Genomic DNA, 72,089 nt, shown 5'->3' with positions numbered 1-72,089 from the left:
TCCAGACCTCAACCTCCATGGCTGTCTTTGAAGAAATTTTTCCTTCAGTTTGTTCCTTGTCTGTCTTCTCCAGTCCAGACTGGCAATGGCTCTGTCTGTAAAGATCTTGCAAAAATTCTGTTGGCTTCACATGAAGCATGCAGTGGTCAAAGCCATCAGACAATAGGACTTTCCACAAATCCTTTCTGGATAATTCCATCTCCATTCTTGTCTTGTACTGAAATGGTGGCTGAGTTCCATGTTTGGTTACATCCTCATGTTGGGCTGTAGCTTCTGGGATTCCACCCCATGGAAGCTCATAATTTTCCAAGCCATCAGCTTCTGGTTTCTTTGAACCCAAGAGTTCAGTTCTAAGTTTATCTCTCTCCACTCACATTTTACTCTAAGCTGCAAGAGGAAGCCAGGGTAAATCCTCCACATGTAGTCTGGAGATTTCCTCAGCTAAGTATTCCAAGTTTTCACTTTCAAATCCTTCCTTCCATCTGACACCAGGACTCAATTTTGCCAAATTATCTGCCACTTTAAAACAAGGATCGCCTTTCTTCCAGTTTTCAATGACACATTCATCATTTCTGCTCAAGTCCTCATCAGAAGTATCTTTAGAGTCCATATTTCCATAAACAGTCTCTTTAAAGCAGTTTTGTCCTTTTCTATCAAGCTCCTCACAATTCTTCCAGAATCTTCCCCTTATCCATTTGAAAAGCCATTCCAACATGTTTGGTATTTGTAGACTCAGCAGCAAAACACCCCACTTCCGGTACCAAAATATTTTCTAGTTTGCTAATGCTGCAGAATGCAAAACACCAGAAATGGATTGACTTTTATAAAAGGGGTTTGTTTGGCTACCCAGTTGCAGTCTTAAGGCCATTAAGTGTCCAAAGTAACACATCAGTAATCTGGTACCTTCACTGGAGGATGGCCAATGGCATCTGGAAAACTTCTGTTAGCTGGGAAGGCACATGGCTGGCATCTGCTCCAAAGTTCTGGATTCAAGATGGCTTTCTCCCAAGATGTTCCTCTCTAACAAGCTTGCTCCTCTTCAAAACATCACTCACAGCTGCACTGAGTTCCTTTTCTTTGAGTCAGCTCATTTATATGGCTCCACTGATCAAGACCCACCCTGAATGGGTGGGGCCATGCCTCCATGGGAATATCTCATCACAGTCATCACCCACAGCTGGGTGGGGCAAATTCCAAACAAATCTAATCAGCACCAAAATGTCTGCCCCACAAGACTTCTTCAAAGACAATGGTGTTTGGGGGACACAATACATTCAAACTGGCACAGTATGTATAAGTCTAGTTTTATACACACACCTAGTTGCACAGCCAACACCCATGTGTGGCTTTAAGAGCTTACCACACTCTTGGTGAGGACAAGAGAAACATTCCCTCCACTTATGGTAACCTCAGTGATTGGGTCTCACAGCAGTACTGCTCAGGCCTGTGAAATATTTGTGAATTCATGAGATAGCATGTGGTTAAAACATGTTTTCCACAGTTCAGGGAAGATCAGGTGATTCAGTTTGCAATATTACCTACTCCACTAGCCCTAGAATTACTGTCCTCCAAACTATGTTACCCCTGGGCTGACTGTGCAATACTTTTCCTCATGTGGTTATTTCAGCCTGGGGGCCTGGTCTTCATACATAGCAGTCCAGGAGTTAGGTGATTTCTTGCACATTCTGGACTTTATCAGATCTGTTAGTCATGGGTTCTAAGTGCATACTGAGTCTACAGTACCAATCTCAGTTCCAGCTCAGCCAGTTCTGCCATTACCTGAAGCCAACTTAAATGCTCAGTATTATTATTCTGGTTTAGTTTCTTTTCAAGGTAAATCAAAGCCTGGTAAGGTTAAAGAGCTTTGCTGTGATCACATAGATAGTAAATAGCAGTAAAGGAGTGAAACCCAGAATTCTCTTGACTTTGCCCCTCCCACCTCTTTAGGCTGCTTCTAAATATCCTTTGCCCTGTCTAACCTCTTCTGAGACTACAGAATAAGGGGTTTGTACTGACCTGCCCCAAGCATGAGATCTAGACTTGTACTCATAAATAGACTAAGATGGGAGTGGAGAACATTCCTGAGTGGAGAGAAAAATGGATAGAGCAGAGAACAGATGCAAGGGGTCAGCTAGTAAGTGCAGGGCCTGGAGGAGTACCTAGAATTAACAGCAGAGTCCATGGACTTGAGGGTTATGTTATCAGTGACTTTCTGCCTCTGCAGTTAGTGCAGTGGCAGCAGCTGTTGACTCTCCTTGCCAGAGTCATCCCTGGGCAATCTATGGCAGAACTGTTGGGATAGTTGGGGAGAAATGAATCAATGCCCATTAGAAATCCTTGGGGAAAATGTAGGTTGTTTTGACTCAATGTATGGATGTGTTGACGGGCTTGTAGCCTGTGGTGGAGATGGCAACAGTGGGAGGTTGCATTGGAAGAAAGCCATTTACATTTTCTGTTCCTGCCTCTTCTCATCAGTGGCCTTGCTGTAAATGTTTCCTAATCCTTTTCTGGTATCACCTTGCAGGGGTTGGTGTAAGGCAATGTGTGAGCCCTGCCAGGGAGGTTTGGTGGGAGTACATGTTGAATGGACAGCCACCTTTGAGCATGCGCCCTTTCCCAAACTCCATGTTCAGAACTGGGATATTGTTATCTGGGGAGACTGTGTCCTTCCGTGTGATTTCTAAGGGATTAATGGTGACACCTGTTGATAGGAGTTATCTGGGCAGCAAGGAATGTCCTCAGGTGCCTGGGTCCCTCCTCCCTCCTTGAACTCATCAGCATGGGCACAGGCTAAGTCATGCCTTCAGCCCTTCCACAGTACACTCTACAGAGTAGCATCTCCCCCTAAGGGAGCACTAGCCTATACTTCAAAATAATACACAGCTGAGGAGTAGAATTACCACAAGGGAACATACTGAAAAATACATGCTCCTTGAAACAGATGGACTAAAACTCTTAAATGAACACAGCAAATTTTTTGAATATAAAGAAAGAATATTGGCAATATGACTAAAAAGTAAGATGCCTTAGAACATAGCCAAGTTTAATATTACATATGAAAAGTATAACAGTTTAAATAATGTACATAATAGATCAGGTAATCAGTGGATATATACAGACAAGAAATAAACACATGATAAAGAGCACAGACTTTGGATCCAGCACACCCAAGTTAGGATACTTTATAGTGTGAGATTAGACTATCAAAATGTGAGAGTAAGAGATTTACCAACCACAGTGAATACCTAAATTATTTAAACAAAAAATTTAAGTAAGGTAAAATGTAAATACAGTCAAGGGCATGAAGCTGAACTGCTGAATTAATATTTGAATATGTATACAGCATGCAATGACCACCAAGATGAAGAAATATAAGACATTTCAGATGACCCTTGAGCTCAATCCTAGGCAGCACACCCCAGAGGTCACCACTACTTTCACTCCTATCACCATAAATGACTGCCCCTCTATTTGACATCAGTTGAACTGTACAGTGTGTCTTTTGTGATTCACTTCTTTTGCACAATATTTTCTGTAAGTTCATTTATTTTGTTGAATTTCTCAGCAGTTCATTTTTATTACTTTGTAATATTCAGCCATACATGATTATGAGTACTTATTTATTCATTATCATGCTGATGGAAATTTGAGTTGCTTCCAGTGTTGGGCTTCTATGAGTACAGCTGTGATGGACTTACTTGTATATATCATTTGTTGAAAATACACGTCGCTTTTCTATCTAGGTGCATAATACCTGTATCAGAAGGAGGGAAGAATGATAATATCATCTGGAGCCTCAAACTGTCCACGCAATATCATTAGCCTGTATGATAATGCAAAGCAAACCCACAAAGAGATACCAACTCACAGCCACTACAATGGCTAGTATGAAAACCATAAAATAACAGAGGCAGGAGAGGATGCAGTGAAATAGGAATCCTTTTATATTGGTTGGAATGAAATGGTGCAGATGTTGTGGAGAGCAGTTTGGAGGTTGCTGAAATAGTTAAACATAAAACTACCATTTGACCAAGCAATCCCACTTCTAGGTTCATACACAAAAGAATTAAAAGCAGGGACTCAAATAGATATTTGTACCCCAAATACATAGTGATACCGGAGAAAAGATGTGAGTTCTCTGTCTGAAGTATTCAAATGACCAATTCCTGAGACATTGAGGTTTCAAACAGAGAAAGGGTTTATTGTTAGGTTTGAAGTAGTTGATCAGATGACTTATGGGCCTAAAAATCTGTTTCTGAAGTCTGAGGTGTTCAAGAATTTTACTGATTCAAACAAGGGGAGGTGGAGTTATTATCATTTTAATAGCAAATATTAGCAGAAAGAAGAAGAGATAGGATTATTATCATCTCAATACCAAGTATAGGCAGAAATAATTTATAAATGTAGGGGATGGGAATGGCTAGAACCAAGTTAATGGTTAGTTCTGAATGATTCTAATTCCTTCATTAGCTTTAGGAGGGTTGCCATTGTGATTACAATTTCTAAAGTAAAAAAAAGGTACTAGTACAAGTGAGGGTCAGTCAACAGATTTTTAAAATCACAAATGCACAAGATGAAAGTTAAACAATCATCAGAGTCCAAGGCAGCTGGATTACAGTGCAGATATTTAAGGTATTTCTGTCTATCTACTCTAATACACCAGAAAGTAAAAAAGGTATATCTATATAATGATTCACTAATCATAATCACCCCCTAAATCATAATTTCTCTGTTGTGATAGTATTATTTACAATACCCAAATGGAGGAAGTAAATCAAGTGTCCATCAACAGAAGAATGGATAAATAAAATGTGTTACAGTACATAAATACAGAGGAATATTATTCACTCACTTAAAGGAATGAAGTTCTTGTACATGTCACAACATGAATCAACTTGATGAGATTATCTTGATGGAATATATCAGATAAAATGGACAGATTTGTATGATACCAATTATATGAATTAACTAGAATACACATGTCAACAGCAACAGAGTGCCTCATACAGATTATTAGGAACAAGGGAGGGGAGGGGAAATGGGGATCTAATGCATAATTTGTACAGGGGTCCTGTTTGGGGTGATGGAAAAGTTTGGAAACAGATAATGGAAACAGACATTGTGAATGGGATTAATTGCACTGAATTTTATTCTTAGATATTGTTGAGATGGGAAATTTTATGTTGTGTACATTTTAGGACAATTTTAAGAGACAGAGAGTCTAAAGAGACATTGACAACTAAATGCAATATTTGATCCAGAAAAAGATGTGATAATGGAGGAGAAAATGTCCAAAAGATCATACTTGGGGCAATTGAAAAAAATGAAATACAGTCTGCATGTGTTATATTAACATTAAATGTCTTGAACTTGATAACTTCTCTAAATGTGCCTCCATAAGTGAATATGTTTGTTCTTAGGAAATATAGGTGGAATTAATGTGATTAAGGAACATGATATTTCAACCTACTCTCAAATGTTTAGAAAATACATAGGTAGGCAGTATGATATATCAAATGTGGCTAAATCTTAAAAAGTATTAACTCTTGGTGTCTGGGTAAGAAATATATTGGTGTTCTTTGTATTGGATTTTTAAATTAGTTTTGCAACTTTTCTGTAAGTTTGAATTGCAAAATAAAAAGTTTAAAGAAGAAAAACAAAATAGAAATCAGAACTGAATACCTAAAACCAGTTCATATGGTAATGTTAGCTATTTTATATTTATCAACTAAAAATTCATCATTATGCCTTAGACTATGTTTTTACAAAGTGGTTTTTTCCTTTAGAAGAAACATAGAAATGTACCAATCAAAGAAATTGAATCTTAATGTAATCCATGGACTGTAGTCAACAATGTTTCAGTACTTGTCCTTCAACCCTAGCAAATGTATAACACTTTTGGAAGATGCTAATAATTGAGGAAGCTGTGGGGGTGATGTGGGGGCAGGGAGTATAAGGGAAACTCTATACTACTTGGACAAATATTGTATAAACAGGAGAGTGCCCCAAATAATGTCTGGGAGTATAAGGGAATCTCTTTACTACTTGGACAAATGTATAAACATGAAAGTGCTCCAAAAAATGTCTATTACAAAAAGGGTAAAACAACAATGATCCCAATCAGTAGGACATCCAGCCTTGTTAAGACTTTCCTTTCTTTCTTCTTTCTTCTTTCCTTCTTTCTCTCTGTCTTCTAAGAGTGAAATATATATGCATCACCAAGTTCCTTAACTGCAGTCCCCAAATGTACACTGCATTAATCTCCAACAAATTAACCCTGACAGGGATTTGTAATCTCAGCCTCCATGGATTAAGGAATATTCCAGAAGAACTAAAATACAGTTAAGTATGTCATTTCTCACCGAGTGAGTAAAGCTGTCATCCCTTTCTCCATTTTTATGGAGGAGTTGTCTGTATAATTTTTTATTTTGAAATTTATTTGCTTAAAGAAATTTGTAAGTAGTAAGAGTCTGTGTTCCCTTCACCTATTTTCCCACAGTAGTTAGTTACATGTTGCATAATTATAGGACAATATCAAGACCAGGAAACAGATATTGCACAGCATGTGTGTAGAGCTATATGCATTTTATTATGGGAACAAGGTGGTGGATTCTTTGCCCAAGGTGCTCAAATGATCAATTCCTGAAACATCAGGGTTTCATAGAAAGAATTGTATTGCTATATGTGAATCAGGGGAGCAGATGGCCTATTTGCACAGATTGGTGAGATATGTGTGAAGTTACATGGTTAGTAGTGACAAAGCTGATCCTTGGAACTAGGTCTGTCTTCCTCCATAGCTCTTCTTTTCACCATCATTTTGCATAAGCTTCCACAGCAGAGATGGGGAAACTGAGTCCCAGAGAGGGGAGAGCTTGCATGTGACCACATGGGCAGAGGAGGCAGAGTTGATTCAACTCAGCTGCCAAATTCTAGAGTCTCATGTGCCCCTCCCACCCACAGCAAACTGGGTCCCTGGGTTTCCAGATACCATGGGTGGGTGGGGAAGGGATAAGACAAATCCCTAAGCTCTTCACCCCTCTCTACTCTCCTGACTTCTGCATCCAGCAGACTTCCATTTTCCCACTCTCCTGCAGCCACGGGTAGGTCTGGATCTCTGGACAGAAGGAGCTGTTATACCTGGCCATCCAGCCCTGCAAAAGACCATATACTGCACAATTAGATTCATATGAAATGTACATAATAGGCAAACAAATAAAACAGAATGCAGATTAGTGGATGCCAATGGCCGGGACAGGTTGTGGCTGGTGATGTTGGGGAGATTGGGATGAAATTGGTTGTGTCTGCTTATGGGTATGGGGTTTATTTTTAGGGTGATAAAAATGTTCTAAAACTGGTAATGATAATGGTTGTAAAACTCTGTGAACATGCTACAAACCACTGAATTGTACACTTTAATTATGTGAATAAAATGGTCTGTGAATACATTAATAAATAAAGCTGTTACTTTATAAATAACCTGAAGCAAATACAAAACATAAATTTTACCCTTATGAAGGTTGTGGCTCTATTAGTTTCTGTTTATTTTCCTATTTATTTCATAATATTTCATGATATAAATAATATTTCATAATAAAATTAAGCATATCTTTAACAAGAACATAAATTATTGGGTTTCATGGCAGGGCAGCTTGTAATATAGACACTTTGATGTTGTCTTAGGTCAGAAGTCCCATTCACGGATTGGGGAAGGAAAAGTGTTGGGATGGGGTAAGGATGGGGTGTGATCTAGTACCTCCATTGGTTCTGGTTCCCAATGTCCTGAGTTTGTGCTATTTATATTTTAGGGACTCTCCTGCACATTATGAATTTTTCTATTTATGTTTATTAGGAAACGTTATCTTATCATCCACTTTGGGATTTATCTATTGCTTGTGTTTGCTCTCAGATATTTTACTCCCCCTAAACTTTATATAAATACAGCAAAATCATTATATTTGGAATGAAATAGATCAAAAAGCATTGCAAGGAATGGCTATGTAATAGATGGTAGAATCAGTCATTGAGAGGGCTGGGTTGAGAAGGGAAAATGAGCTTCATGATAACTCAGCCTTACTCACAATGCATTTTACTAAATAAGCTCAAAGGACTCAGGTTTGTCCACAAATCACACAAAACACATCAGGTCTCAATATTCAGTACAATGTCTTGTCAAGTCTTCTCCAATTCTTTCACAAGGATGAATGTTTTAGAGGTGTGGTGACTCTTGGTAGTCAGCCTGGGGTGAGGGTCCTGTTAGGTCATATGGGGCTGCTACATGGGGACTTTCCAAGTTCTATTCTTTCAAACCTAGAGTCTGCACACATGCTTTATGAGGTTGTGGGAATATCATTATAATGAGCCATTTTCCAGATCTAATCTCCAGACACCTGGTCAAGTGTCTTCTTCAGCCATTAGCCTAAGACCTAATCCCAGTGATAAGTCAATAATCTACTGATGACCAGCCTTGGACACCCAGTGATATTTATCAGCTAGTTGCTATGGAAACAAAGGTACAGCCTCACCAAACCCCTACCCCTATCCCTGCCACCAACCCACACCAAGTCACCACAGTCTATTTACCTTTAGTATATCATGCAATTCTGAAGAAGGAAATAGGGATAACCCACAAAAGGGCAAATGTATGGAGGCATTCCATCCTGGTCACTGGCAGAGGTTCTGTGTGTTCATTGATGGTGCCAGATCTTTCTCATATTATCAGCTGAAGTTTGTGTAAGATTCTATAGCTTCTTTGACATGTTTTACAAAGTAGTGGTTAAAGAAGTGTGCTCTGGAATGAAGCATGTTTGGATCAAACCTGGCTGTCCTTATTACACTACTTTGAGACAATCACATGAATTCTCTATGTCCCAGTTTCCTGTATAGAAATAAAAATGACATACAACTTAAATCATATCCTTTATTTGTGGAGAATTAATTACCAGGGGATGTAAAGTATTCGGGACTATACAGCACATATTAAGAATTTGCTATATGCAGGTATCATTATTTCCCTCAAGTATCATTATTTCCCTAGAGTGATGAAACATGGTGTATTGATATTGTCAATTTTCATAGATTCTCATTCAGTATCTTTTAATACTTTCCAGATCTATGTCTTATACACTGTACTTGCATAGTTTCATGTCTGATTTGTTTTTGTAAGATTGAATTTTGTTGGCACTAGAGAAATTTTGAATGATCTCCTCATTTTCATTTCCCATTGGACCTCCTGTAACATTTTTCCAATTTTCCAGTGACTGACATGTAGTCTTCTGTAGATAGAGAGATAGAGTTAGAGAATATTTTTCTGTTAAAGCTGACAAATGAAATATACCAGAAATGGGTTGACTATTTCAACAGGGATTTATTAACTTGCAAACTTACAGTTCTTAGGCCATGAAGATATCCAAATCAAGGCAACAACATGATGATCCCTTCTCCCCAAAGACTGGCTATCAGTGATCCTCAAATCCTCTGTCATAAGGCCAGGCATATTGTCAATGTTTAATTCTCTCTCTCTTCTCTCCCAGATTGCATTGCTTCCAACTACTGGATTCAGTGGCTTACTCTCTGAGATCTTGTGTGTGCCTTTTTCTCTCAGCTTCTCTCTGTTTTTCTCTTTTAGCCTATCTGTGTGTTTCTTTGAATTTCATCTCTTTGCTTCTCTGGGGGCCTTTTTCTGTGTTTCTTTGTTTCTCTTATCCTCTGATAAAGAACTCCAGAATGAGGTTTAAGACCTACCCCCTCTGAATGAGGTAGGTCACATCTCAACTTAAATTCTCACTCACCAAAAGATCCTACTACCAATGTTTCCACACTGGCAGGAATGGATTAAATTTATAAACATGACTTTTCTGAGGAACATACAGCTTCAAACCATCAAACATACTGAGTTCATAATCCCACTGTTTGGAGTCTTGTAAATCAGCTCTGTGGGATGGTTAATTCAAAGAGCATTAAATATAAAATGAAAAGACATAAACATTGGTGTAAACAATTGCTGACTGAATACCAAGTCAAACAATTGCTTGTATTTAAACATAAGCCCTGAGAGGACAGTGATGAATGTCCACTAGGGTGTGTGTGTGTGTGTGATGGGCATTGGAGTGTGTGGGAGGGGTATGTGTGAATTATAAACCTTAAACAGAAATCATGAGAGCAAATAGAGGAACACTCACAATGGCTTCAGTTGCTGTCCATATTAAGAGGATACTGAGTCCTTCACATCACAAATCTTGACCTTACCTGTGTTACCAGAGAAGAGGTGGAAAACCTGGCCAAGAAACAGAAACTCTATGGTGAGTGAAGGCCTGTCATATTCCAGGGAATCCCTAACAGCACAATACAGCTGGTGGCTCTGACTCATGTTTGTCTGATGGTGGACGGGGTGTAGTTTCACACAGTGATGGCCCTTCCTACATTTCTCACTCTGCAGGCTATGGAAAGAATTTAGTTATTAGCTACAGCACAGGGGTTGGATGGCAGTTGGATCTACTTTCTTTGGTCAGATGTTCAACCAAAAGAAGGATGGAAGGGCCATGTATCAGCCAGATGTGTGGGGACACAACAGCAACACCTGAACCCACAGGGTGTAAATGCAATGATGACTATCCTTGATGGAGAAAAGAAGAGAACAGGAGTGAACCAAGTTACCTTCAAAGAAGAATGCAATTATTAACCCAAACATCTTGAGCTACTCAGTGTTACCTCCATTTACTGATGTAGACCTTGGAATGAATGTAAAGGAGTTGGACAGTTACCCAAAGACATTCACCAGTGATTGATGGAGTCGGGACTGTTTCATCAACATTCTAGCATCAAATGACCAATGTAGGTTCTGGTATAGACATCAGGAAAAAGTGGGGGAGGGGACACCTGGTGAGGATGCTCACCCCAGTGGGGCCTGCACAGTGTGGTATTTAGGAATCTTCTGCATATTAAGTGCTTCATGTCCAGTCCTCATCATTCTAAGAGGAGCATAGCCTGTGAGCCCTGCTTCTCTGTGGAGACTCCACCAGCAACAGAGCAAGGGCAACAGTTGGGAAAATCATGACCAACTATAAAATTTCATTGCTTAAAAGATTGTCAAGAGCAGGAAGCTCCTGTGTGCTGCACACTTGGGAAGAAGAAGATAGATGCAGAGAAAAACAGAGGAGCAGAAATATGAACTATATGGGAGAAAAAGGAAAGGGGAGTGTGCTGAATGTGGACCTTTCAATCCCAAGCTCTTTGAGGGAGCAATCATTAGGGTCAGGCCACCTTGGTACAAGGATGCATTTAGCCCCACTTTGCCTTGGCCCTGGGACCACAGCTCTGTGACTATAGCTCTGCATGCTTAACTGGGCCAGGGAACACAAACTGGAAGTCTTGGATTTACTGAAACCACTCAATGTGCAAAAGGAATAAGAACTTAGAACTTGGAGAAGGAATTATTGACTGGGCAGGAACTATGGTGAGTGTGAGGGATTTTCCATGCAGAGATTATGAGTTTCTGACAGGGCTGATTGGTTTTGAGGAATTAACCAGGGAGTTAAAGGGAAAGGCTAGATCTTTCAGTGGAAAGACTGGGTGCACCCCCCTTCTTTGATCTCAGCTATTTTTTTCTTGTTTCCTCATATGACACTTACCTGTTGATGTCAAGTCTAGAACGTGTCTGCCCAGCACTCACTTAATGTGAAGAGAATCAAATGTTAGATACCAAAAACCCCATCTCCTGGCAGCTCCACTGCTCTGATCATAGGGTTGGACAAGAGCCCAAGCAGTGGGGCGATTGAACACCTCAGCCATTCTCCTCCTTCCCTCCCACATCTCATCCACCATGCACACATGGGGAAGCCCAGGGCCTGCAATACACACTGGCCTGTATATGAACCGCTTTGGGTTTTTTACAATCAAGTTGATATCACTTTTTCAGAAAGAAAATTTTAGGACAGGAATATAAATCTCCACATTTATTGAAAATAAGAATTTCAGTAATTAACTGGGAAGGAGAGGGTATAGTGGCTGTTAGATGACACTTGGCAGATCCCAAAGTCTCCTGAGATACGTCCCCATTGCCCCAGAAAAGGATAAATCCCCGTGTAGTTGGGCAAGCATCACTCCTTCACAGAAATACACAAAATTACTTCATATCCTCCCTACCTATGTCATATTGAATATAAATGCTTTTGATAGATGTGTCACAAATCTCTTTCTAGCTCATTCCCTTTTGTCTGTGCTCATCAAGATGAAGAAATAGCTGAGCACGATGACATATTTAGTAATCCTTCTGAACGTTAAAGATGCCATCTCCTATAGTGTGGCTGAACACACAGAGCTGTGTCTCCAGGAAGCCATGTCTGTTCATCTGCTCAAACCAACAACAAAGAAATTGGACTAGATGTACTGAGGATCATTGAAGCACCAATATCTGGCATCTTTCAGTGAAGCAAAGCACAAGAACTCTAACAAACATGTTTTGTCTTTTATCAAACATAGAAAATTAGTTAATGGTCCAGAAAAAGCAATGTCCTAGAAATAAATTAAGAAACACAGATAATGTTATGATACCCACAGAAGACCACCCACAACCAAGAAACAGCTTTTGAGAAGCACTGAGGAAAGGATCATTTGGAACCTGTATGTTACCATGGCAAGCACAGAAGGAAGGCATCCACATTTGACCCAGAACTGGTGAGCTGTTGATGATGGGGGTGGTCACTGAAGCCTGCCTAGTTACCAGGGAAAGTTTGAAAGTGAGTCTGTTTCCAGAAAGAGTCCAAGGAAAGTCACAACTTGGCAAGTGACCTATGGAACCAAAGAGCCTGCCACAATCCATATCCTTCCTTTTTCACAGACCATCAATCCATCAAGTATCAATGACAGATTTATAGAAATTACAGCACTGAGAGCATTTTCCAACCAAACTATATTTATATACATTTTAAATACAAATCTTAAAGGACCACTCCTCATCCCCCACCCAGGATGTCATTTGCAACTTATGAAGATTTGAAGCCCCTGCCTGTCTTCCCACACTGTACCAGATCAGATTTATTATGGCTCCCAGAAGAGCCATGACCCTTTAACCCAATCTTGGTGGATGAAAGACTTCGAGTGTTTCCATGGAGATGTGCCTCTCCCAAACCTGGGTGACACATTTTATTAGATCGTTTCCATAGGAGTTTGGTCCCACCCATTCAGGGTGGGTTTTAATTAAATCACTGGAGTCCAGTAAGAGAGTTCACAGAAAGGAGCAGCTCAGAGCAGCTGAGAAAGACTTTTGGAGAAATGTTTGGGAGCCAACAGAGATGCTTGGAGTTGCAGACAGAAGGATGTTTAAGACACTAAGCTAAGGACATAGAAGAGTGGAGAGATGCCAGCCACATGAATTCCCAGCTGACAGAGGTGTTCTGTACACCTTTGGCTTTTCTCAGTAAAGGTATTCTCTTGTTGAAACCTTATTTTGGAAACTTTTATGACTATAGAACTGTAAATTTATAACCAAATAAACCCCATTTATAAAGGCCAATCAACTTCTGGTACTTTGCATAATGGCAGCATTATCAAACCAAAATACTCACAGTCCTTAGAACTGCCAAGCAATAGCAGTTGCATTAGAAAGCAACATGATGGACATTTTGGCACAGCAAGGGAAAAATCGATTCTGAGCCCCAACATGGAGGGGCTGGGATGGGGAGAGCTTGTTCCCACAGCTCCCTACTCTCTACAATGGTGCTTCTCCTTTCAATGAAGTACAAGAGGGTCACAAATTTTTTAGGCTGTGTTTCAAACCAAACCCAGTGCCAACGGTAGCCTCCCAGAGACCCCAAAGTCAATCTATTGGTGGAGCATGTTTTCAGCAGTGGATGAGCCATCAAAAACAGCTCTCTTTGGAGAAGTGGAAGCAGGATATGGAGTACAACTGAGACCACTTTTCTCAGATGATAGACAACAAGATGCTTCCTGGACACCTTGAATGCTAGTGAGGAGAAGGCCTGAGGCAGAGAGAAGAGGCTTGAACCAACCCCCCTCACTGCAAGAGATGATGATGAGTTTCCAAGAGGAAGGCAAGGCTCAGGGGCTCCTTATCCTCCTCTACACTAGCCTGGATGTTATACTTGCAGATGAGGTTTCTCAGGGAAATTTTTCATCCCTTCTTCCCAGTCTTGGGGAACTTGAAAGAGAGGAGAGATGTTATGATTTTGGGAGACTTGGCACCTTGAAGTAACAGCAAGGCCTTTAGGGAGAGCCAGATTGTTTTCTGCTCTGACATCCCAATCTGGGGCAACAATACTAATTTTATCACCAAGAAGGATGATTTGGTCATCTCCGCCCTTTGCTCCATGGCTCTTCTTGCCCATGGAAAAGATTGAGTTTAATCTGCTTTTGTGACAACTTGGGGGATCTTCTGCACCCTCTCTAACTGTCAAGGCCAGGAGACATTTCTCAACCAGCACACAGGAAGGAAAACAGACAATTACTAACTCTGCATAAGTTTGAGAGATAAGGAGGATGAGTGGTGATGGAGATGATTGCATTAGGCAGTAGGCATCTACTGTCAAGTGCAGATAATATAGCTCATTCTACCCATCTTCCTGTACATTATTCCCAAATTTTCAGCCCTTACCATTTGTGCCAGTTTGAATGTATTATGTCCCTCAAAACACCATTATCTTTGATGCAGTCTTATGTGGGCAGACATATTTGTGTTGATTAGATTGTAATTCTTTGAGTGTTTCCATGGAGATGCAACCCACAAACTGTAGGTGATGACTCTCATTGGATAGTTTTCATGGAAATGTGGCCTCATGCATTCAGCATGGGCCTTGATTAGTTTACTAGAGCACTATGTAAGCTTGCTACAGCCAAGAGGGACACTTTGAAGAATGCACAGGAGCTGAGGGAGAAGCTGTAGCTGAGATTCACATTTTGAAGATGGCCATTGGAAGCTGACACTGACATTTTGGAGAATACCATTTTGAAATGCAACCTGAGAGCAAGCAGATGCCAGATATGTGACTTCCCAGCTAACAGAGCTTTTCCAGATGCCATTGGCCATCGTCCAGTGAAGGTATTTGATTGATGATGCATCACCTTAGGCACTTTGTGGGCTTAAGACTGTTTCTGTGTAACCAAATAAACCCCCTTTATAAAAGCCAATCCATTTATGGTATTTTGCATTCTGGCAGCATTAGCAAACCAGACCACTATTCCTTACACAGATATGTCTATAATCTCTTACTGTATTAGTCAGTGTTCCCTAGTGAAACATATCTAAGAGGAGATGTCTGTAAATAGCATGAGATTTTATAAAAGTGTCTCATGCAATCATGGTGATATATGAGTCCAAATTCCATAAAGCAGGCTGCAAGCTGGCCCTTCAATTAAGGTCTTTGATAAATTCCCCAGGAGAGGCTGGCTGGGTGAAGTTGAGCTGAAAGTTCGCTCTTCTAACTGCTGAACCTAACACCTCTGCTTTAAAAGTCTTCAACTGATTACACATCTCTCATTGCAGAAGACAATCCCCTTAGCTGAAAGTAGATGTAATCAGCCACAGCCATAATCAATGTACTGATGATTTAAGTCCACAAAATATCCTCACAGCAACAGATAAGCCATTGCTTGCTTGACCAGACAACCAGGCATCATCACTTGGCCAAATTGGCACATGAACCTAACCATAATGGTCCACACCTTGTCAATTTGGTAGCTATACACATTACCTTAATACATAATTAATCCCTAAATAAAAGTTACAGATATTTTTCACTCAACTGTCCTGCATGCAATTATAAATTCACTAAACTCTCCAGTATATGGTGCAAGTTCATGGGTAATATCCACTCTTAAACTTGATATCCTATAACTTAAAAACTATAACATGAACAATGAAATTTATGTCATAATAAGGGGATAAGATAGAAGAAAACAAAGATATTTGCTTCATGTAAAATACAAATATACACACAATAAAACAATGAGACAATATTCATACCATTGCAGTCCTCATTTCTGTAATTGGTCATGTGGTTGCAGTTCATATTTATTACTACTTTCTTCCACTACCCATTTCCTGTTCCCTTTACTCTCAGCAAGCAACTAAGCAGATCGTGGTTCATTGCCTGGTGGGGTGACCCAAACCTTCATACATGAAGTTTCTGTGTTATTGGTAGTCCTGCCTGTAAAGGGTGGTTGCAGTTTTCCACTGACTTTAATCACAGGGCATGGTAGTACTTACAGTTGCCCTGGGGGATCTCTGGCATCTCTGGCATTCCAGGAAAACTCTTCTTTACATTTATTGTCTATTTGTAGTACTATTTCCCCTTGATAGGCAAGATCAATCACCCCAGGCAGTACAGTAATCTCCTTCCTTGCCATTGATTTAGAAGCATGAGAAGCCTAAAGTGGCCAGGAAGCAGTATAAACTTCCAGTTCAAAGAAATCATTGTTGATTACTCCTACTTTTGGAACTAAGGCTTGTAGACCCTCAGAGCTTAAGGTTGCAGGGAGAGGAAGCAAAAATTTTCTAGTGAGTCACTTTGGGAGACAGTGAGGCTGCCACTCCCATTTCCACCCCTTAATTCCTGGACCTGTGAACTCTTGCTATAGGAGAAAGAACCCCATAGAGTGGATGCTGATTCAGAGCATACACAGCCTCCAGGAGAACATTGCCCCAGCCCTGCAAGGTATTATCAACTAGTTGGTGCCATTATTGAGTCATCAAAAGGCAATCCCATCATTCTATCAACCCAGCTGCATTTGGATAATGGGGAATATGGTAGGGCCAGAGAATTCCATGAGAATGTGCCCATTCCTAGGTTCCTTGATCAGAAGCCATGCTATGTGGAATACCATGATGGTTGATAAGGCAATCTGTAAGGCAATGGATAGTTTTGGCAAAACATTGCATGCAAGGAAAGCAAACCAAAATCCATATCCATATCCAGTTATAACAATTGCTTCCCCTTCCATGAAGGAAGTGATCCGATGTATCAACCTGACACTAGGTAGCAAGTTGATCACTTCAGCGAATGGTGTCATAATAGGGAATGAGGGTGAGTCTCTGATGCTGGCAGATTGGACACTGCAGTGGCTGTGGTCAGGTCAGTCTCAGTGAGTGGAAGTCCATGTTGCTGAGCCTATGCATAGCCTCCATCCTTACAAGCATGACCACTTTTTTTTATAAGCCAATTGGGAAATGACTGGAGTGGATGGGAAAGAGGCTGACTGGTAGCCACAGAACTGGTCCCATTACCTACTTGATTATTAAAACCTTTCTCTGCTGAAGTCACCCTCTGGTGAGCATTTACACGGGACACAAATGACTTATGTTTTTTGTCTACCCAACAAGGCCTATCCACATACCTCTTTCCCAGATTTTTGACAATTTTCCAATCATATTCCTTCCAAATCCCTGGCCACCCAGCTAAACCATTAGCAATAGCCCATGAATCAGAATGCAAATGCACCTCTGACTTCTTCTTCCAATCCAAATGAACAACCTGGTGCACTGCTTGAAGTTTTGCCCCGACAGAGGATTTCCCCTCATCACTGTCCTTCAGGGACATCCCAGAAAGGGGCTGCAGTGCTGCAGCTGTCCACTTTCAGGCAGTGCCTTCATACTTTGCAGAACCATCTGTAAACCAGGCCCAAGTTTTCTCTTCCTCAGTCAACTGATTGTAAAGAACTCCCCAAGATGCCATAACTGTTCACTGGGAAATAGAAGGTAATGTGGCAGAAGTGGGGTCCATGGGCATTTGGATCTCTTCCTCATGTATGTTATGTCTTCCAGACCTGCCCATGCCCTATCTCTTTTATATAATTTACATTTTTTGATGAAATTCTTCTGTGCATGCCCAAATTTATGGCAAGGTAGGTCAGATAACACCCAGGTCATGATAGGCATCTCAGGTCTCATGGTGACTTGGTGGACCATAGTTAAGCATTTGGTCTCTATTAAGGCCCAGTAACAGGCCAAAAGCTGTTTCTCAAAAGGGCAGTAGTTATCTGCAGGGGATGGTAAGTCTTTATTCCACAATCCTAAGGGTAGTGTGTTTCTTCAATAGGGGCCTGAAAAAGTCTCTAAAGAGAAACTCTATTTGCCACTCACACTTCCAGCAACAGTGGAACATATGGGTCATATGGTCCAAGTGGCACCACAGCTTGCACAGCAGTGTGGACCTATCATAGAAACTCCTCTTGTTTTGTTCCCCACTAAAAACTAGAAGCTTTTCTGGTCACTTGGCAAATGAGCTGGAGTAAGGAACTGAAATGTGGAATATGCTGTCTCCAAAATCCCAAGAGACCAACTAGGCATTATGCCTCTTTTTGGTCATAGGAAGAGGCAGATGCTACAGCATATACTTCACGTAAGAAGGGACCTTTTGACATGCACCACACCACTGGACACCTAGAAACATCACTGAGGTTGAAATACCCCGTGATTGTGTTGGATTTATCTCCTATCTTCTGACATGCAAATGCCTTACTGATAAGTCTAGTGTAGTGGCTATATCTTGTTCACTAGGTCCAATAAACAGGATATCATTAATATAATGGACTAGTGTGATGTTTTGTGGGAGGGAGAAATGATCACGTTCCCTGTGAACAATATTATGACATAATTTATATAGTTGGTATACCCCTGAGGTAAGACAATGAATGTATACTGCTGGCTTTGTCACCAGTTTCTGGTGGTACTTACTAACAGTTATTGAGAAAAAAGCATTTGTCAGATCAGTAGCTGCATAGCAGATGCCAGGGGATGTGTAGATCTGCTCAAGCAGTGATAACACATCTGGAAGAGCAGTTACAATTGAAGTCATCACTTGCACTGTCATCCCCCAAAACCCATCTGTTATTTGCACAGACCAAATAGGAGAGTTGAATGGGGAAGTGTTGGGAATCACTACCCCCATGTCCTTCAAGTCTTTAAGAGTGGCAGTAATATCTGCAATCCTTCCAGGTATCTAGTATCACTTCTGATTTACTATTTTTCTAGGCAGGGGCAGTTCTACTGGCTTCCACTTGGCCATTTCTACCATAATAGCCCTCACATAATGAGACAGGGAACCAATTTGGGGATTCTGCCTGTTGCTGAGTGGGTCTATTCCAATTATGCATTCTGGAACAGGAGAAATAACAACAGGATGGGCTCAGGGAGGAACTTGACCCATTGTAAAATGGACCTGAGCTATAACTCCATAGATCAACTGACCTCCATCAGCTTCTACTCTGACTGGTGGACCAAGGTGATGTTTTGTGTCTACTGGAATTAATGTCACTTCTGAGTGAGTGTTTAATAATCCCTGAAATATCTAATCATTTCCTTTTCCACAATGCACTGTTACCTTGGTAAAGTCCATATTTCTCTTTCAGGAAGGCTGGGAGGGAGACTAAGAGTACCAATTTTTGACAGTGTAACAGGGTGCTTCCCCATGGGTATCTGCCTTCCCCCTCATTCAAGCAGCTCTGGGTCTGTAAACTGCCTCACATCTTGGAATTAGTAAAGGGACAGTGGCTTTCGGTTTTTCAAATTCAAGATAGACTTAAGTTCACCTGATTTAGAATTCTTCTGTTTATAAAGATTAAAAAAAATTAGCCAACTGCCCATCTGTTTGACTTCCATGTTCCCCATGACCTGCTAGCTAATGCCATAGAACTCTGCAAGTCAGATTACTTTGACTGCTGCTTTGAGTCCCCTGTCCATTATTGTAGCTAAGCCCACATTGTCTTTGGCAACTTAATGCCATCACATGGCTTCTTCCAACTCAGGATCTGATTATTACAGTGTATTTAAGGATTTGAGCTCAGTGACAGTAGTTTCCACACTAATATCTGACCTTCACAGAAGGGTGACTGACTACAGAGCTCTTCAGGGATGATGGAGGTAGTCTCATAAATTTATTCCTCACAATCCTGATGGAAGGTTTGTCCTCTGGACATTCCTGGGGTGTGTAAGCATGTCTTTCATGATAAATCTACTCCAACATTCCAAACTCTTGAATCATTTGGAGACTCTAATCTACATTATACCAGGGTAGTTCTGGCACTTAAACCTCAGGCAGTCAGCCACCTTTTGATTCACATTTCAACCAAAGACACAAACAGACTGCTAATGCCTTTTCTAATCCCTAGAACTACAACTTTATTAAGAATCTCTTCTTAGTGGGTCCATATCAGTAATTCCAGTCTGATGCAGATTTATATTCCATCTACCATTATCCCTAACCCTTAATATCCAATCCCACATATATTCCACTGAGTTGTGTTCAAAAATTGGAAAGTTCAAGCAATTCATTTGGAATATAGCATACCTTCTCATAGGTTACACTTTGTACCTCAAGGTGATATTTTGTGTTTCTCTATTGTCAATTCATGCCATGTACTGTCAGTTCAGTCCTGATTATTGGAAATAGTGAATGGTGGCTTTGAATCTAATCAAAGTAGAAAACCAAGTTAAAAACCCATTTTTAGATTCTGTTTCTCAAGAACCAATTCACTCTTTGGTACCAAGCTTGTATTACTTAGGATTCTCTAAGGAAACAGAACAAACAGGAGATATCTGTAAATAGTATGAGATTCTATAAAGATGTCTCATGCAACTGGACATGTATGAGTCCAAATTTTTTGAAGCATGCTGCAAGAAGGTACTCCAATGAACTTTTTCAAAAAATTACCTAGGAAAGGCTGGCTGGCTGAAATAGAGACAAGTGTTCTGTCTTATGACTGCTGAGCCTATCACCTCCCCCTTAAAATAAACATATCTCTTTGGAGAAGACACTCCATTTAGGTGACTGTAGATGTAGTCAGCCACAGATGCAATAAGCATACTTTTGATTTAGATCCACAAAATGTCCTCACAACATCAGATAGGCCAGTGCTTGCTTGACTAGGCAACTGGGCACCATTACCTGGCCAAGTTGACACATAAACTTAACCATCACACCTATCAACTGGTTTTCCATCTGCACCTACAACTGTTTGGTTTACCCACAGAAGCAGTGACATCCAAGACAATGTAGGGATGGAAAATATCATTGGAATTTATGTTGTGATGTTCATTCCAAGCCTCAGGTTACCTGTGTGGCAGTGAATCCTTCCTCTTGCTGCAGCTACTCTACTAGGTCCAAGATATCTATGTGTGTTCCTGGTGAAAGCAATTCTGCTAGGAATCAAAGGTGAATGGCATCTTCCACCGGGAAAAAGTGGTAAGAAATTAGTGAACATCCTTGATACATGTAACAAGTCAGTCTGAAAGCCAAGAAGGCAAGCCTTGATACTGCAACACAATCTGCAATCTGTGGTTGCTTTGGACCACAATCACCACCAGTTAGAATTCTACACACTCAAACACACATATGCATGTATTAATACACATTTTAAAATGTATAAATGTACACAAAACTACTTCTCAGGATCTAGGGATTAGACCAAAGTTCCTGTGGTCTGTGGCCAAAGCACAGATTTTATCTTGCTGACAGTGCAAAGACTTGGCAATATGCTAGACACCACACCTACAGACCCAGTTCACGTTGGTAACAAAGTCTGCTGCACACAAGTCATCAATATAGCTCTGGAATTCAGAGTCTGTATAGATTCCATCTTCTTCCTGCTTTTGCTCATGGTATTCCTCTTCCCATTTTCCATCTGCAAACTCAAAAACTGAGTACAAAGTCCCCACCAGCCCACCCATGAAGTCAAGGTACTATCTCACAGCTTTGGATGAGAAATCCTTGTGTGTTTTTGTCTTCAGTGTCTGCTGTATTTTAGGGACACTAAGAGGTTCTGCCTGAATTTAAAGGCAGGGCAAGTTGGTGGCATATGAAGGTGTGGAATTTTATTCATCCTCCAGGGCAGCTAATAAACAACCAGAAACTGTCTGGAACAATTGTTTGGGAGACCTTTGTGACCAGACCTATATCACACACATGTCTGAAAAGCATGGAAGAACCGAGATCACAGTGCAGAACTGTAAGTATTTTGCAAAGTTGAAGCCTGGTTCCCCTACCCACCAGTGTGGCAGGCTGTTTTGGAGTCACTTCCCAATGGGAATAAGAAGATGTCTCTACTAAGAGAAATGGAAGGTAGATTTAACTTACAAATTTGAACTACTGAATACAGATTTCAAGCACAGGTAAGCCCAGAAAAAGCAAGAAGGGAACCCAGAGATTTCTCCTGGCAGAGAGGAGGAGGAGCTGATGGAAAAAGAAAACACAGAGATGTTTGGGGTCAGGTGAGTGCAGAACAGTAGAAAAGGGCTCTTTCCCAATAAAAAAGGTTCATAGGGAGAGGTACCAACTCAGGCTCGTTTGGTGAACAGGAAAGCTATATTCTTGCTCCAAAAAGGATTTTTGAAAACATGTTAGCATAAAGAAAGGAGCAGGATTTTAAGTTTTTAGCCCTGTATCAGGCAAGGGCAGGTTTAAGGAACATCTGAGAAGCAAAGTAACCAGTCAGGTGATGGAGATAATTCCCTGAAGTGCTTATCTTCCACAAAAACAGAGAGAGGGCCCAGCAAAAAAAGGTGGCCCTCATGCAGAGAATTCAGACCTGAGGGGTTGTAAAACTGAATCAGTTTAAGCCCATCCTCTGCCTCAGCATCTATCTAAAGCATGCCTCTGCCAAGGGCAGGGTGTGCTGATAATTATAAGCACTATACCTATTTATGTCATCAGGGAGCCAAGGTCTGACAGCTGGATAGGACAGAAAAAGCACAGAATTAACAGTCTTCACAGGAAAGACTGGAAACTTGCTGGGTGTATTCCCTCCCTGAGTCATGGGCCTATCTTGTTTGAGAACTCTGAATTGGGTAGATCATATCTGGGGAGAATGTCCTGAAAAACAAACTTCCATATAGGCAGGAAAAGAACCAGAAAATCAAGGAATAGAAAATTTGGATCAATACAAGTTGCACAAGAGATCTAGAATAAATTTAACTGAATGTGAAAGAACAGATAGTGAACAAAGCCACTCAACAAGAAAGCCCTAGGCAAAAGAGAGAAAACAATCATTGGAATAAACAAATCAAGAAAATCATTGTCCTAGACACCAGCAAAAATTCATGAGTCATGGAGGAAACACAAAGATGGGGCTCAGTCAAAGGAAAAAAACTAAAACTCCAAGTGAGATACAGAGTTGAAACAACTAATTAAAGATGTTCAAATAAATCTTCTAAATCAAATCTATGAGTTGAAGGAAAATGTGGCATAAGAGATGAAAGATATAAGGAAGACACTGATTGATCATACAGAATAAGCTGAAAGCTTAAATAAACAAATGGCAGAAATTATTGGAATGAAAACTGCAAGAGAAGAGATGAAAAACACAATGGAGACACACAACAGAAGATTTGAAGAGGCAGAACAGATTAGTGAATGATAGGACATGACATCTGCAATCTTACACACAAAAGAACAGATATGGAAAAGAATGAAAAACATGAACATGTCTCATGGAATTGAATGAAAACATGGTGCACAAAAATATGTGTTACAGGTGTCCCAGAAGGAGAAGAGAAGGGAAAAGGGCCAGATGAATAATGGAGGAAATAAAAGCTTAATGTATCCCAACTCTTATGAAAGACATAAAATTGAAAACCAAGAAGTGCACTGTACCCCAAATAGAATAGATCCAAATAGACCTATGGCAAGAAACTTGCCATATCAGATTGTTGAATGACAAAATCAAAGAGATAATTCTGAAAGCAGCAAAAAAATATGATCACATACAAGGGAAACTTGATAAGACAATATGCAGATTTCTCAGCAGAAAGAATGGATGCAAGAAGGCAGTGGTATGAAATAATTAAGGAACTGAAAGAGGAAAACTGCCTACTAACAATTTTATATCCTCCAAAACTGTCCTTCAAAAATGTGGAAAAGTTTAGAACATTTCAAGAAAAACAGACATTGAGAGATTCTGTGAACAAGAGGCTGACTCTACAAGAAATGCCAAAGGGAGTTGTGACATTTGAATCTATTATATTCCCCAGGAAAGCTATGTTAAGGCAATCTTGTAGTGGCAAACTTATCAATCTTTTGAATTGGGGTGTGACTATTTTATTATGTTGTTTCCATGGTGCAATGACTCACCCAACTGTAGGAGAGTGTTCTAGCTTGCTAATGCTGCCTAAATACAAAACACCAGAGATGGAATGGCTTTTATATATGGGGGTTTATTTGGTCACACAGTTACAGTCTTAAGGCCATAAACTGTCCAAGTAACACATCAGCAGTTGGGTACCTTCACTTGAGGATGGCCAATTGTGTCCATAAAACCTGTTAGTGGGAAGGCACGTGGCTGGCAACTGCTACAAAGTTCTGGATTCAAAATGGCTTTCTCCCAGGGTGTTTCTCTCTAGGCTGCAGTTCCTCAAAACTGCCACTCTTAGTTGCACTTTGGATATTTGTCCTCTCTCAGCTTCTCCAGAGGAAGAGTCTACTTTCAATGGTCATTTTCAAACTGCCTCTCATCTGCAGCTCCTGTGCTTTCTTCAAAGTGTCACTCTTGGCTGTATCTCCTCTTCAAAATATCACTCAGAGCTGTACTGAGTTCTCTTTGGCTAAGGCTCATTTATATGGCTCCACTGATCAAGACCCACCCTAAATGGGTGGGGCCATGCCTCCATGGAAATATCCAGAGTCCTCACCCACAGCTGAGTGGGGTGCATCTCCAAAGAAACACTCAAAGAAATCTAATCAAAACTGATAACATCTGCCCACACAAGATTACATCAATGATAATGGCATTTGGGGGACAAAATACATTCAAACTGGCACATTCCACCCCCTGGACCCCAAAATGACATTATCTTTCCACATACAAAATACATTCATCCCATCACAATATCACAAATATGTAAATCATTTCAGTAACAATAGTTAAGTACAAGATCCCATTAATATCAATTATATGGTCCTAAAACCTGTAGGACAAACTCCATTAGATTTCAAAGTCTGAGAGTCATTTACAGAATGATGTTGCATCCTTAGGGCTTGAGAGAGTGGGAGTCTAACCCTACCTAAGGGCCTTTGTGGCAGCCCTCTCCTCTCCAAATGCTGGATTGAGTGCTCCAACATATCCACACATTGGGGAGACCACCTTCTCAGCTCCACCCTCCTCAAATATTGGGGCTGCACCCCGATTCCCTTTCATCTCTGGGGCACACACTCAACCCCTTCATAACAGCGTGGTGGTAGCCAGGCTCTCCCTAATTCCCTGGGAATGTGCTACACCCTCTTTGAGGCTTGGGGTGGAGCTTTCCTGAGCATCAAGGTGGAAGGCCCACCCTTGGACATTTCCTGAGCATTGAGGTAGAAGGCCTGCCCTTCACCTCCAGGGCAAATTCACCCTTTCCATGCATGTAGGCTGCTCTGCTCTCCCAAACTGAGACTTCTTGACTCCAGACCTCAACCTCCATGTCTCTGTCTTTGAAGAAATTTGTCTTCAATTTTTTTCCTTGTCTGTCTCCTCCAGTCCAGACTGGCAATGGCTCTGTCTATAAAGATCTTGCAAAAAGTCTGTTGGCTTTGCATGAAGCACACAGGGGTCAAAGCTGTCAGACAATAGGACTTTCCACAAATTCTTTCTGCTTAACTCCTTTTCCAATCTTGGCTTGTACTGAAATGGCACCTGGGTTCCATGTTTGGTTACATCCTTACATTGGGCTGTAGCTTCTGGGATTCCACCCCCTGGACGCCCATAATTTTCCAAGCTATCAGCTTCTGGTTTCTTTGAATGCAAGAGTAAAGTTATAAGTTGATCTCTCTCCAGTCGCATTGTAATATAAGCTGCAAGGCGAAGCCTTGTACATCCTCCCCACATAGTCTGGAGATCTCCTCAGCTAAATATTCCAGGTTGTCACTTTCAAATTCTTCCTTCCATCTGACACCAGGACTCAATTTTGCCAAATTCTCTGTCACTTTAAAACAGTGATCACCTTTCTTCAAGCTTGCAACAACATATTCATCATGTCTGTTCAAGGCCTCATCAGAAGTATCTTTAGAGTCCACATCTCCACCAACATTCTCTTCAAAGCAGTTTAGGCCTTTTCTATCAAGCTCTTCACAATTCTTCCAGAATCTTTCCTTTATCCATTTAAAAAGCTGTTCCAATATGTATGGTATTTGCAAACTCAGCAGCAAAAGCACCCCACTCCTGGTACCAAAATCTGTTCTAGTTTTCTAATGTTGCCTAAATCAAAACACTAGAGATGGATAGGATTTTATAAATGGGGGTTTATTTGGTTGCACAGTTACAGTCTTAAGGCCATAAAGTGTCCAAAGTAACACATCAGCAATCAGGTACCTTCACTGGAGGATGGCCAATGGTGTCTGGAAAACCTCTGTTAGCTGGGAAGGCATGTGGCTGGCATCTGCTCCAAAGCTCTGGTTTCAAAATGGCTTTCTCCCTGGACGTTCCTCTCTAGGCTGCAGTTCCTCATAAATGTCACTCTTAGTTGCACTTGGGATATTTGTCCTCTCTCAGCTTCTTCAGAGGAAAAGTCTGCTTTCAATGGCCATTTTCAAACTCTCAACTGCAGCTCCTGTGCTTTCTTCTAATTGTCCCTTTTGGCTGTAGCTCTTCTTCAAAGTATCACTCACAGCTTTACTGAGTTCCCTTTGCCCATGGGCTCATTTATATGGCTCCACTGATTAAGGCCCACCCTAAATGTTTGGGCCCACACCTCCATGGAAATATCCAATCAGAATCATCACCCACAGCTGAGTGGGGTGCATCTCCAAAGAAACACTCAAAGAAATCTAATCAAACCTGATAATGTCTGCCCACACAAGATTACATCAAAGATAATGGCATTTGGGGGACACAATACGTTCAACCCAGCACAGTGAGATACTTTGATTAGATCATTTCCAAGAAGGTGTAGACTCTGCCCATTCAGGATGGGTCTTGATTTGTTCACTGGAGTACTTAAGGGAGTTCAAAAGCTGCCACAGATGCTGACAGTTGGAGATGCTTGGAAATACAGACAGAGGATGTTTGGAGATGCTAAGCTAAAAGATGAAGCCCAGAATTTGCCCCAGAAAAGCTAAGAAAGGACTCCTACACTCTTGAGAGATATATCCCAGGAGAACCAGACAGAGAGCTGAGAGAAGCTAAGAGAGACAGAAGGCCAGAGACATTTTGGAGAAAGCAATTTTGAAATGCAACCCAGGAGCAAAGGATGAGCAGACACCAACCACATGCCTCCCCAGAAGATGAGTGTTCCAGACACCACTGACCTTCCTTCATTGAAGGTATCCTCTTGATGATGTCTTAGCATGAACATTTTTATGGCCATAAAACTGTAAATATGTATATTAATAAATCCCCTTTTTAAAAGCCCACCAATTTCTGGTATTTTCCATAACAGCAACATTAGCAAACAAGAAGAGGAGTGCTACAGGGATTTAGGAGTATACAGGACAGAGACATTTGGAGGAGAGTGTAGAAATGAAGATTACCAGTAAGGGTAAAAAGAGAGGAAAAAAATAAATATGACAGATAATATCCCAAAGCTAAAATGGCACAAGAAAGTACTGCTTTAACAGCAATAATATTAAGAATTAATGGATTACAATCCCCAAACAAATCACATAAACTGGAAGAATGGATTTAAAAAAGAGGGACCATCTACATGCTGTCTACAAGATACACACTTTATACCCAAGGACAAAGACTGGTGTAAATGAAAGGGTGGAAAAAGATATTTCACACTACAGCAACCAGAAAAGGGCAGAGGTAGCTATAAAAATATCAGGAAAAATGGATTTCAAATGTCAAGGAATTTAAAGAGACAAAGAAGGACATCATGTGTTAATAAAAGGGCAAGTCATTGAGAAGAAGAAACAATCATAAATATGAACTGAGCCAGAGAGTCTAAAAATATGTGAGTCAAATACTGGGACACTGAAGGGAAAAGTAGACAATTCTACAATAATATTGGATACTTCAATACACCACACATATCAATAGATAAAATATCTAGTCAGAATATATAAGGAAACAAAGATTTTGAATTGTATGATAAATGAAGTAGGCTTAAAAATTTTACAGAATATTTGATGACAAAATAGGGTACACACTTCTCACAAGTGCTCATGGATCATTCTCAAGACTAGACCACATGCAGGGTCATAAAGCAAGTCTCAATATATTTAACATGATTGAAATTATACAAAACACTTCCTCAGATCCTAAAGGAATGGAGTTGCAAATCAAGAACAGGGAGCATACTGGAAAATCCAGAAGTAAATAGAGGCCAAATGACAAACTTTTAATGAACCTGTGTATCAAGGAAGATATTATAAGAGAAATCAGCCAATATATCAAGACAAAGTGAATGAAATCCCAAAATATAAAAAGGCATGAAGCAAACATAGCATTGAAAGGGAAATTTTTTGCCCTATACACCTATACTAATAAAGAAGAAAGAAAAATTAAGGAATTAAATGTTCATCTGGAGGAACTAGAGAAAGAATAGCAAAGTAAAACCGAAGAAAACAGAAAGAAAGAAATACAAATATTAGAGCAGAAATAAATGAAATTGAGACCATGAATCAATAGAGAGAATCAATAAAACCAGAAGTTGTTTCTTTGAGAAAATTGAGAAAATCGATGGACACTAGCTAGGCAAACAAAAGAGAGAGAGAGAGAGAGAGAGAGAGAGAGAGAGAGAGAGAGAGAATGAAAAAATAAAATAAGAAATGCAAAGAGGACAAAACTAAGAACTCTAAAGAGATAAAAGAGATAATGAGATGATACTATGAGCAACTATATGCTAATACACTAGACAAATTAGATGAAATGGACAACTTCCTAGAAAAGCATGAACAAACATCACAGACTCAAGAAGAAATAGACCTCAGCAAAGCAATCACAAGAAAAGGCATTCAATCAGTCTTTGAAAAAACTCCACAAAAATGAAAATCCAAGACCAGATTGATTTACATGTGATTCTTTCCAAGCATTCAAGAAAGAATACATACTAATGTTTCTCAAATCCTTCAAAAAAATATGAAGAGGAGAGAAAGCTACCTGACTCATACTATGAAGTCAAAATCACCCTACTACCAAAGCAAGATAAAGATACAAGATAAGAAAATTATATACCAATCTTTTTAATGTATATACATGCAAAAATCCTCAACAAAATACTTGCAAATATAATTCAGCTGCCCATTAAAAGAATTATACAGAATGAAGAAGTGGGATTTAACCCAGGTATGCAAGTGTTGTTGAACAAAAGAAAATCAATGAATCAAAGCAGAAACACCACAAGACAATCTCAATTGATGCAGAAAAGACATGTGACAAAAGCCAACATCTTGATGAGAACAAACAAAAGTATAGGTACAGAAGGGCCGTTCCTCAATATGTCAAAGGGAGTATAAGAAAAACACACAGCTAACATACACAGTGGGGAAAGACTGAAAGCTTTCACTCAAACATCAGAAAAAAGACAAAGATGCATACTGTCATTATTGTTATTCAACTTTGTGCTTCAAGATCTAGCTAGAGAAATTGGGCAAAAATAAATAAATAAAGTCATTATTCTAGTTTGCTAATGCTTCCAGCATGCAAAATACCAGAGATGGAATGACTTATATAAAGGGAGTTAGTTGACTACACAGTTACAGTCTTAAGGCCATAAAGTATCAAAGGTAATGCATCAACAATCAGGTACATTCACTGGAGGATGGCCAATGGCATCCAGAAAACCTCTTTTAACAAGTTGTGCCAGTTTGAATGTATTGTGTCCCCCAAACGCCATTATCTTTTTTGTAGTCTTGTGGGGCAAATGTTTTGGTGCTGATTAGATTTGCTTGGAATGTGCCCCACCCAGCTGTGGGTGATGACTCTGATGAGATATTCCCATGGAGGCATGGCCCCACACATTCAGGGTGGGCCTTGATCAGTGGAGCTATATAAATGAGCTGACTAAAAAGAGAAGGAACTCAGTGCAATGCAGCTGTGAGTGACATTTTGAAGAGCAGCAAGCTTGCTAGAGAGGAATGTCCTGGGAGAAAGCCATTTTGAAACCAGAACTTTGGAGCAGATGGCAGCCACATGCTTTCCCAGCTAACAGAGGTTTCATGGATGCCACTGGCCATCCTCCAGTGAAGGTACCCAATTACTGATATGTTACCATGGACACTTGATGGCCTTAAGACTGTAACTGTGTAGCCAAATAAACCCCCTTTTTTTAAAAGCCAATCCATCTATGGTGTTTTGCATTCCACTGCATTAGCAAACTAGAACACTAGGAAAGCATGTGGCTGGCATCTGCTCTGAGTTCTGGTTTCAAAATGGATTTCTCCCAGGATGTTCCTCTCTAGGCTGCAGCAACTCCTCAAAAAGTCACTCTCATTGGCTCTTGGGGTGTTTGTCCTCTCCTGTTTCTTTGGAGAAAGAGTCTCCTTTCAATGGCCAACTTCACATTCTCTCATCTGCAGCTACTCTGTCAGCTTCTGTGTATTCTTCAAAGTTTCCCCCTTGGCTACAACAAGCTTGCTTATTCTCTCTCAGCTTTCATAGGCCTCTAGTGAACTATCAAGGCTCATGCTGAATGGGTGGGGTCACAACTCCTTGGAAATTAATCAGAGTTATCACCTAGAGTTGGGCGTGTCACATCTCCATGGAAACACTCAAAGAATTACAATCTAATCAACACAAATATATCTGCCCACACAAGACTTCATCAAAGATAATGGTGTTTTGGGAGACATAATACATCCAAACTATAACATTCCACCCCTGGACCTTAAAATGATATGATCTTTCCATATACAGAATGCATTCATCCCATTAATATATCACAGAAATTTAAATCAATTCAGTATCAACAACCAAGTACAAGATACCATCAAAATTAATTGCAGGCATGATCAGTCCTAAGGCATATTTCTCCTTTAGCTGTGGACCTGTGAAACTTAGAACAAGTTATGTACTTTCAATATAGAAAGGAGGGACATCCACAGGATAAATATTCCCATTGCCATAAGGAGAAACTGAAAGGAAAGCAGGGTTTAAGGGATGAAAACAGTTCCTAAAACCTGCAGGGCAAACTCTGTTAGATTGCAAAGTCTGAGAGTCATTTACAGTGATGTTGCATACTTGGGGCTTGAAAGAGTGGGAGACTTACCTTTCCTGAGGGCCTTTGCAGCAGAACTTTCCTCTCCAAATGCTGGAGTGAGTGCTCCAAAATATCCACACATTGCTGAGACCACCTTCTTGGCCCCACCCTCCTCAAATTCTAGGGCAGCACCCAGATTCTCTTCCATCTCCAGGGCACAGGCTCAACCCATTCAGAACAGTGGCATGGTGGCCAGATTCTCCTCAGTCCCCTGGGATTGTGCTCCAACTTTTTGAGGCCTGAGGTGGCAACACCTTTCCTGAACATCAAAATGGAAGACCCACCCTCAACCTCTGGGGCAAACTCACACTTTTCAAGCATGTCAATCACTCTGTTCACCCAGCTCTAGATCTCTTGACTCCAGACCTCAACCATCATGGCTCTGTCTATGAAAAAATATTTTCTTCAGTTTGTTTCTTGCCTGTCTTCTCCAGTTCAGAGGGGTAGGAGCTCCATCTATAAAGATCTCCCAAATATTCTGTTAGCTTCACATGAAGCACACAGGGGCTAAATCTGTCAGACCATAGAACTTTCCACAAATCTTTTCTGGGTAACTCCATCTCCAATCCTGAAATGGCAGCTGGGTCCCATGTTTGGTTAAATCCTCACATTGGGCTGTAGCTTCTGAAGTTTCATCCCCTGGAAGTGTTGAATTTTCCAAACATTTAGTTTCTGGTTTCTTTGAACCCAAGAGTTCAGTTCTAAGCTTATCTATGTCCTGTCATATTTTACTATAAGTTGCATCTTGAAGCCAGCCTACTTCTTCTATATTTTACTTGGAGATTTCATCAGCTAAGTATTCCATAATTTCACTTTCAAATTTTGCCTTCCTTCCAACACCAGGACTCAGTTTTTCCAATTCTTTGCCATTTCAAAAAAGGATTTCCCTTCTTCCAGTTCACAACAAAACATTCATCATTTCTGATCATACTCATCAAAAGTATCTTTAGAGTCCATATTTCCACAAGAATTCTCATCAAAGAAGTTTAGGCCTTTGTCTATCAAGCTCCTCACAATTCTTCCAGATTCTTGCTCTTATCCATTTAAAAAGCCACTCCAACATGTTTGGTATTTGCAAATGCAGCACAAACAGCACCCCACTTCTCTGCAACCAAAATCTGTTCTAGTTTCCTAATACTGCCAGCATGCAAAACACTAGAGATGGATTGGCTTTTATAACAAGGGTTTATTTGGTTACACAGTTACAGTCTTTAGACCATAAATTGTCCAATATAATGCATTAACAATGGGGTACCTTCACTGGTCAATGCCTAATTTTGTCTGGAAAACGTCTGTTAGCTGGGAAGGCACATGGCTAGTGTGTGCTCTGAGTTCTGGTTTCAAAATGGCTTTCTCCCAGGATGTTCTTCTCTGGGCTGCAGCTCCTCTTCAAAATGTCTCTCTCAGTTGCCCTTGGGGCATTTGTTCTCTCTTGGCTTCTTTGCAGCAAGAGTCTGCTTTCAACAGCTATCTTCATATTGTCTCTCATCTGCAGCTCGTCTATCAGCTTCTGTGCATTTTTCAAAGTGTCCTTCTTGGCTATAGCAAGCTTGCTCCTTCTCTCTGAGCTTTTTTAGTGCTCTATTGAACTAATCATGGCCCATGCAGAATGGGCGTGGCCACACCTCTGTAGAAATTATCTAGTCAGAGTCATCCCCTAGAGTTGGGGGTGTCACATCTTCATGGAAACACTCAAAGAATTACAATCCAATCAACACTAATAAGTCTGCCAACACAAAACTACCTCCAAGATAATGGTGTTTTGGGTGACATAATACATCCAAACCAGCACAGTCATCTAAATTGGAGAAGAAGAATTAAAACTTTCATTGTTTGCATATAACATGATCTTCTATGATGATAATCCTGAAAACTCTACAGCAAAGATATTAGAGCTAAAAAGTAAGTACACAAGGTGTCAGGTACAAGATCAACATATAAAAGTCATTGGTGTTCCTATACACTAGTAATAGCCAACCTGAGTAGGAAATCAAGAAAAAAAATTCCCACATATGGTAGCAACTAAAAGAATGAAATATTTAGGAATAAACTTAATCAAGACCATAAAAGTCCTATACACATAAAACTACAAGAAATTGCTAAAAAGAAGTCACAGGACCTCAATAAATGAAAGGAAATACAGTGTTCATTGATTGTAAGACTAAAGTTAAGATATTGACTATACCTAAATTGATTTATAGATTTAATGCAATACCATTAAAAGTCCAACAACTTAATTTTCACAAATGGAAAACCCAATAACAAAATTTATTTTGAAGTGCAGGGTGCCCTGAATAGCTAAAAATATCTTAAAAGTGTGTAATGAAGAGGGAGATATCACAATACTTGAATTTAAAGCGTATTACAAAGCTACCATGGTCAAAACAGCATGGTACTGGCATAAAGATAGATATATAACCAATGGAATCAAATTGAGTGTTCATAAATAGATCCCTTCATCTATGAACAATTGATCTTTGATGAGGTGGTAAAGCCAAAGCAATTGGGACAGAACAACTGCATCAATAAACAGCGTTTGCAGAACTGGATATCCATATCCATAAGAATGAAAGAGGATCACTATCTCACAGCTTATATGAAAAATTAACTTGAAATTGATCAAAGACCTAACACTAGAGCTAAGACCATAAAAATATTAGAAGAAACTGTAGGGAAATATCTTTAAAATCTTGTGATAGGAGGTGGTTTCCTAGACCTTACACCCAAAGTGCAAGCAATGAAAGAAAAAAATAGACAAATAGGATCTCTTCAAAATTGAACATTGTTTTGACTCAAAGGATTTTGTCAGAAAAGTAAAAAGGCAGCCTACAGAATGGGAGACAATATTTGGAAACTATGTGTCAGATAAGGGATGAATATCAAGAATATATAAGGGAACCTAATACTCAAAACCATAAAGGCAAACAACCCAATTAAAAATTGGTCAAAAGACATGGACAGACACTTCTATGAAGAGGAAACACAAATGGCTCAAAAACATATGAAATGATGCTCAAGTTCACTGCCTATTAGAGAATTGCATGTCTAAACCACAATGAGATATCTCACATCTACTAGGGTAGGTATTATTAAAAAAAAAACAGAAAATTACAAATGCTGTAGAGGATGAGGAGAAAGGCACACTTATTCACTCTTGACAGAAAAGGAGAATGATGCAAGCACTCTGGAAGGCAGTGTGGCATTACCTCAGGAAGCTAAATAAACAGATGCCAAATGATCCACCAATCCCATTACCAGGTATATACCCTGAGGAACTGAAAGCTAGGATATGAATGGACATTTACAAACCAATGTTTATATTGGAGTAACTCATGTTTGTCAAGGGTTGGAAACAGCTCAAATATCCATCAACATAAGAGTCAATAAACAGATTATGCTACATACATATGATGGAATATTATGCAGTTGTAACACAGAATAAAATTGTGAAGCATATAGCAATGTGGATGAACCTTGATGACATTACATTGAGTGAAATTGACCTGAAACAAAAGGACAAATACTGTATGGTATCACTAATATGAACTAATATTAATGAACAAACATTGAGTGATAAAGCTGAGAATAAAATTTATCAGGGAATAGAAAGATTGTAGATATCACACATTTAATGCAGAAGCAGTATAGAATCTTCAACTGGATTAATTCTATAGATCTAGATATGGAAGTAAATAATGTGTGATGGTAGCACAATATTGTAAGTACACTGAACAAAGATGAAAGCAGAATGACAGAGGCATGTGTAACACCAGAAGGAAAGATAGAAGATAAATGCTGGGACTGTAAATCCTAGTAAATCTAGAATGCTCAATGATGGTGATTAAACATACAATTATTAGAATGTTTTTACAGGAGAGAGAAAAATAAATATCAACTTTTAAAGGTGTTGAAAATGGGATGGTATAGGTGTAAAATACAATCAATTCAAACTAGAGTCTATAGTTCACAGTTACATTGTAATTTTATTGCAATAATTGCAACAAAGGCAATATAGCAAAGCTAAGTGACTATAAGAGTGGGATATATGGGAAGGTATGGAATTCTTGCTTGTGTTGTCTGACCTTTTAATTTTATTATATTTTATTTTTATTATTCCTTTTAATTTTTTGGAGTAATGAATGTGCTCAAGCTTATGTGATGCAGCAAAGACAGGTGTGAGGGGGAAATTTACTGCATTAAAGATCTATGTTAACAAAGAAGAAAGAGCAAACATATAGGACTTAGCTGCTCTCCAAGAGGAACTGGAGAAAGAACAGCAAACTAAACCAAAAGAAAACAGAAGGAAAGAAATAACAAAGAATAGAAGAGAAATAAATGAAATAGAGATCATGGAAAGAATAAAGAGAATCAATAAAATTTACAGTTTGTTCTTTGACAAAATCAATAAAATAAGCAGACCTGTAGCTAGGCTGAAAAAAAAAAGGGAGGATGCAATTAAATAAAAACAGAAATGGGAGGGTGGACATAATTGTTGATCCCAAAGAGATAAAGAGATAATGAAAGGATACCATGAGCAATTACACACTAACAATCTAGACAACTTAGAGGAAATGGACAATTCTTAGAAAAGCACGAACAACCAAAATTAACTCAAGAATAAATAGAAGACTGCAACAAAACATTCACAAGTAAAAAGACTTAATCTGTCATCCAAAAAGAAAAACTCCCATAAAAGAAAAGTCCATGAACAAATGACTTCATATGTGAATTCAACCAAGAACTCAAGAAAGAATTAGTAAAAATACTGCTCAAATTCTTCAAAAAATTGAAGAGGACAGAAATCTACCTAATCATGCTATGAGGCCAATATCACCCTAATAACAAAGCATGATAAACATAGTACATGAAAAGAAAATTACAGGCCTTTCTCTTTAATGAATATATATGCAAAATCCCTTTTGCAAATCAAATGCAGCAGGTCATTGACAGTATTATACACCATGACTAGGTGGGTTTTATTCCAGGTTTGCAAGGCTGTTTCAGCACAAGAAAATCAACTAATGTAATAAAACATTAATCAATCAAAGGTGGAGAAAACACATGATCATCATGATCAATGCAGAAAGCACATTTGACAAAATTCAACATCCTTTCCTGATGTAAACACATCAAAGGATAGAAATAAAAGGAAATTCTTCAGCATGATAAAGGGAATATATGAAAAAATCCATAGCCAAAATCAAACTCAATGTGTAATGACTGAATGCTTCCCATTTAAGATCAGTAACAAGTCAAGGATGCCCACTGTTATCATTGTTATTCAACATTGTGCAGAATGTTCTAGCTAGAACTATTAGGCAAGGCAAAGAACAAAAAGTCCTCCTAACTGGAAAAAAAAAAACTAAACTTTCACTGTTTGCAGTTGACATGATCCTATTTGTATAAAATCCTGAAAATCTACAGGGAACCTATTGGAATTAATAAGGGAATACAGCAAAGTGGCAGGATACATGATGAATATGCAAAAATAGTAGTGTTTCTATGTTCTAGCAAAGAGCAATCTGAGGTGATGTCAAGAAAAACATCCATTTATAGTAGCAACCAGAAGAATCAAACATGGAGGAATAAATTTAACCAAGGACATAAAAGATCTATACACATAAATCTGAAAAAAATTGCAAAATTAAATCAAGGAAAACCTAAAACAATAGAAGGTCATACCATGTTCATGGACTGGAAGGCTAACTGTAGCAAACATGCCAATTCCACCCAAATTAAATTATATATTCACTGCAATACAAATTAAAATTCCAACTACCTACTTGGAAGAAAGTGAAAAATCAATAATCAAATTGATTTAGAAGGTCAGGGTACCCCAAATAGCTAAAAAATATCTTGAGAAAGAAAAATGAAATGGAATTTCTCACACTACCTGACATTAAGGCATATTACAAATCTACAGGGGTCAAAACAGCATGTTACTGACATAAATCTAAGTATACTGATCAGTGAAATTTAATTGTGTCCAGAAATAGAACTTTTTATCTATGACAATTGATCCATGATAAGGCAGTCAAATTAATTCAACTGAGTCAGAGCAACCTCTTCAAAAAATGCTGCTTGGAGAACTGGTTATCCATTATCCAGAACAAAGGGAGAGAAAAATTATTTCAAACTTTATAAAAAATTAACTCAAAATGTATCAAAGAACTAAACATTAGATTTAAGACCATAAAACTTTTAGAAGAAAAATAGGGAAATGTCTTAAAGGTCTTGTGATAGAAAGTGGTTTCCTAGGCCTTAAACCCCAAGTATGAGCAATGAAAGAAGAAATAGAGAAATGGGATCTCCTCTAAATTGAATACTTTTGTACATCAAAGGACTTTTCAGGAAAGTAAAAATGCAGCCTATGCAATGGGAGATAATTGTTTTTTTTAATGACATATCAGATGAGGGTTTAATATCCAAATATATAAAGAAATCCTACCACTCAACACCAAAAAACCACCCAATTAAAAAATGGGCTTAAACATGGACACACACTTTCCTGCAGAGTAAATAGAAATGGCTGAAAAACATGGAGAGATGCTTAGCTTCATTGGCTATTAGGGAAATACATATAAAAACCACAATGAGATATCATCTCACACATACTAGGATGGCAAATATCAAACAGAAAAGAACAAAAATTTCATGTGCTGGAGAGGATGTGGAGAAAGAGGCATACTTATTCATTGCTGGTGGGAATGTAGAATGGTACAACCCTACTGGAATGCAGTGTGGCAGTTCTTCTGGAAGCTAAGTAGAGAACTGCCATAAGATCCAGCAATCCCATTAGTAGTTACATACTCATAGGAAGTGAAGGCTAGGATATGAATGGACATTTGTACACTGATGTTCCATGGTACCATTATGCATGATTGTCAAGTGATGGAAACAGCCCAAATGTCCATCAATGGAGAAGTGGTATATACATAAAATATACCAAATGATATATGTAGTAGAATTCATTACACAGCTGTAAATCAGAATAAAGTCATGACTTTTGCAAAAATGTGGATGAAACTTGAGGGCATTATGATGTACAAAATTAACCAGAAACAAATGGACAAATACTGTGTGTTCTCACTAATATGAACTAAGCATAATGAGAAAACTCTGAGAGTTAAAGTTAAGAATACATGTTTTCAGGAGGTAGAAGAGGATAGATATGGGACATTTCAGGCTGAAGACAAACAGAATATTCAACAGGATTGCCTGTAAAGATCCAGAATTGGATAACACAATGCTACATGATGGTAATACAATATTGTAAGTATAATGAAGAAAGTTGAATGTGAGTATGGTTGAAAGAGGAAGGCTAGGGGCATGTATGAAACCAGAAGAAAATATACAGTATGAAAACTTGGACTGTATAACTTAGCAAAACCTAGATAGACACCCAATCAAAGAATTCCAACCTAATCATATGAATACGTCTGCCCACAAGATTGCTCTTGTGGGACATAATGTATAAAACTGGTACATTCCTCCTTGGACCCCATAAAAACATGTTCTTTCCATATACAAAATATAAACATCCGATTACAATATCACAAAAAAAACCATTTCAGTAACAATAAATAAGTACAAGATCCCATCAGAATAAGCTACAGCTTTGGTATGTGATAAAGCAAAATTCCACTCTGGCTGTGGACCGGTGAAACTTGGAACAAGTTATCTGCTGCCAATATACAAAGGAGGGAAATTCATAGGATAAACACTCCCATTTCCATAAGGAGAAACAGAGGAGAATAGGGTTTAAGGGACCAGAATATTTCCTAAAACCCACAGCGCAAACTCCATTAGATTTCAAAGTCTGAGTCATTTATCCTTGGGGCTTGAGAGAGTGGCAGTCCCACACTTTCCAAAGGCTTATGCAGTAGCCCTTTTCTCTCCAAATGCTGAGGTAAGTGCTCCAACATATTCATACTGGGGAGACTACCTTCTTCTCAGCCCCACCCTCCTCAAACATCAGGGTGCCACCCAGACTCTGCCTCCCCAAGGCAAAGCTCTACCCTCCCTGAACAGTGGGGTGGTGGTCAGGCTCTTCCCAATCCCCAATTAATGTGCTCCACCCTCTCTGAGGCTCTCCATGAGCATCAAGCTGGAATGTCTGCCCTCAACATCTGGGGCAATCTCACCCTTTCCATGTGTGTGGGCTTCTCCCTTCTCCATACCTCAGACTTCTTGACTCCAGACCACAATCTCCATTGCTTTGTCTTTGAAGACATTTTTTCCTTTAATTTGTTCCTCTGTTTCCTCCAGTCCAGACTGGCCATGGCTCTGGCAATACAGTTCTCTTTCAAAAATCTTGATGGCTTTCAATGAAGCATGCAGGGGTCAAAACAATCAGACAATAGGAATTTCCACAAATCCTTACTGAATAACTCCATTTCCAATCCTGGTTTGTACTGAAATGGCAGCTGGGTTCCATGTTTGGTTACATCCTCATGTGGGGCTGTAATCTCTGGGGTCTCACTTTCTGGAATCCTGGAATCTTTCAAACCATGAATTTCTGGTTTCTTTGTACCCAAGAGTTCATTTCTCAGTTTGTCTCTGCCCTGTCACATTTTACTATAAGTTGCAAGGAGAAGCCAGGCCACACTCTCAATATTTAGTGTCACAATCTCTTCGGCTAAGTATCCAAGGTCATCATTTTCAAAATCTTCCTTCCATCTGACACCAGGAAAATATTTTGCCAAATTCTCTACCACTTTAAAACAAGGATCACCTTCCTTTCAGCTTGCAACAACACATTCATCATTTCTGCTTAAGGCCACATCAGAAGTATCTTTATGGTCCGTATTTCTACCAAAATTGAGTATTGGTGTGACACCTGAAACTCAGAGATAGAGTTTGGCAGATATCAATGTCAGAATCAGTGCATACAGCAACTGTTGCAAAAATAAGCTGAAAAAGGACCCAGACTTCAATTAGACATATGAATGAAGCAGATCTGGTTAAGACAAGGGCAAATTGGACCAATGGGTAAAGTTTGAAACTAACTGTGTTTTAAAACTTCAACTTCCATGTGAGACCAAGGGAAGAGATATCTATTGGTGCAGGATCTGTTTTCTAAACAATATAATTTCTATACTCAGTTTATTCAAACACCACAATTACATGGAACTTGCATTAGGAAGTGAGATATGGTTGCTTTGTATAGGTCAGAGTGAAATAGTACACATCCCAAAGTAATTTGGGCTGAGAATAGATGTATGTATGCAGGGTTCCCCTAAGGAGCTTGGGAAAATGCCGAGGTGTTGGGCTTCCTCACCTGGAGTGTTGCTGATCTTCTCACAAACATTGAGGACTGATGGATTGGTACGCTGAGCCATCTGTCATGGGGATTGCCAATATGAATCTTGTTACTGCAAAGTGGAGGCTAAACCTGCTTATAATTGTGCCTTAGTGTCTCCACCCTGAGTGCCTCTTTTTTTCTCATATGTGGCCCTCTCTCTCTAGCAAAGCCAGTTCAGCTGGTAAACTCACTGCACACCCCAAAATTTGGGACCTGACTCCCAGGGTGTAAATGTCCCTGGCAACATGAGGTATGACTCCCAGGGATGAATCTGTACCTAGCATCTTGGGATCTTGGGATTGAGAACATATTCTTGATGAAGAGGGGAATGTGAAATGAAACAAAATAAAGTTTCAGTGGCTGAGAGTTTTCAAATGCAGATGAACAGTCAATCTGGTGGGCATTGTACACACTATATAGAAAACACTTTTTAGGTTTTAATGTATTGGAATAGCTAGAAGTAAATACCTGAAACTACCAAACTCCAACCCAGTAGCCTTGGCTCCTGAAGATGATTGTATAACAATGAGGAGTATAAGGGGTAAAAGTGTGATTGTGAAAACCTTGTGGTTCACACTCCCTTTATCCAGTCTATGGATGGATGAGTAGATAAATGGGGATAAAAACTAAATGAAAAAGAGGGTCAAATGGGGGGTGATTTGGGTGCTCTTTTTTACTGTTATTTTTATTCTGATTCTGATTCTGTTGTAAGTAAATTTTCAGAAATAAATTGGGGTGATGGATGAATAACTATATGATGGTACTATGAAAAGCTGATTGTACAACATGGATGATTGTATTGCATGTGAATATATCTCAATAAAACTGAATTTAATTTAAAAATGCTCAGTGAACTACTGAATGAGTTTCAAGTTAACATGGCAATTATTGAGCAGTGCATCAGCATTAATGCTATGCTACATGGAGCGGCTTGAAAGATTTTTCATTTTTAAATGCCAATTGAAATTCTGTGGAACCTATCTGTAGGTTTACAACCAGACACCATGGCAAAGAATATCTAAATTGGGTGGGGGAATTGGGAAATATTGTTGAAAGAATATATGCTGTCAAAAACTATAACTCAAGTACTTCTGGGAAGATGGCAGAGTAGTTGAGGTGGAATGAGTTTCCCCTCCATGAAGAAACAAGGGAAGTGCTGGAGGAGACCCAGGACCACACATTCATTGTGTTAGTAGCCATAGAGGGTCCCCCAAAGTACATAGGTGGGATGTGAACAAAAATGTGACAGAATGAGATTTGAGGGATAGGGTGAGTTTGTTCTGGCCAGGTCCAACATCCCTGGCTGGCAGCAGCAAGAGAGCTACCAGTCAAGAAAGTGAGCAACAGCTCTAACACAACCATGAACATACATTGGCAATTAGCTGGGGAAGAGATCCTCCACAGCCAGACAGCTGGGAACTCTCATGAGGGAATCCAAGAGGCACACAAAAGTCCATGTGGTTGAACTGACATGAAGCAGGGAAAGGAGAGGGAAACAAATATGATCAGTGGCCCTTCCCACACCCAAGAGACTTGTGGATGCATGACAGGCAGGGCACAGTGTACATTTGATCAGCATGGTGGCCTTGACTGGACTCCCTGCCTAACTGTTCAGGTTCATATTGCATCCCTAGGGCAGGCAGCCCCCAGTTCACAAGGAGAACTGGTGCAATGATTGGTTCCCAACTGGGTTTGGACTGCACACAGCATACATATGTTCAAGGAAGACCAGATTGAGAGGGTCACCTGCTAGTAGGGTTGGGAAACTGCACTCCAACAAGCTGTGGCTCACCTAAATTATATACAAATGCTCAAATAATCATGTTTCCCAAAATAACTTTATTAAGACAAGCAAATTCCCCAAAGCCAACAGAAAATCACAAAACACTTAAAGAATCTAGAAGATATGGTCAAAACAAATGAACAAGTTAAAAATCCAGTAGAGATATAAAATTTGGAACAACTAACTGAAGAAGTACAAACAAATCTCCAAAACAACTTCAGTGAGATGGCTAAACACATAAAGGAAATCAAGGTGACTATAAAAGCATAATAATGAATTAAAGTAAATAAAAATAGCAGAGTTTTTGGAAATAAAAGACACTGTGGATCAAATTAAAAATTTACTGGAGACACAACAGCAGATTTGATGAGGCAGAAGAAACAACAGGTAAACTACAAGACAAAGCAATAGATGCAAATGCACAAAAGAACAATACAGAAACAGGCACAGATGGAAGATATTTATGTGAAGACTAAGGTAGAAGTTAGAGCTGTACTGCCACAAGCTAAGGAAAGAAAAGTTGCTAGTGAACACTAGAAACTAGGAAAAAGCAGAAAAGGAACCTCTCCCAGGTCCTTGAGTCTTCATAACTCTTATTTAAAATAATCTAATTTGTGGTCCTTGTTATGGCAGTCCTAGGAAACTAATGCAGGTGATCAATTCTTCTCTCTTCACAGTAATCCTCAGTCTGTTCTCTAGAACCAGGCATAGATTCAACATGTTTTCTCACATCTATGCTAATGTGAGAGGTAGTTCCTTGTGTGTGCCAATGTTCACCTCCATGCCTTCCACCTTACACTTCATCAATTATAAGGCTGGCATTTTGCTTTCCATTGATCTGATTTCAGAAGTGAATTCTATATTTTTGGAACACAGAAGAGTAAAGGGGTTTTATTTCAATTGTCCCTATAATTTCACTAACTTTTTTGCATCCAATGTTTCTATTTTCAGTTTCATAGCATTCTCTGTGGATGCCCTCCCTGTCCTTAATTGATAATGAAATCCATAAGTTATGGAATGACCATTCTTGTTATCAATTTACTTACTAATTGTATTAATAATATATTATCAGTATAAATTGGAAATATTTTTCTTAGGAAAATGCTCGTTAATTTTTAATATTTTAAATGAATAGGTGTTTTTATTTGTGTGATATAAAATTTATAATATTCATTGTTGTTACATAATGTTTTCATAGAAAGCCATGTTTCATAACATGAAGAAAATATCACTAATTTTCTTCTTATTGTACTTTTACTTTTTTCATCATACCTTATTTTCAATTATTCTGAATTTTAGAGGACATCTATGGAATGGAGTATCTTTCACTATTCCTAAATAAATTGTTTAGTCCACATCAGTTACTGAGTAATCCTTTCTTTAATTCAGTATTATATGATAATATATTTTCACAGATCAAATTATGCATGGGAGTCATTGCAATCAACAATAACAAGACTGTTGTTTTTTTCATGTTTCAGGTGAAATTCAGAACCATAAGAAGAAATGATGACATTTACTTAATATCAATTTCAACTGCATTAAATATATAAATTGGGAGAATTGGTTTTGTAATTTACTTGTGGCTTAAAGGTCTTCTTGAGCCCAATCTCATATATACACTTCCATTTTATGATGGAGTGCTTATGTGCATGCCTAATAATATGGCTTGTTGGGTCAGACAAGGCTCAGTTCATAATTGTCAACTGAAATCTCATGGTAACTTTGTGGCTTATCATTAAGTGACTGGTCTCTATCTAGGCCTAGTAGCAGGCCAAAATCTATTTCTCAAAATGAGATTAATTTCCTGCAGAGAATGGCAAGGATTTGCTGCAAAATCTTGTGTCTTCCTTATGATTCTCAAATAGGGGCCTGTCAAATGTCTGAACAAGCAACTCTATTTGCCACTGACACTTCAAGCAACATTGGATTGGTTGGATCTATGGCCCAAGTGGAAGATAACTTTGCACATAATGCTAGAACTATGGGAGATATCCTATTTATTCTGGTTCCCAAAGAAGCAGCTTTACAAGTCACTCAACAATTTGGTCTGAATAGTACAATCAAATGGGGTCTCTGTTGCTGCAAAAATCCAGCAGACCACAAGAAGTCACAGCACTTTCTTTTGACTATAAGAGCATCCAGAAGTGGTTGCTTATTCTTCACCTTAAAAAGGGATGTATCAACATGCCCCAAACCATTAGATCCTAGAAACTTCAATAAGATATAAAGCCCTGGAATTTTTGCTAGACTTATTTTCCACCCTTTGACATGCAAATGCCTTAGGAATAAATCAAGATTAGTTGCTACCTCTTGCTCAACAAATCCAATTAGCATAATATCAGCAATATAATGGACCAGTGTGAAGCCTTGTAGAAGGGAAAGGTGATCAATTTCCTCAGGGATTAGATTATGCTGTGGGGCTGGAGAGTTAATATACCACTGAAGTAGGACAATGAAGGTGTATTTCTGGACTTGCCACCTGAGAGCAAACTGTTTCTGATGATCCTTACTAAGAGGTATAAAGAAAAAAGCATTTGTGAGATCAATAGCTACATACTAGATACCTGGGGATATGTTGAAATTCTCAAACAACAATATCATATCTGTAAAAGCAGAAGCAGTTGAAGTTACCACTATGTTAAGTTTATGATAATCCATTATTATCTTCCACAATCCATCTGCTTTCTCCACAGACAAAAGAGAAGTGGTGATAGTGGATGTGGTAGAAATCAACAGTCCAGAATCCTTCAAGTTCTTGATGGTAGCACTAATTTCTACAATCCCCTTAGAAAACAATATCACTTTTGGTTTAATATGCTGCTAGGTAAAGGCAGTTCTAATAGCTTCCACTTGCCTTTCCTAGTGATATTGATGAGTAATATGATGGTGAATTGTTATGGCTACTTTTGACTGTGTTGATACATAAAGAATGAAAAGATCAGGGATACAAACTGCCTATGAGTACTATAAATTCATACCCCAAAAAATATGGGGATCATTAAGGAAGTATAAAAGAAGCTAATCACTTCAACAGCAAAACATAATATAGGGATGTGGATAAACACTTTTAGGAAGCCTATAAACAGCAAAGAATTATCACCTGCAAGGAAGAGCTACCAAGCCTTTGGCCTCAATGAATCAAAATGAAAGATGAAAATAACAAAAATTATAGGGAATATTTGTGCTTAAATACAAAACTATGCTTTACTTTTATCACCTTTCCTATTTTCTGATTCTAGCCACTAACTGCCTTTGAAGTGTAAATATAATTTAAAAAGTAGCAAGGCAAAAAATGACTACAAACTTGCAAATTTTATCAAGTGGAGAGTCTATTGAATTTCCCCCACCATACTCTGCATAAAGGAAAGTTTTCTCACATTCACACAATAATTTCAATATTACTGACTAATGAATGTGTGATTCTTAGGAGTTTCCTTTGTACTCCTGCTAGAGATGTTCATGAAATTAAAAAGGTCATTCAGAATACAGTATTATTAGATAAAATAGAGGCACCTCAAGGGGGAAATTAGTGCTGTTTTATGGAAGTAATATTGTAGTTACATCCCTGCAGACCTCCATGAGACTTTTAATATTATTAAAAGATCAGGAAATAGCCATTTTCTTAAAGAAAGAAAGCCAAGAAACAGCTATCCAATAGAATTTACAAGGCTGATGACATTCGGTAAATGCACTATCCAATATGATAGCTGTTAGGTAAGTTTCATTATTGAACCCTAGGAATATGACTAGTCTGATTGAACAAATGAATTCTTGATTTTATTTAATTCTAATTGATATAAATTGCTATCACTGTCTCCTGCCATATTGGACAGCAAAGCAAGAAAGTGCATTTCTAAACAGCATGAACAGTAAAAATTTGAAATCTTGTTCAAGGACAAACTGTTGCTCATTGTAGTGATTAACATTATCTCAATATAATAACTTGTGAAAATGTCTGTTTATCTTCAATATCAATACTTCTGGCATTAAGATAATTAAAAGAAATGATGGAGCCCAGAAAATTATAATTTGGAGGAAAATTTATGGATACTGTCTGTAATCTAACACTGACTATAGCTGTAAGTACTTAAAAGTAGGTTTGTGATGAAAATTAAGTAGCTATTTTCTCTTATATTCCATTCTGCTTTCACCCTTGTGATCAAGTAATATTTTTATATTACTAAAAATGAAATGTATGTATGATGTCATCATCATGACAATGTAAGATATCCCCTGGAAAAGTCTCCCCTCAGAAACAAAAAATAAAAGGGAAAGTTACATTTCTTGGAAATCTGGAGGATGCTAAAGATTGGAGAAGGATTCTATACATGCTGAAACAAAGAAAAGAAAAATTATCTCCAAGATCAGATGGGAGATCTTTGCCCCAGAACTGCAAGCCTGGATCCCTGCCCCACAATTTGTTCTGCACAGCTTTGGAGTCACAAAGAGACTGCATGACCAGATCCCTTCTGCCACATTTGCAGACTGTGAAGCCACTCACTGCAGTAAATAATAATTTTATGTATATATAGTCACAGGAACCCAAATCTGCAGAGATCTAAGGTGGAAACAAAAACTGAGGAGTGTGATATAAAATGTGGCCCCCAGGGTAATAAGAAAAAGGAACAAACATACTGCAGCAGAACTGTTGTCATGAGGTGTACCCACTCAATCCAGTCTTTGTTGGTTGAACCATGTAAATGCAAAACATCTTCTGGATTGACCCTCCTTTCTGGATTTGCCCCATCTGGGTCTCTGGAGTGAGAGAGCCTAATGGGAAAGGCACCCAATGTAGAAAGACATCACAAAAAGGGGGGTGGTATGAACTGTTGTAAGACAGCACTGGTCCCATAATGGATAATTAAGGAAAAGTTAATGAAGGAGAGAGAGAGACGTAAACAAATCCTATGATATAGCAACAAAATTCTGCACAAAAATAAATGCATCAGATTAGGATTCCTGTAGAAGGAACAGAATAAAGGAAACTTTCTTCTGGAGGTCAAAAATTGCATAAAAGTGCAATCTTAAAATTGTACCACATATCCAGGGCAAGGATCAGATGAATAAAAGCTGAGGAAATCTGAACAATAAAGCAAGAGCTGTTCTAAAAGTCCAGAATAATTTGGATCATGTGTCAAAGAAGTCCCTTAGTCCAAATCCAATCAATAATAAAACCCTAGACAAGAGAGAGAAACTGACCTTCAGAGTGAATTCAACAAAGTAGTCAGGTGCCCTATAAATCAGCAAAGATTGCAGGTCATGCTAAGAAACAGGAACATGTGGTTCAGGTAAGGGGAGAAATAAAAATGCCAAAGGAGACTCAGAATTTGGAAAACAATTCAAAGAAGATCAAACAAAACACCTTAATCAATTCAAGGAAATGAAACAGAATATGGATACAGAGGTAAAAGATATTAAGAAGACAAGATGTGAGCAGAAAGGAAAATTTAAAAGTTTCAAAAGAAAAATAAGTGACATTATGGGGATAAAAGTCACAAAATGGATATTAAAAATAGACTAAAGGCACACAACAGCAGATTCAAACAGTGAACTAGGTGACTGTGAAGAAAGAAACAGTGAATTAGGTGATGGGACAATTGAAATCAAACAGCCAGAAAAAGAAAAGATGAGGAAAAACTGAGGAGTTTCTCAGTTATTTGTGTTAGAGCCAGAAGCATGCAAACTTATGCATCCTTGGTATAGCAGAAAGAGAAGAGAAGAGAAAAGTGGCAGAAAGAATATTTGTGGAAATAATCACTGAAAATTTCCATCTCTTATGAAAGATATAAATATGTCCAAGGAGGGCAATATGATTCAAACAATAAATCTTAATATAACTATTCTGAGACACATAATAATCAGAATATAATATGCCAAAGATAAAGAAAGAATTCTGAAAGCAGCAAGCAAAAGTGATTTATAACATGCCAGGAATTCACAATAAGAATAAGTGCTGATATCTCATTTAGAATCATAAAGACTAGAAGGCAGTGTTATGATATATTTGAGATACAGGAAAAGAAAAACTTCCAGGCATACATGATTTTTCAGGTAAATCTGTCCTTCAGAAATATGGGAGAGAATTAAGGAGGAAGATGATGGCAGCTTAGGGAGTGCTAGAATTTAATTCATCTTCCAGTGAAGCTAGTAGATAATAAGAAAGTGTCTGAAACAACAGTGTGGTGACATCATTCATCAGGCAGGAAAGAATGGGACAGTACTGATATCTGCAGTGAAGAGCTGTTAAGTAAACTCTTCCATGCTATTGAAGCCACTGCCCCTCCCACACAGGCACAGCTTGGTGACTCAGGATCCACTCCCTGGTTGGAAACAGAAGACCTCTTCCCTTGCAGCAAGGGAAAGTGAACTTGGCCAGGCACCAATTGCACATTTTTTTTTAACAAATTCAGACTGCTGAATACCAGCTCTGAGCACAACAAATTAACAATCAAGAAAGAAGCTAGGAGTTCTGTTTCTGCCCCTCTCCCATCAGAGAGAAGGAAAGACTGAGGAGAAGGCAGAAGCTTCTAGAGGTGGCTCAGCTCAGATTGCTGTAAGAAGGCTGTGCCTCCAAGAAAAGAGGCAATTAGACTCAGGTACAAATCTGGATACTAATTGGTGAACCCAGAGTACTGGAATCCAGTTCTGAGAACAACTCCTTTTTGAAAGCAGCACATTAAATATAGAAGTTAGCATTATCCATTTTCAACACTGCCCCAAGCAGGGGCTGAAGTAGGGTTGACTGAGAAACAAAGTAACTGATCAGCAGCGGAGATATTTGCCTAAGGGTGTATTTTCCCATAGAATGGGTGTGGTAGAGCCCTGCACAAGTGGCAGCTGTCATTTAGAGTATATAGATATCAAAGGCTAGGGTATTAGAGACACTTTAACCAAAAAAAAAAAAAAAACTGGCACTCAGTCTTTTTCTCTAACACACCCTGGTGGGAGCAAAACTGGCTGCTGGGGGGCCATGGTAACATTTCTACCTTGCTGGGAACAGGAGTATGAAGAGCAGCTCTTCTCCAAAATGGGGGCAAGACCCAGCACAGGTGGTGACAGTTATTTGAGTATTCCTTCCCCGGGGTCAGGGAAAACAGAAACAGTTTCAACCCACTTTCTCTGCAGCCTCTGTCTCAACAACTCCCTTGCCTGGAGCAGGATAAGCTGAGAATTAAAAGAACACTGTCAATGTAGGCCTGTAGGGAGCAGTGCACTGAGTGACATCTGCTGGACAGGAGGAGAAAAGCCCAAAAATCAGAAAGATTTACAGATAAGACTAATATGCTGCTGGATCTCATCCCCAGGAGCCTTGATACTGATCTACACCATTTTCATGAATCATGGACTTCTCTTATCTGGGAAAAACTGATTGAGGTACATCCTCTCAGAGGGCAGTCTTCCCAGAGTTTGGCCTCAAGGTAAAATTTCTGGAAATATTAAAAAGCATATTAAAAATATAAGGAGGGAAATAAAACAAAAACAGATAAATATCCATTGAGAAGGAAGAGTGGAGAGAAAGATTTAACCTTAGGGTGAAACAACTGCACAAACAGGACACTCTCAAAAATAATTCCAAATACGCAGGGCAAGAATCAAATAAATAAGAGCTGAAGAAAATTCTGATCAGTTAAACAAAAACTATGCTAAAGATCTAAAATATGTTGAACCAAATGTCAGCAAATAGATCACAAATCCAAATGAAAAGAAAACCCTAGGCAAAAGAGAGAAAATTACCTCCAGAATAAACTAATCAAGAAAATCAGATGTCTATGCAGAGCAAAAAAAATCACAAGTCATCCTAGAAAACACAAGGATATGACCCAGAAAAAGGAACAAACTAAAACTTCAGATGAGATACAGGAGCTGAAACAACTAATTAAGGATGTTCAAAAAGGTCTTCTAAATCAATTCAGTGAGCTGAAGAGAAACGTAGCAAAAGAGATAAAGGATATAAAGAGGACAATAGGGGACCATAAAGAATTTCGAAGCTTGCAAAAATAATATCAAATTACTGGAATGAAAGCAAAATAGAAGACTTAAAAATTGCAATGGAGACATACAACAGTGGATTTGAAGAGTCAGAAAAAGTGTTCAGTGATCTAGAGAATATGACATCTGAAATCATATGCAAAAAAGAACAGATGTGGAAAAGAATGGAGAAACTGTACAGGGTCTCAGGGTATTGAATGACAACATCAATAATATCAATATACATGTTGTGGATGTCCCAGAAGAATAAAAAAAGGAAAGGGGAAGAAAGAATAATTGAGGAAAATATCACTGAAAATTTCCCACCCATTATGAAATGTAAGAAATTATGGGTCCAAGAAGTGTATTCTACCACAAACAGAATAGGTCCAAATAGACCTATCCTAAGATGTTTACTAATCTGATTGTCAAATTTCAAAGAAAAAAAGAAAATTCTGAAAACACCAAGAGAAAAGTGATCCATCACATACAAGAGACACTCGATAAACCATGGGGGTTATAAGGAAGTAGTATCATATATTTAAGATAGTGAAAGAGAAAATCTGCAGCCAGGAATTCCATATTTTGCAAATCAGTCCTTCAAACATAAGGGACAATTTAAAATATTTTCAGACAAATTGACACTGAGAGAGTTTTCCAAAAGACACTTCCTTTACAAGAAATAATAAAGGGGTTGTTACAAGCTGATAGGAAAATACAGGAAAGAGGGGTTAGGATGAGAGTGCCAAAGTCAACATTATCATTAAGGGTAAATAAAAGGGTAAAAAGAGAAAATATAAGATATAACACATAAAATACAATTGGAAATTGTTGAAGATATTATTGCCTTTACAGTAATAGCATTGAATGTTAATGGATTGAACTCCTTGTGCCAGTTTGAATGCATTATATCTCCCAAAATGCCTTCATCTTTGATGTAATCTTGTGTGGGCAGACTTAGCAGTGCTGATTAGATTGTAATTCTTTGAGTGTTTCCATGGAGATGCAACCCACCCAATTGTGGGTGATGACTCTAATTGGATAGTTTCCATGGAGATGTGATCCCACCCATTCAGGGTGGCTCTGAATTAGTTCACTGGAGCACTAGATAAGCTCAGGCAGAAGGACTGATCTTGCTAAAACCAAGAGGGACACTGAAGAAGGCACAGAAGCTGAGAGAGTAGCTGCAGATAAGAGACAGTTTGAAGACGGTTGTTGAAAGCAGACCCTTTCTCTGAAGAACCTAAGAGAGGACAAACACCGTAAGAGCAACTGACAGTGACAATTTGAAGAGAAGCTATGGACTGGAGAGGAATGTCCTGGGAGAAAGCCATTTTGAAACCAGAGCTTGGAGCAAACACCAGCCGCATGCCTTCCCAGCTAACAGAAGATTTCTGGACACCATTGGCCATCCTCCAGTGAAGGTATCCTATTGTTGATGTGTTACCTTGGACTCTTGTGGCCTTGAGACTGTAACCAAATAAACCCCCTTTATAAAAACCAATCCATTTCTGCTGTTTTGCATTCTGGCATCATTAGCAAACTAGAACAGATATTGGTACTAGGAGTGGGGTGCTGCTGAGATTGCAAATACCAGACATGTTGGAATGGCTTTTTAAATTGATAAGGGGAAGATTCTGGAAGAATTGTGAGGAGCTTGATAAAAGAGGCCTAAAGTGCTTTGAAGAGACAGTTTGCAGAAATGTGGAATTTAAAGATACTTCTGATGAGTTCTTGAGCTGAAATGAAGAATGTGATATTGCAAACTGGAAGGAAGGCAATCCTTGTTTTAAAGTGGCAGAGAATTTGGAAAAATTGAGTCCTAGTGTTGGGTGGAAGGCAGAATTTGAAAGCAATGACCTGGAATATTTAGCTGATGAGATCTCCAAGCAAAATTTAGAAGAAGGAGCCTGGCTTTTACTAGCAGCTTATAGTAAAATGTGAGAGGACAGAGATAAGCTGAGAAATGAACCCTTGGTTTTAAAAAGACCAGAAATTGATAACCTGAAAAATTCTGGGCTTCCAGGGTGTGAAACCCCAGAAGCTGCAGCCCAATGTGAGGATGCAACCAAATATGGAACCCATCCACCATTTCACTGCAAGCCAAGATGAGAGAAGGAGTTAAGCAGAAAGGATTTGTGGAAAATCATATTGTCTCATGGCTTTGACCACTGTGCACTTCATGTGAAACCAACAGATTTTCTGTGAGATTTTTATAGATGGAGCCACTGCTGGTCTGGGCTGGAGGGGAAAGACAAGGAACAAATTGAAGGAAAAATTTCTTCAAGAACAGAGCCATGGATGTTGAGGTCTGGAGTCAAGAGGTCTCAGGCTGGGAGAGTGGAGTGGCTCACATGCATGGAAAGGGAGAGTTTGCCCCACAGGTCAAGAATGTTGCCACCTCAGGCCTCAGAGAGGATGGAGCACATTCCCTGAGGACTGGGGTGTGCTGGTTTTTAATGTTTTATGCTCCCAGAAAAAGCCATATTCTTTGATGCAGTCTTGTGGGGCAGACATAATAGTGGGGATTAAGTTGGAACATGTGTATTAGGTTGCTTGCATGGAGATGCACCCCACCCAACTGTAGATGATAACTGATGGGATATTTCCATGGAGGCATGGCCCCACCCATTCAGGGTGGGCCTTGATCAGTGGAGCCATATAAATGAACTGACTCAAAGAGAGGAACAGTGTGCAGATGTGAGTGACGTTTTGAAGAGGAGCAAGCTTGCTAGAGAGGAATGTCCTGGGAGAAAGCCATTTTGAAACTAGAACTTTGGAGTAGTCACCAGCCACATACCTTCCCAACTAACAGAGGTTTTCTGGATGCCATTTGCCATCCTCCAGTGAAGGTACCTGATTACTGATGTGTTACCTTGGACACTTTATGGCCTTAAGACTGTAACTGTATAGCCAAATAAACCCCATTTTTTATAAAAGCCAATCCATCTCTGGTGTTTTGCATTCCACAGCATTAGCAAACTAGAACATGGGGAAACCCTGGTCACCACCCCATTGTTTGGAGATGGCAGAGCCTTTGCCCCAGAAAGGCAGAGTCTGTGTGGTACCTCAATGATTTAGGAGTGTGGGGCCAAGAAGAAAGTGGTCTCCCTAATGTGTGGATATGTTGGAGTATTCACTCCAGAATTTGGAGAGAAAAGGCTGCCAAGAAATCCTTTGGAAAGGGTTGGACTCCCACTCTCTCAAGCCCCAAGGATGCAACATCATTCTGTAAATGACTGTCAGACTTTGAAATCTAAAGGAATTTGCCCTGCAGGTTTTAGGAACTGTTTTGGTCCCTTAAACCCTGCTTTCCTTTCAGTTTCTCCTTATGGCAATGGTAATGCTTATCCTATGACTGTCCCTCCTTCGTATATAGGAAGTAGGTAACTTATTTTCAGTTTCACAGGTACAGAGCCTGAGGGGAAATTTGCTTTTAGACAGATCACACCTGTATCTAATTTGATGGGATCTTCTACTTAACTATTATTACTGAAATGATTTCTTTCTGTGATATTGTGATGGGATGGAGGTATTTTGTATATGGAAAGATCATGTCATTTTGGAGTCCAAGATGTGGAATGTGACAGTTTGAATGTATTATGTCCCACAAAATATCATTATCTTTGATGTAATCCTGTGTGGGCAGGCTTATCAGTGTTGATTAGGTTGTAATTCTTTGAGTGTTTCCATGTAGATGCAACCCACCCAATTGTGGGTGATGACTCTAATTGGATAGTTTCCATGGAAGTATGATCCCACCAATTCAGGGTGGGTCTGAATTAGTTCACTGGAGCACTAGATAAGCTCAGACAGGACTGAGTTTGCTAAAGCCAAGAGGGACATTTTGAAGAAGGCACAGAAGCTGAGAGAGTAGCTGCAGATGTGATACAGTTTGAAGATTGCCATTGAAAGAAGACTCATGATCTAGAGAGGCTAAGAGAGGACAAACACCCTAAGAGCAAATGACAGTGACATTTTGAAGAGGAACTACAGCCTAGAGAGGAATATCATGGGTGAAAACCATTTTGAGACCAGAACTTGGAGCAGACACCAGCCACATGCCTTCCCAGCTGACAGAGGTTTTCTAGACACCATTGGCCATCCTCCAGTGAAGATACCGACTTGTTGATGTGTTACCTTCGACACTTTATGGTCTTAAGACTGTAACTGCATAACCAAATAAACCCCCTTTATAAAAGCCAATCAATTTCTGGTGTTTAGCATTCCAGCAGCATTAGCAAACTAGAACACTTCCCAATCAAAAAACATAGACTGGCAGAATGTATCAAAAAACAAGATCCATCCTTATGCTGTCTACAAGAGACTCACTGTAGACTCAAGTAAAAAATATAGTTTGAAAGTGAAAGGTTGAAAGAAAATTTTCCATACACAGCAACCAGAAAAAAGTGGGAATAGCTATGCTAATATCAGACAAATTAGTGTTTAAATGTAAAAGAGTTAAAAGAGTCAAAGAAGGAAACTATGTATTAATATAAGGGGCAGTTGACCAGAAATAAATAACAATCATAAATATTTATGCACCTAGTGAAAATGTCCCAAAGTACGTGAGACAAACAGTGAGAACACTGAAGGGAGAATTAAACATCTATGCAACAATCATTGGAGATATTAATACAATACTCTCATCAACAGATAAAATATCAAGTCAGTGCATCAATGAGGAAACAGAAATCTTAAATAGTATGATAAATAAGCTAGACTTAAATGACATTTAAAGAACTTTGATCCCCATAACACCATGATATACATTCTTCTCCTGTACTCCTGGATAGTTCTCCAAGAAAGAACACATGTGCTTCAAAGCAGTTCTCAATAAATTAAGAAAGATTGACATTATACAAAATACTTCTTCAGATCATAAAGGAATGAAACTGGAAATTAATAACATGGGAGAAATGGGAAACTCATAAATATATGGAAGTTAAACAACACAACAAGTTGGTCAAGAAATAAATTACAACAGAAATCAGTAAGTATCTTGAGGCAAATGAAAATGAGAACACAACATAACAAAACTTAAGAGATACAGAAACAGAAGTGCTGAAGAGAAATGTATAGCCATAAATTAAAAAAAAGAAGATAGAGCAAAAATCAAGGACTTAACTGCACACCTGGAGGATCTAGGAAAAAAAAAAACAAACAGAAAAGTAACCCCAAAGCAAACAGAAGGAAAGAAATTACAAAGATGAGAGCAGAAATAGGTGAAATTCATAAAAAAAAAAAAGAATGATAGAGACAATCACCAGAAGCACAAGTTGGTTCTTAGAGATAATCAATAAAATCAGTGGACCATGAGCTAGATTAAAAAGAAAAAAGAATTTATAGACAAAGAAAATCAGAAATGGGAGGGGGACATTACAACTGTCCCCACAGAAATAAAAGAGACAATAGGAGGAAACTATGAGCAATTGTATGCAAATGAAACAAAACAAAACTAGACAACAAATTCTTAGACAACTTGTTGGACAACTTCATAGAAATAAATGAATAACCAAAACTGACTTGAGAAAAAACAGAAGACCTAAACAAATGAATCACAAGAGAATGAAGCAGTCATCAAAAACCTCCCAAGAAAGAAAGTCCAGGACCATATGGTTTCATGTGTAAATTCTACCAAGAATTCCATGAAGAATTAGGACAAATCCTGACCAAATTCTTGCAGAAAACTGAAGTAGAGGGAAAGCTCCCTATCTCATTCTATGAAGCAAGTATTCATAGATGCCACAGCCAGAGAAAGAAACTGGAAGAAAGTTACAGAACAATCTCTTTAATGATCTGCAAAATCCTCAACAAAATGCTTTCAAATTGAATCCAGCAGCTCATTAACAGAATTATACACCACGACCAAATGGGTTTTATTCCAAGTATGCAACATTGATTCAAACTAAGAAAATCAATTAGTGTAATACACCTTAACAACAAATTAAAGGGAAAAAGCACATGATCATCACCATTGATGCAAAAAGACATTTGACAAAATTTGGTGTCCTTTCTTGATTATAAAAAAAACTTTTAAAGATAGGAATAGAAGGCAACTTCCTCAACCTGATACAGAGAACAAATGAAAATTTACAACTAACCTCCTATCCAATGCAGAGAGGCTGAAAGCTTTCCCTGTAAGATCTGGAACAGGATAAGGATGCCCAATGTCACCATTGTTATTGAACATTGTGCAGGAAATTCTACCTAGAGCAATTAGGAAGAAAAAGAAACAAAAGAAATTCACATTGGAAAGGAAGAAGTAAAACATTGTTGCAGATGACATGATCCTATATATAGAATATCCTGAAAAATCTACAGCTAAGCTACTAGAGCTAATAAATGAATACAGCAAAGTGGCAGGGTAGAAGATCAACACACAAAAATCTGTTGTGTTCCTTTGCACTAGTAAAGAGCAACATGAGGAGCGAAATCAAGAAAAATTCCCTTTACAACAGCAACCAAAATAATCAAATATTAAGTGTAAATTTAACCAAGGCCAAAAAATATGTATACACAGAAAACTACTAGAACTTGCTAAAAGAAATAAAACAGGACATAAATAACTGGAAGGACATACCATGTTCTTGGATTGGAAGAATATATATAGTTAAAATATCCTTCTACCCAAAATATTTCCTACATTCAATTCAATACCATTCAAAATCCCAAAATCTTTACTTTGCAGGAAAAGAAAAACCAACAATCAAATTTATTTGGAAAAGCAGGGCACCCTGATTAGCTAAAAATACCTTAAAGAAAAATGAAATTGGAGATCTCACACTTCCTTACTTTAATCTTATTACAATACTACAGTTGTCACAACAGCATGGTACTGGTAAAAAGTTAGATATATCTACCAATGGAATTAAATTGAGAGTTCAGAAATAGACCTTCTCATCTACAGAAAATTGATTTTTGATAAGGCAGTCAAATCCAATCAACTGGGAAAAAAAGAGCCTCTTCAAAAAATGGTGCTGGGAAAACTGAGTATCCATACCCAAAAGAATGAAAAAGGAACACTATCTCACACCTTATACAAAACTTAACTCAAAATATGTCAAATACCAAAAAATTAGAGAAACAATCATAAAAATCTTAGAAGAAAATATTAGGAAATACTTTTAAGATCTTGTGGTGGGAGGTGTTTTCCTAGACCTTACACCTAAAGTTTAAGCAATGAAAGATGAAATAGATAAATGGGATCTCCTCAAACTTAAGTACTTTTGTGCATCAAAGGACTTTGTCAAGAAAGTAAAAAGGCAGCATACTGAAAAGGAGAAAATGTTCAGAAACATATCCAATAAGGGTTTAATATCCAGAATATATAATGAGATACTACAACTCAACAAGGAAAAGACAATCCAATGTAAAAAGTGGGCAAAAGACATGGACAGATATTATTTCAAAGATGAAATACAATTGTCTAGAAGGCATAGGAAGAAATGTTCAACTTTACTCGCTATGAGTGAAATGCAAATCAAAATCATAATTAGATACCATCTCACACTTACAAGAATGGGCATTATCCAAAACAAAAAAAAACAGATAAACAGAAAGTGACAAGTGATGGAGAGGATGTGGAGAAACAGGTACATATATTTGTTCTAGGTGTGAATGTAGTATGGTGCAGCTGCTCTGGTAGGCAGTTTGGCTATTCTTCACAAAGATAAGTATAGAATTGTCATATGATCCAGCAATGCCATTACTAGTTATATACATGGAAGAACCAGAAGCAGGGATATGAATACACATTTTCACACTGATGTTTATAGCACATTGTTCTTGATTGTCAGTAGATGGGAACAGTCCAAATGTCCATCAACTTAGTGGATGAACAAACTGCTATGTATACATACAATAGAATATTATGCAGCTGAAAGTGGCATGAAGTCTTGATGCATGCAACAATATGGATGAACCTTGAGGACATTATGTTGAGTTCAATCAACCAGAAACAAAATGACAAATACTGTATGGTCTCACTTATACAAATGAACTTTATTGAGCAACTCTGAGTTTTAAATTAGAGAGCACAGATTATCTGGATATTGAAAGAGGGTAGAGATCAGGAAATTGATGCTTAACAACTGGAGAATGCATAGTAAGATTGTAAAGGCTCAGGAATGGATAGTACAATACTGTGTGATGGTAGAACAACATTGTACATATAAAAAACAAAGTTGAGTGTGAATATGGTTGAAAGAGGAAGGCTAGGGACATCTATGTAACCAGAATTAAAAACTAGAACTGTTTACCTTACCAAAACTTAGAGTGGATGATGATGGTGGCTAATTGCACAAATATAAGAATAAGTTTTTGCATGAACTATAAAAATGTATATAATTATTACAAGTTGTTAAGATGAGATAATATATATGGAAAATAAAATTAATGTAAAAAGGTCTATATTAACAGTGACATTGCAATATCTTTTCATTAATGGTAAGAAAGACACTATGCCAAAGCTAAATATCAATACTGGGTGATATAAGGGAAGAGTATGGGATTCTTTTTCTTTTCTTCTTTCTTTTCTAAAAGAGTGGGTATGTTCTCATTTAGATCATGGTAATGAATGCATAATGGTTATTATACTAGGAACCATTGATTTATACTTAGGATGAATTGTATGGTGTGTGTATACAACTATTTAAAAAATAAACAGAAAACTGCAATTGATGGATATGATGTGGAGAAAGAGGTACACCTATTCAAGGTAGTTGGAGAAGTAGAATTGTGGAGCTGCTCTGGAGGCACTGTTGTGGTTCCTCACAAAGCTACATGTAAAATTACCATATGATCCAACAACCCTCTTACTAGGTATATACTTGGAAAAATTGGAAACAGGGACATGATTAAACATTTGCACACTGATGTCTATGGTGGGATTATTCATGATTGTCAATGGATGGAGATGTCCCAAGTGTCCATTGACTGATGAGTCAAAGGGTGAACATACAATGAAATATTTTGCAGCTGCAGGAAGGAATGAGAGGCAATGAGATGAATGAACTTTGAGTACATTATGTTGAGTGAAATAAGCCAGAAACAAAAGGAAAAATGTATGGTCTCACTAATTTGAACTAAGTATAATGAGCAAACTCTGAGAGTTAAATTTGAGAGCAGAGGATATCAGGAGATAGAAAGAGGGCAGAGTTTGGGTAATCAATGCTTAAGAAGTATAGAATGTTTAATAAGTTTGATTGCAAATGTTCAGAAATGGATAGCACATTATTGTGTTATGGTAGGACAGTACTGTAAGTGTAAATAACAGATGAGTGTCAGTATGGTTGAAAGAGGAAGGCTAGGGGCATGCATATCACCAGAAGGAAAGATAGAGGATAAAAATTGGGGCTGTACAACTTAGTGAAACCTAGAGTGGACAATGATGGTGGCTAATTGTACAAATACAAAAGTTCCTGCATGAATTAGAAACAATATACATCATTATAACAAAGTGCTAATAAAGGGTGGCATAGGGGAAAATACAATTAATGCAAACTATGGTCTATAATTAAAAGCAACATTGTAATAATCTTTCATTAATTGTAAGAAAGACATTATACCAAAGATAAATATTGATACATGGAATATAAGGGGTATTAGAACTCTGTCTTCAGAAGTAATGAATATGGTTTCATATGGACAGTGTCATGAATGCATAACTATGTGATTCTGCCAAGAGCTATTGATTGTACCCTTAGGATGGAATATATGGTGTATGAATAAAACAGTCTAAAACAAGAATAGGGGGATAAGGGGTATGGGATTTTTGGGTTTCCTTTTCTATTTTTAGTTCTTTTTTTCTGGGGTAAGAAAATGTTCTGAAACTGATAATGGTGATCAATTCACAGCTATGTGATGATACTGTGAGCCATTGATTGCAAATTTCTGATGATTATATGGTATGTGAATATATCTAAATAAAGTTGCATTAAAAAGAAATAAGGAAGAGTTTTAAACCTTCATAAAAAAAGAAACTGAGAGAGTTGATCAACAAAAAATCTGCCCTACAAAATTATAAAAGGGCATTTCACACATCATTGAAAGGAAAAGGTAAGAGAAAGTGGCTTGGAAAAAATGTGAAGAAATGAAAATCATCAGAAAAAGTAATTTAAAGAGTAAATGCAAAATCAAATAGTACTGTGTCCTCAATATATAACTTTGTTTGTTAAAATAGAGTACAACTGAATGAGGAAAAGGCTGAAGTAAGTAATGCTTTTGAATTAATAACACTGAATGTTAATGAATTAAACTCCCCAAAGATGCAGATTTGCAGAATGGATAAAAAGCATGATCCAAGTATATGTTGTTTATAAGAGACTCACCTTAGACCCAAAGGCACGAATGGGGGAAAGTGAAAGGATGGAAAATGATATTCCATGCCAATAGAAGCTAAATGAAGATTTGGGGTAGCTGTAGTAATATTGGACAAAACAGACATTGAATCAAAGGATTTAATGACAATTTAAAAAATTTAAAGATGATGGAAACTAGATATTAATAAAATGGCCATTCCATGAAGAATAAATAAAAATCATAAATATTTGTGCACCTAACCACAGTGCCCCCAAAATACATTCGGCATATATTGACAAAATTGACAGGAGAAATGGATCTTTACTTCAATAATTGTTGGATACTTAAATACCCTTTCCTCAGTAGTAGAACACCTAATGGAAGATCAATAAGGTAAGAGAGAAATTGAATAATATGGTAACAAACTAGACTTCAATATATACAGAAAATTGTATCCCCAAAATAGCAAGATATACATTCTTCTCAAGTGTACAGCAATCATTCTCCAGGATAAACCACATGTGGGGTGAAAAAACAGATCTTCATATATTTAAAAGGCTGTAGTTACACAAAACATCTTCTCTGACCATAATGGAATGAAACTGGAAATCAATAACTGGCACAGAATATCATTTTTCATCCTTTACTTTCCACCCATTTGTGCCTTTGGGTCTAAGGTGAGTCCCTTATAAACAACATATACTTGGATCATGCTTTTTACCCATTCTGCAAATCTGAATCTTTGACTGGGGAGTTTAATTCAGCAACTTGGAAAACCCACAAATATATGGAAGTTAAATAACACCCTCTTAAATGAATGTGGGTAAAAATGAGTGGATCAAAATAAAATTTCCAGGGAAATCAGTAAATAATTTGAGACAAATGAAAATGAGAATAAAACATACCAAATTTATAGGGTGCCTCAAAGATAGTGCTGAGAGAGAATTTTTTTCTTTAAATGCTTTTGTTAAAAAAAGAAAGAGCAGAAATCAAAGGCCTTAACTATAAACCTGAAGGAAATAGAAAAAAAATGTAAACTGCAATCAAAGCAAGTAGAAGGAAAGGAATGGTAAAGATTAGACCATAAATAAATAAAACTTTGATTATAAAGAATAGAGAGCATTAACTAAAACTATGTTTTTTTAGTGATCAATAAAACTGACAAACCATTTGCTAGACTGACAAAGGAAAAAGAGAGAAGATGTAAGCAAATAAAATTCTAAAAATGAGATGGGGAACATTACTAATCACACCACAGAAATAAAAGGAATCACAAGACAATGGTATGGATAACTGTATGCCAAAAATTTGGACAACAAGGATGAAATGGACAAATTCCTGGAAACACATGAACAACTTATACTGACTCCAGAAGAAATAGATGATCTCAATAGAAAAATTACAAGAAAGTCTGAGTCATTCATAAAACCTGCCAACAAATAAAAGCTCAGAAATAGATGGCTTCACAGATGAAGTTTAATCATTCTGAGAATTGATTCCAATCCTGCTCAAACTCTTCCAAGAAATTGAAGATGCTGACATCACCCTAATACCATAACCAGATAAAGGTATTACAAATAAAGGGAATTACAAGCATATTGCTCTTATGAATATAGATGAAACAATACTTAATGGAACAATTGCAAATGGTATCCAAAGGCAAATTAAAAGAATTATACACCAAGACCAAGTGAATGTTGTTCCAGTTATGTAAGGGTGGTTCAACATAAGGAAATGACTTAATGTAAAGCACATTAATGAAACAATGGGAAAGTAACACATGATCATCTCAATTGACACAAAAAAGCATTAGACAAAATCCACTATCCCTTCTTAATAAAACATATGGAACACAAGGAATAGAAAGTAACTTCCTCAATGTGATAAAGGACATATATGAGAAACCAACAATTATCATCATACTCACTTGTGAAAGAATTAAAGTATTCCCTCTAAGATTTGGAACAACACCAACATTGCCATTGTCAGTACTGTTATTCAACTTTGAATTCAAATATCTAACTAGGGAAGGTGGACAGGAAAAAGAAATAAAAGGCATCCCAATTGGAGAAAAGATGTAAAATTTCACTATATGCAGATGACATGACCCTATATATAAAAAGCTCTGGTAAACTAAAACAAATCTACTTGAGGTAATAAATGATTTCAGCAGAACATCAGGGCAAAATTTCAACATGTAAAACCCAGTAGTGTTTTTATATACTAGCAATGAACAATCTGAGGAGAAAATCAAGAAAAAATTCTATTTATAATAGCAACTAAAAGAATCAAATATCTAGGACTAAATTTTACATAGGATGTAAAGGACTTATACATGGAACACTATAGAACTTTGCTAAAAGAAATCAAATGGAAGGATATTTCATGCTTATCTATTGGTAGAGAAAATATTAAGATGTCACTTCTACCAAAAAGGACTTGCAGATTCCACACAGTCCCCAACAAAATTCCAACAGTTTATTTTGCAGAAATGGAAAAGTCAATCATCAAATGGCTTTAAGAGTGTAAGGGATCCCAAATAGCCAAAAATAAAAATAAAACTGTTGAGAAAGAAGAACGAAGTTGGAAAACTAAAACTTCCTGACAGTAAAGCTTATAAAAATAATAGATTTATTTTAAGAAAAAACAGGATACTGGCACAATCATACACAACTAGATGAATGTTATTGAACAGAATGTTCAGAAATAGAGCCTCATATCATCGCCAATTGATTTTTGACAAGTCAGACTAGTCCATTCAATTGGGAAAGAATAGCTTCATCTGATAATGGTGTGAGGAAAACTGAATATCCATATGCAAAATAATAAAGGACCCCTATCTCACAACATATACAGAAAATAACCCAGAAAGAATCAAGACCTAAATGTAAGAACCAGAACAATATAACTTCTAGAATAAAATGTAGGGAAGTACTTTCAGGATCTTGCATTAGACCATGTCTTCGTAGAATTCATACCCAAAGCACAAGCTACAAATGAAAATATAGACAAATAGGTACTTGTAAAAATGAAAGAAAATGTGCATCAAAGGTTCATAATATGGTAGTAACAAGAAAACCTACATAATAGAAGAAACTATTTGAAAACCACATATCGAATAAGTGTTTAATATCTGGAATATATAAAGAAATCTGACAACTTAATAAAAAGGCAAACAACCCAATTAAAAATGGACAAAAGGCTTGAATAAACATTTCTTCAAAGAGAATATGTGAATGACTAAAAAGCACATGGAAAGATACTCAACATGATAAACTATTAGAGAAATCCAAATCAAAACAAAAATGAGATTTCATTTCACACTCACTATGATGGCTACAATTTACAAAACAGAAAATTACAAGTGTTGGAAAGTATGTGGAGGAATAGGAATATTCATTCATTGCTCCTGGGGAGGTAAAATGGTGCACCACTGTGGAAGATGGTTTGCCAATTCTTCAGAAAGCTAACTGTAGAACTACCATATGACCCATCAATTCCTCAACTAGGTATTTATCCAAAATATTTGAACATATATTTGCACACAGATATTCATAAAACGACTATTCACAATTGCCAAAATTTGGAAATAACACAATTGTCCATCAGCCAATGAAAGGATTAAAAAGTTATATAAACATACAATAGAATATTGTTCAACATTAAAAGGGAATGATATTTTGACTCATGAGACAATAAGAATAAACACTGAGGACATTGTGTTGAATGAAATGTGCCAGGCACAAAAGGACATATATTATATGAATACACTGTTATGAAATAGGATAAGAAAACTCTTAATGATAGAATCTAGAATGTAGGTTACCAGGGACTGAATTGGAATAGCCAATGGAGAGTTAATGCTTAATTTGTACACTATTTCTATTTAGGTTGATTGTAAAGTTTGGGAAATTGATGGTGGTGATGGTAGCAGAACATTATGAATGTAATTAGCAGCACTGCATTATATATGGGAATGTGGTTAAAAGGGGCTAATTGTAGATCATATATTTTTTACTTGAATAAAAATTAATAGATTAAACATGGGAAAATACAACACAGAGAACCCTGTTTTAAGGATAGACCATAGTTAATAGTGTATATTTTTAAATGTTCTTTCTTGAATTACAACAAATGTATCACACTAATGCAAGATACTGATAATATAATACTATATAGGGAAAATACACCCTAATGCAATATTCTTTCATCAGTTGTGACAATGGTCCCACACTAATTCAAGGTGTTGATTATAGGGATGTGAGTATGTGGGAATCCTTTTTTTACATGATTTTTCTGTGAACATTCAACTACTCTAATTTAACACATTTAAAAATAAAAATAAAAATCTAAAATGAAACTCCAAAGTATCTACCCTGTAGAGAGTATTCTAGCATTGAATTAATTAAATGCTATATTCTTTATAAAATGAAATGCAAAAAGAATAGAGATGGAGAGAATTTGGAGATGATAGGCCATCTGACATCCTGCTCCATGCCTAGCAATAAACTCTCTATCTTTAAATCCCCAGTTTCTCAGGAATTGATCATTTGAGAACACTGAGCAAAGAATCCACTGCCTTTGTCCAGTATCATTGTTCCCACCACTGGGTCTTAGAATTTCTCTGCTTTGATGGAATTCTGGCAAATTGTGACTTTGATGTGGAATTCTTTTCTGAATTGGACCACACAACACACTCCATAAAATCAAAACATATTCACCAGGTCTGTGGTTTCCTGAAATGTGGGGAGGAAAGGAATATTGACAAAGAGAGAACACAAGTTATTTAAAGAAGGATAGGCTTTCTCTTAAATTCCATCTGTATTCTATATGTTGAATTTGTCTCATTTCTGTTCTCCCCTCTCCCCACAATCCCCATTCTTTGCTAATGCAGACCAATTAAACTGTTTCAAGAATGGCTTTTCTCCTGATACTTCATATCCTCTGGAGCTTCATTTTCCTCAACCAGATTCCCAAACTTCAGCCATCAATATGTCACTCTTATAACTGTTGAAATATCTATGCACAACCTTACTATTTATATTTTTCCCAAATCAAATCACTTTGATTTATAAGTAACTTTGTTTGACAAGGTATATATATTTTGCCACTGTACCTAGAAAACTGGCATCATTCATCATAATGAAGGAAAATTGTAAATGTAATACATAATTATTAAGATGTAAAAATATCAGCATATAGATATCTCCTCTTTTTACCTCTTAGAGTATTGTAAGTATTAGAAGAGAGAAGAGAATACCCTTTTGAAAAGAACAGAATTTTATTTCAAATGCATCCCCATCCATTCACTCTCCATTCCCTAAATGGCAATGAAAGGAAAGATTCTTATGACAGGTTCACCACAGGACTAAATTGGAGAAAGCTGAAAAGTAAATGTAGATCACAGCTGTGACTCCAAAGATCTTTCTTAGAATAAAATAATTTGATGGAAAACAATAATAGCAAAAACCCTGGTGTCATTATCCATAATTCCATTTGCTTAATTTCTTGCAAATTGAAGTCACTTAGATAAAAAAATAAAATAGAGAAAAGCTGATAATTATGCCAGACTACATATTCTAAAATTACTAACTAAATTGCTAGATAGGAAGGTAAAAATAATCTTCACTATGGGCTATTTCTAAAATTTATACTAACATTTTTGGTGTTAACTAGCCATATGTTTATAGATTTCCAAAGAACAGAGTTAAATTAAAACCTATCTGGAGTCAGCAGGGCAAGATGGCAGAGTGGTGAGGTGTGGGCTTTAGTTACTCCTCTGGGAAAGTAGTTCGAAAGCCAGGAACTGCATGGGATGGACACCACAGAGCAATTTGATTTTGGTCATACTTCATACAACACTCATGAATGTGTGCAACAACTGAGATCAGCAAAATCTGTAAGTTCTCATGGCCAGGGTATCACACCCCTCCCTGCCAGGGTCAGTCCCATAGGAGAAGGGGTCATCAATGCTGGGAACAAGGAGGGAGAACTGCATTTCAGCTCTGATTGAAAACTCAGAATGCTGATCAAAACTACAAACATAAATAGACTGAGACCAGACACCAGAGAATCTGGGAGCATTCAGCCAGGCAGAGAGGAGAATAGGGGCAGCAAAAATAGCAAAAAAACAAAAAAAAAAAAAAAAAAAACCCCAAAAACAAAAACAGAGATTTTTTAAATTCCCATGAACATAAAATGGAGAAGGACAGGGCTCAAACAGGGTCAAGAACATATGCAAATACAGAGGGCAAGGACCCTTGTCTGAAGAACTGGTTACTCTGCTTTCTTGATTTTTCCTTAATGGCCATAATCTCTTTGTCTCAACATTTCAATATCCCATTAGATCTGCAAGGAGGGCCCTTCTTTTACTTTTTGATTTTCTTTTTTATCTTTTTATCTTTTTTGAAGACAATTACACTAAGGAGCCCATTACAGAAAGCCTCAATTACTTGGAATTTGGGCCCAGGCAAGAGCAGAGCTAAGATAGCTCTGTGAGACAAGGCAATAACTTTAGTGGCTGAGAAAATTCACTAAACACCATAACTTCCCAAGAAAAGGGGGCATCACTTTATATCCATGTTCCCTGAGGGCCAGAAATGTTCCTGCCTGGCACCAGCACCACAGCTCAGAGCTGCCCCAAACAACCCAGTGTGACAGGAATTGTTTCCAACAACACAGACAAATGCCACAATATCTGTGGTGGACAATAGACTTTCACCCACCAACAGCTAATTGTCCCAGAGATGGTAAGGCAGATCTGTGTGAAAAGGGGGAAATCAACATACCCCTTTCAGCCATGATTTCAGCAGGCTGGGAAATGGACTACATGGCCCTGCAGCTGAGAATTTCCCTTCATAGATGGCAGTCACCTGTGATGTAGCACAGTCTTTGTTTAACAGAGGCCCTAGGAGGGCACAGCTTGGAAGAGGGTCCCACTTGCAAGTCCCAGGGACAATATGCCAATACCAAGACATGAGGGTCAGAATCAGAGACAAACTGTAGTGAGACTGAAATGAAGGATTAGACTATTGCAACAGCTTTAAATCTCCAGGAACACCTGGGAGATTTGATTATTAAAGCCACCCTCCTCCCTAACCACTCAGACACACATCCCATATTCAGGGCATGCAACACCAACTACACATGCAAACTTGGTGCACCAAGTGTACCCTCACAACACTCACATCCCCACTCACCAGAAAGACAAAGTTGGGGAAAAGTGGCTTCATGGGAACAGGTGGCTCACAGATTCAACCTTCTGGTTAGTTAGAGAAAGTATACTCCAACAGCTGTAAATCTGACAAATTAGAAATAAGCATTTGAATCAGTCTACATATCCTTAAAAAATGCTATCAAGTTCAGAATATACCAAGAGGCCCAAAACAACAGAAAACTTTAAAGCATATGAAAAACCAGATGCTATGGATAATCCAAACCCAAACACCAAAATCAAAAGATCAGAAGAGACACAGTAATTTGAGCAATTAACCAAAGAACTAAAGACAAACAACAAAGAGCATGGCACAGGATATAAAGGACATGAAGAAGACCCTAGAAGAGCATAAAGAAGAAATTGCAAGAATAAATAATAAAAGACAATATTATGGAAATAAAAGAAACTGTTGACCAAATTAAAACAATTCTGGATACTCATAGTACAAGACTAGAGGATGCTGAACAGCACATCAGTGACCTTGAGGATGACAGAATAGAAAATGAAAGAACAAAAGAAATAATGGGGATAAATAAAAAAATTGAAATGGACCTCAGGGGTATGAGAGATAACACAAAATATCCAAATATAAGAATCATTGGTGTTCTAGAAGGGGAAGAGAATGGTAAAGGTCTAGGAAGAGTATTCAAAGAAATTGGGGAAAACTTCCCAAATCTTCTAAACATCAAAAATAAACAAATCATAAATTCCCAGTGAACTCCAAATAGAATAGATCCAAATAAAGCCACTCCAAGACATTCTGATCAGAGTGTTAAATAATGAAGAGAAGGAATAAGTTCTGAAAGCAGCAAGAGAAAAGCAATTCACCACTTACAAAGGAAACAGCATAAGATATGTACTGACTACTCAGCAGCCACCATCAAGGTTAGAAGGCAGTGGCATGACAGACTTAAAATTCTGAGAGAGAAAAATTGCCAGTCAAGAATTCTTTATCCAGCAAAGCTCTCCTTCAAATTTGAGGGAGAGCTTAATTTTTTCACAGACAAACAAATGCTGAGGGAATTTGATAACAAGAGACCTGCTCTGCTTGAGATACTAAAGGGAGGCCTACTGACAAAGAAACAAAGAAAGGGAGAAAGATGTGGATAAAGGTTCAGTATTAAAGAGATTCAGTATGGGTATGTTAAAGGATATTGAAAGAAAGAGGGAAATATATATCTGACAACCATTAACCAAAGGATAGGATGGCTGATTCAAGAAATGCCTTCACAGTAATGACATTGAATGTGAATGTATTAAACTTCCCAATTAAAAGATGTAGATTGGCAGAATGGATCAAAAAATATGAACCATCAACATGTTGCATAAAAGGGACTCATCTTAGACACAGGGACATAAAGAAATTGAAAATGAAAGGTTGGAAAAAATATTTCATTGAATCTACAGCCAAAAGAAAGCAGGAGTAGCAAAATTTATCTCAAATAAAATAGACATTAAATCCAAGGATATAATGAGAGACAAATAAGGCCACTACATGCAAATAAAAGGGAGCAACTCAACAGGAAGAAATAACAATCATAAGTGTGTATGCACCCAATCTATGTGCCACAAAATACATGAGACAAACACTGGCAAAACTAAAGGAAGCAATTGATCTTTCCACTATAATTTTGGGAGACTTCCACACATCACTGTCTCTTATAGATAGATCAAATAGACAGAAGACTAATAAGGAAATTTAAAACCTAAATAATCTGGAAAATGAATTGGATTTAACAGACATATACAGAACATTTCATCCCATATCACCAGGATTCACATGATTCTCTAGAGTCCACGGAATTTCTCCAGAATAGATCATATGCTGGGACATGAACAAGCCTCAGAAAATTTTAGAAATTGAAAGTATTCAATGCAGCTTCTCCAACCACAATAGAATACAATTGGAATTCAATAACCATCAGAGACTTAGAAAACTCACAAATACCTGGAGGTTAAACAACATGCTCCTAAACATTCAGTGGGTTAAAGAAGAAATAGTAGGAGAAATTGCTAAATATGTAGAGACAAATGAAAATGAGAACACAACATATCAAAACCTATGGGGTGCAGCAAAAGTGGTATTCATGGGGAAATTTATAGCACTAAATGCATACATCAAAAAAGAAGAAAGAGCTAAAATCAAAGAACTAATGGATCAACTGAAGAAGCTAGAAAATGAACAGCAAACCAATCCTAAACCAAGTAGAAGAAAAGAAATAACAAAAATTAAAGCAGAAATAAATGACATACAGAACAAAACAATAGAGAGAATAAAGAACAGCAAATTTGGTTCTTTGAGAAGAAGAAGATTGACAAGCCCCTAGCTAGACTGACAAAATCAAAAAGAGAGAAGACCCATATAAAAAAAATGAATGAGAGAGGTAACATTATTGTGGATCCAGAAGAAATTTAAAAAAATTATAAGAGAATACTATGAACAACTGTATGCCAACAAACTGGAAAATATAGAGGAAATGGACAATTTTCTGGAAAAGTGTGGACAACCTAGACTGACCAGAGAGGAAATAGAATACTTAAACCAACAAATCATGATCAAAGAGATCCAATCAGTCATCAAAAATCTTCCCACAAATAAATGCCCAGGGTCTGACTGCTTCACAAGGGAATTCTACCAAACTTTCCAAAAATAAGTGACACCAATCTTAAAATCTTTCAAAATATCAAAGAATATGGAATACTACATATCACATTTTATGTGGCTAACATCAATCTAATAACAAAACCAGGCAAAGATGTTACAAAAAAGGAAACTACAAGCCAATCTCCCTAATGATACAGATGCAAAATTTCTCAACAAAATACTTTTGAAGCAAATCCAAAGGCACATTAAAGAAATCATGCACCATGACCCAGTGGGGTTAATTCCAGGTATGCAAGGATGGTTCAACATAAGAAAATCAATCAATGTATTACAACTTATTAACAAATCGAAACACAGAAACCAAATGATTGTCTCAATACTTGCCAAAAAAGCATTTGACAAAATCCAACATCTCTTTTTCATAAAAACATTTCATAATGTAGGAATTGAAGGAATCTTTCTCAATATCATAAAGAGCGTATATGCAAAATCCTCAGCCTGCATTGTACTCAATGGAGAGAGACTGAAATTATTCCCTGTAAGATCAAGTTACAAGATAAGGATGCCTGCTCTCACCACTGTTATTCAACATTGTGCTAGAAGTGCTAGCCAGGGCAATCCAGCAAGAAAAGAAATAAAAGGCATTCAAATTGGAAAGAAATAAGTAAAACTCATTATTTGCACATGATATGATGTTATATCTGGAAACCCTGAGAAATTGACGATGCAGGTACTACAGCTAATAAACAAATTTAGCAAAGTAGTGGGATACAAGATTAATGCACATGTCAGTAATGTTTCTATATGCTAGAAATGAACAAAGTAAATAGACACTCAAGAAAAAGATACCATTTTCAATAGCAACTAAAAAGATCAAGTACCTAGGAATAAAATTAACCAAAGATGTAAAAGACATATACAAAGAAAACTATATAACTCTTCTAAAAGAAACAGAAAGGGACCTTAAAAATGGAAAAATATTCCATGTTCATGGATAGGAAGGCTAAATATCATTAAGATGTCAATTCTACCTAAACTCATCTACAGATTCAATGCAATCCCAATCAGAATTCCAACAACCTACTTTGCAGACTTCCATAAGCTATTTATCAAATTTATTTTGGAAAAGGAAGGTGTCTTGAATTGCTGAAAACATTTTATAAAAGAAAAAGAAAGTGGGAGGACTTACACTCCCTGACTTTGAAGCTTAATATAAAGCCCAGTAGTCAAAAGATCATGGTACAGGCAGAAAGATAGACATATTATTCAATGGAATCGAATTGAGAATTTGGAGATAGACCCCCAGACCTATGGCTGACTGATCTTTGATAAGGCCCCCAAAGTCACTGAACTGGGACATAATAGTCTTTTCAACAAATGTGACTGGGAGAGTTGGCTATCCATATCCAAAAGAATGAAAGAGTACCCCTACCTCATACCCTACACAAAAGTTAACTCAAAGTGGATCAAAGATCTCAATATAAAAGACAGTATCAGAAAACTCCTAGAAGATAAAGTAGGGAAACCTCTTCAAGACCTTGTATTAGGCAGCCACTTCCTAGACCTTACACCAAAAGCACAAGCAACAAAATAAAAAGTAGACAAGTGGGAACTCCTCAAGCTTAGAAGTTTCTGTACCTCAAAGGAATCTGTCAAATAGGTGAAGAGGAAGCCAACTCAATGTGAAACAACTTTTGGAAGCCATGTACATGGCAAAAGACTGATATCTTGCATATATAAAGAAATCCTACAACTCAATGACAACAGTACAGACAGCCCAGTTATAAAATG

This window comes from Choloepus didactylus, chromosome 26 (assembly GCF_015220235.1).
Source record: "Choloepus didactylus isolate mChoDid1 chromosome 26, mChoDid1.pri, whole genome shotgun sequence".
Classification (NCBI taxonomy): domain Eukaryota; kingdom Metazoa; phylum Chordata; class Mammalia; order Pilosa; family Megalonychidae; genus Choloepus; species Choloepus didactylus.
The sequence above is the reverse complement of the archived record's forward strand: the minus strand, read 5'-3'. Positions refer to the sequence as shown.